At 38.4% G+C, this 71,091-nt stretch overlaps 6 protein-coding genes and 1 long non-coding RNA gene across 9 annotated transcripts; 3 read left to right on the forward strand and 4 right to left on the reverse strand.

Moving 5' to 3' along the window:
• The first annotated feature begins 193 nt into the window (after positions 1–193).
• Positions 194–2,818, forward strand: LOC133706829 (uncharacterized). The gene is made up of 3 exons (XM_062132389.1): positions 194–1,599; positions 1,703–2,334; positions 2,430–2,818. Exons 1-2 carry the CDS (start codon positions 273–275, stop codon positions 1,846–1,848), a joined length of 1,473 nt encoding a protein of 490 aa, XP_061988373.1. The 5' UTR covers positions 194–272; the 3' UTR covers positions 1,849–2,334; positions 2,430–2,818.
• Positions 2,819–17,588: 14,770 nt separating this feature from the next.
• On the forward strand, positions 17,589–26,083 carry LOC133726603 (polyribonucleotide nucleotidyltransferase 2, mitochondrial). The gene is made up of 16 exons (XM_062154185.1): positions 17,589–18,012; positions 18,610–18,765; positions 18,856–19,026; positions 19,135–19,260; positions 19,346–19,507; positions 19,628–19,747; positions 20,284–20,421; positions 20,505–20,667; positions 21,338–21,463; positions 21,699–21,829; positions 22,090–22,309; positions 22,675–22,758; positions 23,251–23,330; positions 23,812–23,955; positions 24,218–24,868; positions 25,507–26,083. Exons 1-16 carry the CDS (start codon positions 17,671–17,673, stop codon positions 25,609–25,611), a joined length of 2,919 nt encoding a protein of 972 aa, XP_062010169.1. The 5' UTR covers positions 17,589–17,670; the 3' UTR covers positions 25,612–26,083.
• A 9,993-nt stretch (positions 26,084–36,076) lies between these two features.
• On the forward strand, positions 36,077–39,468 carry LOC133726604 (cysteine-rich receptor-like protein kinase 42). The gene is made up of 6 exons (XM_062154187.1): positions 36,077–36,922; positions 37,219–37,335; positions 37,421–37,774; positions 37,941–38,175; positions 38,383–38,536; positions 38,639–39,468. The coding sequence occupies exons 1-6, from the start codon at positions 36,184–36,186 to the stop codon at positions 39,011–39,013; spliced, it is 1,974 nt and encodes a 657-aa protein (XP_062010171.1). The 5' UTR covers positions 36,077–36,183; the 3' UTR covers positions 39,014–39,468.
• A 1,689-nt stretch (positions 39,469–41,157) lies between these two features.
• Positions 41,158–42,474, reverse strand: LOC133734311 (uncharacterized mitochondrial protein AtMg00810-like). The gene has a single exon (XM_062161931.1). The coding sequence runs from the start codon at positions 42,472–42,474 to the stop codon at positions 41,158–41,160; it is 1,317 nt and encodes a 438-aa protein (XP_062017915.1).
• A 3,603-nt stretch (positions 42,475–46,077) lies between these two features.
• LOC133726607 (putative cytochrome c oxidase subunit 5C-4) lies at positions 46,078–47,341 on the reverse strand. Its single transcript, XM_062154192.1, has 2 exons — positions 47,158–47,341; positions 46,078–46,611 (listed from the first exon to the last, which is right to left on the reverse strand). The coding sequence occupies exon 2, from the start codon at positions 46,604–46,606 to the stop codon at positions 46,409–46,411; it is 198 nt and encodes a 65-aa protein (XP_062010176.1). The 5' UTR covers positions 46,607–46,611; positions 47,158–47,341; the 3' UTR covers positions 46,078–46,408.
• A 141-nt stretch (positions 47,342–47,482) lies between these two features.
• Positions 47,483–56,788, reverse strand: LOC133726605 (DExH-box ATP-dependent RNA helicase DExH17-like). Of its 3 annotated transcripts, XM_062154188.1 has the most exons (28): positions 56,543–56,788; positions 55,870–55,952; positions 55,346–55,529; positions 54,826–54,987; positions 54,165–54,402; positions 54,014–54,050; positions 53,865–53,911; positions 53,196–53,233; positions 53,089–53,110; positions 52,741–52,953; positions 52,479–52,635; positions 52,344–52,395; positions 52,022–52,093; positions 51,801–51,850; positions 51,573–51,690; positions 51,415–51,478; positions 51,166–51,249; positions 50,946–51,071; positions 50,658–50,854; positions 50,371–50,559; positions 50,003–50,254; positions 49,852–49,901; positions 49,674–49,691; positions 49,282–49,364; positions 49,000–49,189; positions 48,843–48,880; positions 48,373–48,747; positions 47,483–48,223 (listed from the first exon to the last, which is right to left on the reverse strand). In XM_062154188.1, the coding sequence occupies exons 2-28, from the start codon at positions 55,935–55,937 to the stop codon at positions 47,736–47,738; spliced, it is 3,612 nt and encodes a 1,203-aa protein (XP_062010172.1). In that variant the 5' UTR covers positions 55,938–55,952; positions 56,543–56,788; the 3' UTR covers positions 47,483–47,735. The 3 variants fall into 3 exon arrangements, with proteins under 3 accessions (XP_062010172.1, XP_062010173.1, XP_062010174.1); XM_062154189.1 differs by lacking the exon at positions 52,022–52,093; XM_062154190.1 differs by lacking the exons at positions 54,014–54,050; positions 54,826–54,987; positions 55,346–55,529; positions 55,870–55,952; positions 56,543–56,788 and having other exon boundaries at positions 54,165–54,299.
• Positions 56,789–57,741: 953 nt separating this feature from the next.
• On the reverse strand, positions 57,742–65,048 carry LOC133726608 (uncharacterized). Its single transcript, XR_009854888.1, has 2 exons — positions 58,674–65,048; positions 57,742–57,902 (listed from the first exon to the last, which is right to left on the reverse strand). It is a non-coding gene; the product is annotated as an uncharacterized LOC133726608 (long non-coding RNA).
• Between the last annotated feature and the right edge of the window lie 6,043 nt (positions 65,049–71,091).

The raw sequence follows: 71,091 nt of genomic DNA on the forward strand, positions 1-71,091 counted from the left end.
TCAAGCAGCATTTAGTTGGCACCCATAAAGGAATCAAAGCTTGTCGAAAAGTCCCACCAAATGTGAAGGATTGGTGCACTTTAGCACTTCAAAGAAATGAAGAAGAGAAACAAGCAAGGATTACGGTGCGTAGGGAGATAGGGGGATTGGAGCCACTAGAAGAGGATGATGCACATGTTCAAGCAGTGGAAAATGTGGCTGCAAGTGAGAGTGGTAGTGCTCAAACTCCACTTGGTGGTGGTTCTACAAGTCAACCGAAGTCAAGAGGACCGATGGACAAGTTTGTGTCCTCAAAAGCTCGGCAAGCTACATTGAATTCTTCATTCAAGAAAGAAGAAAGACGTAATGTGTGTAGGGCGATTGGGCGGTTGTTCTATACTAGTGCCATAGCATTTAATGTGGCAAATAATCCTTATTATTTTGCGGCATTGGAGCAAGTTTCCAAGTACGGCCCCGGTTTTCAACCTCCAACTAGTCATGAGCTAAGGACTTGGATTTTGAAGGAAGAAGTTGTAGATGTTCAAAAAATGATGTTAGAGCACAAAAAAGATTGGAGCCATTGTGGATGCACAATTATGTCGGATGGTTGGACGGATGGCAAAAGTAGGGTTATACTAAATTTTTTAGTAAATAGCCCTAGAGGTACATGGTTCTTGAAATCGGTTGATGCATCGGATACAATTAAAAATGGGGAGTTGATGCTCAATTATTTGGATAGTGTTGTGGAGGAGGTAGGGGAGGAGAATGTGGTCCAAATAGTTACCGACAATGCTTCTAATTATAAGTGGGCGGGAAAGGAACTTATGAAGCATAGAAGCAAATTGTGGTGGACTCCATGTGCGGCTCATTGCATTGACTTGATGTTGGAGGATATAAGCAAGTTGAAAGTCTTTGAAACTACCATTCAAAGAGCTAAGCAAATTGTGAAGTTTATTTATGGGCACACACAAGTTCTTTCCATTATGAGAAAATTCACCGAGAACAAGGAGATTATTCGTCCGGCGGTTACAAGGTTTGCCACATCTTTTCTCTCTCTTCAAAGTTTATATAAGCAAAAGGAAGCTCTCATTAGTATGTTTTCATCTACCGATTGGAATGAATGTGGATGCACAAAACATAAAGATGCAAATGATGTGAGGAAGTGGATACTTCATGATGGAAGTTTTTGGAACCATGTTGCTTATTGTATAAAAAGTGTTCTACCACTTGTTTGTGTTTTGAGAGAGGTTGATTCGGAAGTGAGACCCGCTATGGGATTTATCTATGAGTTGATGGATGCTGCAAAAGAAAAGATAGCTAAGAATCTTGGAAATGTGGAAGTAAAGTATGGTCCAATTTGGAGGAGAATAGATAATAGATGGAGTCCACAACTTCATCAACCATTGCATGCAGCGGGTTATTACTTGAACCCTCAATTTCGGTATGAAGAAAACTTTTCAAATACCGAGCATGTGAAGAAGGGTTTGGAAGAGTGCATGGATAGGATGCTAGTTGGTGAGGATCGTATTAAAGCGGAGATACAATTAGACTTATATGAGCGAAAGCTCGGTAAGTTTGGAAGTGAAATGGCCTTGTCTACTAGGAAGAAGCGATCACCCGGTTAGTTACTATTAGTTGCTTAACTTATAATTCTTTAAATGCAACTTTACTAAATGCCAATATGATTTTGATTTATTAATATACATTAATTTTATGTTCTTAGTGTTTTGGTGGGAAAAATATGGGACACAAACACCGGAGTTGATGAATTTTGCTACTCGGGTCCTTTCCCTTACTTGTAGTGCATCGGGGTGTGAGAGGAATTTGAGCACTTTTGAAATGGTAAGTTTTCTATCACTTCTAAGTTGAATTGTTAATGCTAATAGTTGCTAGCCTATTGAATTGTTGTATTTTGTATGTTGATTGTTGATTGTAGATTCATACCAAAAAGAGGAATAGGCTTGAGCATAAGAGGTTGCGTGCTTTAGTCTATGTGAAATACAATGTTGCTCTAAGAGATAGGACTATGAAAAGAAATGCCACAATGATCGATCCTATTGTTGTGGAAGAAATTGAATCCGATGATGAATGGATAACGGAGATAGAGGATCCGGTTCTTCCTACCGATCCTAATTGGCTTGAGGATAGAATAGACGATCTAACATTGAATGATGAGGCGGTAAGGAATGTGCCAATTGGTACATACCAAAGTACCCTAATAGATAGAGAGCCTACTCCTCGTGAGGCTTCTCCTCCTCGTGAGCCTACTCCTCCTCCCCGTGAGCCTACTCCTTCTCTTGATGAGCCTATTGTTTTATACAAAAGGAAATCTAGTCAAGCACCAAGTTCAAGTAAGTTTTAAGAACCAAGTTCTTGTAATTGTGTAACTTTATTAGCAAATAATTTCTTATCTTCATCTTTAATTGTCCATCTCATTATTGTATAAGTAGAAGAAAGCTTCCAAGGAAATCAATGCGTCTTGAAGACATTGCGGATGATGATATTAGAACCAATCCATATGAAGATACTAATCCTCTCTTTGAGTACCAAGATGATGATAGTGATGGTGGTGATAGTTTAATTGGATGGTGATCTTCTAGTTGATGAGGATGATGATTTCGAAGCATGAAGTAGATTTCAACATTTGTTCTTGATCTTTGGTGTTAGAACTTTCTTGATCTTTGGTGTTTGAACTTTAAATCCTTGATTTCATTTTATGTTGGTAATTTTGTTGAATCATATGCTTCTAGTACTTCATTTATTGTGAGTGAATGACAATTAGTAATGTTCTTTTGGTTGAATCATAATGTGGTATGTATAAGAGTAGAAATTACATGAATATAGGTGATTTATACGTAAGGCTTACGCCTTATGCCTCAAGGCTGCAAGGCTCTCCCGAAAACGCCTCGGGTACGCCTTCAGCGTTTTAAAACATTGACTAATATATATATCGATCTTAAACCCAAAACCCTGTACAACTCTCTCTCTCAATTCCACAACCACTATGGCTTCCGTGGTCCACCAAGCCAATCCACTTCTTACGGAATCCTTGTCCGTAAGAGAAAGGGTACTCCTCGTTGAATTAGAACTTTGTTGGTGAACGATTTAAGTAGGCGAGGAAGCCTCGTCCTTCTTTAGCCGCAAAGATATCAGATCAGATCAGATCATCGCTCCGTTGAAGATATGGAAGAGACGTGTTCTTATGACCATCGTGTGCTGCAAAGAACCCGAGGCTTGGGGGAGGACATGCTTCTCGATCATCAGACTAAAGTTGTTCAAGGCAACAGCCAGCCAACTTAACAGCAGTTCTTATGAAGAATATCGTCGAATAGCTGTAAGACGTTATGGGATCAATTTTTCAGATATGAAGCGGTATTTATCATCATCATCATGGAATGAAAACGGGTTTACACGAAAAATATCTGAAACTCTTACAAGCATGGGTGTCCCGCATGATTTACTGCCGGCTATTTTTCAAACATTGTCTGCGGTGGTTGAGGCGGCTGTCTCTGCCCACCATATTGATGTGGATGTGTGCGAAACCACTTACCAAAGGGACGGGGACGGAGACGGAGTTGGAGGTGGAGTTGGAGTTGGAGTTGGAGGTGGAGGTGGAGAGGTTGGAGGTGTAGGTGAAGGTGTTGGAGGTGGAGGTGGAGGTGGAGGTGTTGGAGGTGGAGGTGTAGGTGTAGGTGGATTGATTCCTGCGAGTGAATCATCAATTGAGGGTTTGGAGCAAGTGACACTTGATAATACTATTATCACTCAGACGCCCTCGTGTGCGATTTGTTTGGAGGATTTTGCAGCTTTTGTAGATGATCAACAAGAACCGACTACGGGGTTGCCCTGCCGACACCACTATCACGTACACTGCATTGTCCAGTGGCTGGAGTTCAGCCACCTATGTCCTCTCTGCCGATACCCAATGCCAACGGAAGATAATCAGTCAAACTGAGGAGGGAGCCAAGAGCCAGCATTGCTCATCTATCAAAACACACCCCTATCTCTTCTTAATTAATTAATAATTAGCTGCTATGTAATTTTTTCTTTCTTTCTTTTTTCCGATCAAATGAAGTGAGTTCTTTCATGGTCGCAATGACAAGCGGCCGCCTGCCGTCACCACCAAACTTACTGCTATGTCAACCAAGAAAACTTGTTCTTATGGTCAAAATCCGACTCAAATCCAACAAATCCGCACCAAAAAACTTCTTTCTATAAAATATATATAGACATATTCAACTTATTCTCATTCTACTGTACTCCTCTTAGGCCACAATGTTTATTTAACAATTCAGACTTTTTGGTGGCACAATTACTTACAGACATATTCAACAAAATTACGCTATTTTTTTTTTCATTAGGTTTTCTATTAACTGGTGCCTTAACTAGTATTAGGATACTTAGGTATTTAAGAATGTAATGTGTATACATACCTCCAAAATACAAAAGAATATGTACGTGTAATCCTTCCCTTCAAGGTCGGGGCATTGAAGGGTTGTTTTCGCTACTCACTGAAATAGAACTTAGGGTATATATGTTCGTGAACTATTTATCCATACAAGTATAAAAGCCTCGACCTTGAAGCTTACCGTTAGATTAGTTTGAGTCAGTGTTCAAGATATGGAAGAGTTGTGTTATCGTAATCAAAATGTGCTGCAAAGAAGCTGGGGATTGGGGGAGGACAAGCTTCTCATCGTACTACGTACAATTGGTCAAGGTAAGATGCGTCGAACTTAGCGGCAGGCTGCCAGTTTATTTTGAAGAATTTTCTAAAATAGCTGAAAAACATTATTTGGAGTCGACTTTTCACATATAAAGCAGTTGTCATCATCATTATCATGCAATGAAAATGTGTATGCACGAAAATTATCTGAATCTCTTTCAAGCATGGGTGTCCCGCACGATTTACACCCGGAAATTCTTCAAAAGTTGTTTGAGGTGGTTGCGGCGGCCGTCTCCGCCGACACTATTGTTGTGGGTGTGTTCGACACCACTCACCTCAGGGGTTTTGATTTTGTTGATGCTGATGGAGATGGAGATGGAGGTGGATATGGATATGAACCTACATCTAGGCTTTCGTGTACGATTTGTTTGGAGGATTTTGCCGCTTTTGTAGATGATCATGAACAAGAACCGATTACTGGGTTGCCCTGCCGACACCATTATCACGTACATTGCATTGTCCAGTGGCTGGAGATCAGCCATCTATGTCTTCTCTGCCGACTGCCGATACCCAATGCCAACCGGACATCAGTCGAAGCAGTAGATATGTGCAGCAATGCTGCTGCTTGCATGCCAAGAGGCTAGGTCCTGTTCTTAATTTCACTGCTGCCTGCTACTTGTTTTCCTTCATAATTAGTAATTAGCTGCTACAGAAATAATTTAATTTGTTTTCAGTGCATCATCCTTTTATTTATTTTGTTGGGAATTTTGTAGGTGACATTGGGTTTCTTTACTCTATTTGTTTAAATTGTAATAAGTACTTCAGTATATATGCTGAACAATTTTATGTTGGTCTCAACTTGCTTGCTTATTGTTTGGTCCAGAATCTATATATTATTATAGGTTGCTGTCCTGATCATCACGTACTTCGGATTGTCAGTTCTTCCCGGATTGCATGCATGGTTGCATCTGAGTTTTTATTTTTATATGTTTACGTAATTATGTTCTTTACTGTTCAATCAGATTTAGCGTTTCGCTAAGTTGGAGTTTCAAATGTTGAAGAAATATTTCTGTCACGTGCTATTGGGTAAGTCCATGAGTATTTTTTAAGACAATTTGTCTTAGAGTATGAGTTTACCCAGTAGGCTAGGTTTTGGATTCCTACTGATGAATGGAGTTCCAATAAGGAAAATGTATCCTTATTGATGTAGGATTACTTGTAATGCTTGTTGGTTACAGAGAAAGAGAAAGCATAATTGCCTACCCGCAATAGGAATGAGTTCCCTAATCAGTGAAGAAAAATAATATCCTTATGGCTATATAAGGAGGGGTTACTACTACAAAAAATGCTTCACCCAACGGTGAAACACTGTTGTGCCATGTTCACTTTCATTGTCGTCTATCTCAGTAAGAGGGAGGGATCATCGGGAGCAAACCACACCTCACTCATATTGGATCGAGAGCTCTTATACTAAATTTAGGATCATAATCCATAAAAGGGATTAAAGACAACTAAAATAAAGGAATCTTAAATACCCGTTTAGAAGATAACTTGACCCAAGTCCACTTATCATATAATTGTAGAGCCCAGAATAGATAAGCAGTCCATTTAAACAAATAATAACACAAAGAGTCCGAATACCCCCATTGTATTAAACAGTTTCATTAATTAAGGCTTAAGGATAGCCGCACCAGCCCTTATTTCTAAAAAAAAAAATAATGAAACCCCCTAAATCTCTTAAACCCTCAACAACTCACATCCAAACCTAAATCTATGTTAATTCTCAATCCTTGTTTTTTACAGCTCTCGCATCCAAATATGAAAATGCTTCTCTCTGTTAAATCTCAATCCTCATTTTTTTTTCTTGAATTATAATTCTTCTATGGTTGTGGAATATTATGTGTTGAGTGGTAGTCAAGCCAATAACATCTCGTCATATCGATGGTGGAATCTAATGCAAGGCCAATTACCACGCTTAACCTGAACTAATATCATTTGAACCAATCACATTAATGTGGACTGCAGTATGTGTGATGATCCGAGACTATATGATAATTTTTTCCTATATGAAATCTTTTAAATTAACCCTAAATCCACAATCACTACTGTTTGGACCCAAAATGAACATTTTGGCCTGACAAGGCACGTCTTGGAGAAATTGAGCCAATATCAGTGGCTCAAGCTATATATTGTTGACAAGCTCGAAATATATATTTAGAGGCTAAATAAAGCCTACTATGGAAGTATGACAAGTCAACTTTAGCATATTTTCCTACTTCGGCTAGGAAAAACCGAGCTAGACAAGGAAGGAGGGGTGGCAGACTAACCAAATGAAATCGAAATGTGCTGAAACTTTCCAGATCCATTCTAGACAGCCCAAGGATCATTTCTTATGAAGAGTGCAAGAACTTTTGTTGAGTGGAAGGCCTTCAAACAATCAGCCCAATTTTCTACAGAAGCAAAACTGGAAAACTGGACCTGTAAGAGGTCCAGCAGCATTTTCGGCCCAACCACATGGAATAAAAATCTGAAATTTTACCAGGGTGATCTACACTCATAGTGGAACATTTCATATGAAGAAGTCGAAGGAATATAATGAAGTCTTGTTGGAGAAATAATTGAAGGAATAAAGGGGCAGAAACTGACCTAAAACCAGCTCAATATTCACATGTTCATGTTTCCTACTCACATGAAGAAAGCTAGATGCTTTTCTTCTTTTCCTTGGATATATTTTTCAAGACAATCTCTTTAATAGATCATCATCACTTCCATGTTTCTACACCTTCATGCCTTGCTTTCATTTCATCATTTCTCTATCTTTTCCATATTTTACAAATCACTTTCATATTCCACTTTCATTATTTTTCTTCCACTCATCATTTCACTCTTCTTTTTCTTCCCTATATAAACACCTTCTCTTCTCATTCTAAATCACCCATTCACAACACAACAACAACATCTCTAAGATGATCTAAGTTCTCTCTAGAGCAAACCTCTCTAAAAGCAACTCCTCTCCCTCTCTTTCTCTTTCTCTTAGCGGTGATCTCACTCCTAGTCCTAGTCTTCTCAGAAGCCGACTTTCAGTGCCACCAAACCCTCTGTCAACGTGCTTCGGTCCTAGTCTCCTCGGGAGCCGACGGTAGTGCCGCGACCACAACGGTTACAGAACCAGCCAAGCAAGGGTAACGCCCTAGCAACCCAGCCAAGCTAAAGTCACGCTTTAGCAAGATCTCAATACTTCCCGGTGATCACACTCCTAGTCCTAGTCTTCTCAGAAGCCGACTTTCAGTGCCACCAAACCCTCTGTCAACGTGCTTCGGTCCTAGTCTCCTCGGGAGCCGACGGTAGTGTCGCGACCACAACGGTTACAGAACCAGCCAAGCAAGGGTAACGCCCTAGCAACTCAGCCAAGCTAAAGTCACGCTTTAGCAAGTTCTCCTCACTTCCCGGTGGTTCTCGCTCTGCTCGATCTACAACATCGAGTATCGATTGTGAATTTCAAGAAGCTCAGCAAAAGTCCTCGCCACGAGGCACAAAGAATCCCCCGACGAGGTTGGTGCTCTCCTCGTCCACAATTGCTTGAAAGAAGTCAGGTCAAGGGACACCCCCGACGACCGCACCTGAACGGTGCTGTCACGCCCGCGCAGAAAAGAGACTGTTGACCAGCTGCAGCAAAATTGGAGCCAAACATTTTGGCACGCCCAGTGGGACAAGGTTAGAATTTTTTTTTTTCTTGAAGACATTCAACCACCGGGCTTCAAAACAAACATTTTGGCACGCCCAGTGGGACTAAACTAGAGTCTTTTTGTATTCACCATCATTGGGATGCCAGAGGAAAATCTTTACCAAAAGAAATTCCTGAAATCATGCCTGTCTTCGTGCGCATACCTGTCCCGGAGAATGCGAGCATAGAGGAGCGACTTGCTATCTTGCAACAGAACAATGCTTCGTATTATGCGAATTTGAAAAAGGTCCTGGCAGCGCAGCAGAAGAGGATGGATGAACTTTTCCAATCAGCCCAACAAGAGTCGTGGCAGACCTGGGAGCAGCTGGCCGACGTGACCGAACTAGCCCAAGAAAACCATCAGCAGTCGATGAATGTCGTTGCGACCCAGCATAAACAAACCTCATTGGAGTACACGACCTTGTGCAAAGAAGGTTCCAGCTTGGCTACTCAAGTCAGTTCGCATCAAGACAAATTGGAACATCAAGAAGCTGCTCGCGAAGAGGTCATTTCTGAGACTAACTTGCCTATAGGTGGCAATCAACCTAAGGGTCTCACTGGTGAGTCACAGCCTTACACAGAGGCTGTGCATGGAGAAGGCCAACTTAATTATCAATTAAGTTGTGGCCTACAGAAGCCAATCTGTGGCTTTATTAATCAATTCAACTTGAAGTTCTTCATATATTCTTCAAGGCCAAGCGGTGGCTTTGATATATGTGGAGGGCACATCTACAACCCACGTTGCATGAATGGCCAGAACAATTATTCTAGTGGCCAAGTTGTCCTTCGCGACTGTAAATTTGAGTATCATCAATACAAGTTAACTCTTGTTTATAATTATCCAACAAGTGAAGCTCTTGATGTGGAGAATTCAGACCAGCAAGTGGTAGTCTATAATGGCCAATCTGTGGCTAATCCTGAAGACACCATGTTCTATGACATGGTAGTTGGCGACAAAGCCGATCTTGAAACATCTTCATCGCCAAAGGTGCAATTGAAGATCATGTTTCGCCAACCAACAAAGATACTTGGGGGGCAAGATTACTCCTCCTACGAGCCAAATTTTTCCCAAGTTTTTGATGAGAAGTATCTTTTTTCTTTTCCTACAAGCTCTCATAGGAGGGATTTTTACCCTACAAATTTTGATACATCGGAGCTTGGAATGAAGCATAGATGGCCTCCCCCGTGGTCTTCTAGAGCTACTAAGCCGAGTCAGCGGCTCCAGAAACTTTTTCCAGCTTTGCCCTCGCAGGAAAGGCTGAGCTCAAGGGAAATGTGAGAGCCACCACCGTGACCGCCACCTCCATCGGAAGTAGTCTTCATGTTACCAAAGCTGTCCTCACCATGCATTGGGAACAGAGGAAGGGTTTCAATCTCCATGTTCATAGATCCATAACCACCATAGTTCCCCTTCTGCCCGTTAAAAGCAATCACACCAGCTGAAGAAGCAGAAGCAGATGCAGAAGATTCGAAGTTAATATACTGATCCTCAGGTTTCCAATTGGTACCATTGTCATCACCAACAAGCCCTGATCTTTGCATGGGCACATGAACATCCGAAGTGGACCTCTTCTTCCGCTTCTCCCGAGCCCTTTGGTTCACGAACCAAAAATAAACGTTCTTGAACTCGATCTGGCCGTACCATTTCAGCTGGAGACAGATCCTCTGAATCTGCTCTAAAGTTGGGGACCTAACTCCCTTATTGTAGAAAAGCTCCTTAAGGATTCTTATCTGATCTGTAGTGGGATTCCACCTGTTCCGCCTACAAAGCATGTTAGCACTACTCTCGGCTGCTTTGTTACTTCCTCCATCCTCGGTTGGTTGCTGGGTTTGTGGTTCCATTGGTGAAGGATTGAGAGAATGCGAGAATTGAAGAATGGTGGTGACAAGTAATATTGGAGTTGATGAAATGGTTTTGGGATTGGAGATTGTGGAGGAAGATATAGGCATGCAAATATCCACCCTTGGATGGACGGTTGAAAAGAAGAGTCAAACCGATGTCAGTAAAGAGTGATTAGTGCCTTAAATCTCGGAAAAGAATGGAATAATAGCATGTGGGGAAACCGAACGGTTTTCAAGGAGGTAACTGTTCTTTTCACGAGATTATTTTTCACGACTGTTGTTTTTCAACGAGTAATTAGTGCCTTAAATCTCGGAAAAGAATGAGTTATTGGCGCTAAGAGTTTTGAGTTGGGAGCCAGCAAGTGGATCCAAAAGATACATATTTTCTCAAAACCCTCGCCGCGAGGCTCTTTTTGATGCGGAGCATATTTAAAAGTTCGTATTATTTTCAATATACAACTATGGGGGCCTATATTTGGGGCTTTGCGAGACACGTTGACACAGCTTCTCACGGATATTTGAATATCAGGATAAGAAAATATTATTGTATTCATAAAGTGGCTTTGCGGCCAAAAGCAGTACATTCATTACAAAGCCAAAAGTGGCTAGAATACAAAACATGAATCTTCGGATTATCTTCTAAATCTTTTCTCAAGTGGAAGCAGCTATGGAATCCAACGCCGGGTTGAGCCGCGCCATTATCTCAAGGAGGGGCAGAGAGTGAAGGAACCAAATATCAGCTTGAGTCTCTGCACCCCCTCTAGCCTTGGTAACCACCATTAGCTGGACGTGAAGTACAGGAACAGCCATTCTGTAGCTTGAACCCATTCCTTCAAAGAGTCCATCCCTTCTCATCCCTCCAAGATTCTATCAAGAAGAGAAAGGGGGAGAAGGAGGTGAGAACCAAATCTCCTTCCATCTGGAGGGCACAACACGGGCCAGGTCCAGAAGAAAGGAAACAGAGGAGGAAAGATGAACCTCAATTTGGCTTCCCTCCTCTCCCCGTTTCGCTCCGCGTATGGGATTTTCTCAAAAAATGATCTTACATGACCGGAGATCCCACACTCGGAGCCCCCTCGCGTTTCTAAACCAATCTGAAGCCTGGCATTGTTGTTACAGACTCCCAGAAGGACGAAACAAGGGTTTGCCTAAGATTACGCCATGAGGCCTAACCCAGGCTTAAGATTACGCCATAAAGCCTAAAATTTAGAGGCTAAAGGTCATTTCATGAGGGGAAGATTTGTGAAGAAGGAGAAAAAGAAGCAATGACTGAAAGGCCATTTCTTGAATATTTCAGAAAAAATTGTTGTGAGTATTCCCTTCCCGAAATACAACTATTTATAGGGAATTCAGGCAAATCCCCACCCTTGAATGAAGTTCTATTTCAAAACCGATGTCAATAAATCGAGATTAGTGATTCCAAATCTCGGGAAAAAAGGGACTAGCAGCATGTGAGGAGCGGTTTTCGAGGAGGTAACTGTTCTATTCACGAGATTATTTTTTCACGACCGTTGTTTTTCAACGAGTGATTAATGCCTTAAATCTCGGAAAAGAAGAGATTATTGACGTGTAAGGAGACCGAACGGTTTTCGAGGGGGCCTACAGAGATTGGCCCGCGAATCTCAATCTCAAGCAAAGTTCCTCCACGCTGAGTTCCGCCACAATGGCACCAGCTTCGGCCTCAGTGGCCCATTCTCTGGCACGGACCAGGTTGCGGCCCATTTCTTCAGAAGCAGCCAAAGGTTCATCGAGTTGGGCTTCTTTTGCAGCAGTTGCATTCTCAACAGAGAGCTAGCAAACAAGGCAGATACTTGCTGCTATTCACATGGCGAAGCTACCACCAAGGAAGAGAAAGATCCTCATTCGCGATCAAAAGCAGTCTCCTTCGCATGGGGGGCACGCTAAAGTTCTGATCTCCTACAACCTGCCCAAGTTTCGCCAGATCCATGGGGGGCAATAAAGTTGGCAAAGGAAGCATCAGTTCATAACAAAGGCAATCCAGATTGTGGCATTCAAGCTTTATGGCCTATTTAGAGGCCTATATGGAATCAGTCAAGTATTATCAGTCAAGCCAATACAAGTGGCTTTGGAGCAACAACATTATAAGTGTAATAACCCGAAAATTAGTGTCAACTATAGAACACTATATTATTAGTTATATTCGAAAAGTCTTACTTTGTTTTGAGTATTTTCTTTTTAGAAATCAATATCATCACATACCGCACTGAGAAGATATGTAATTTTTTTTAATACTAGACTTCTAGTAAACTTATCAAAATACCTTAGTTCGTATTTCTTGTATACACTCGATATTTATCATTGAGCTCAATACTATTATCTATATTATTTTTGTGATGCATGTCATTTTAGTACTAATTATTGCTATTTTTACCTTAAGAAAGCACTAAAGTTCTTTACTTATTAATTGGGTAAATGTGCATATGGATGTGTGTGTACATACATACATACATACATATATATATATATATATATATATCTATATATATATATATATATCTATATATATATATATATAATTAGCAAGTTGATTTATGCTTTCTTTCTTTTATTATTATTTTTATTTTATCTTTTCCTTTAATCATTTAACCTAAATAGTGATTAATCACTCACCTTACAATATTAAGTCACTTACTTATTTTATGCTTATTTCTAGCCTATATAAACACATGATCTCTATCATATTTTCCTACAAGCTTAACAATCAAGTGCAAAACTGATTTGAAGCCTCCTTAGTTGAAGAGAAAACTCAAGATTCTCACACAAATCCTTCACTCTTTTTCTCTTAAGAAATTCCCTTTTTGTCAAAGAAGTCCAAGCTTGATTTCAAGACCAAAATCTTCACCTCACCTTCTGAGTTTCTTAAGTAAGTACATGATTACATTTCTATATTCTTTTGTCTTTAAGATTTATCAAATTGCATAATCAATGATAAATGGAAAAGGATCTGCTTTGCTGCAAACCCGTATTTTCGTATATAACAAATTCTGTTTTGTCAAAAATAATTACAGTATTAAATTCCTCATCAAAAGTTCTTCAATTTAGGCTTTTGAATCACTCAAAAAGGTTAAGAAATGAAGAAGTTATGGCTAATCAAAGTTTTCAATTTTTTTAAACTCGCTGGAAATCTCATACAGCCATCACAACTTCAAAAATTCATATCTCTCTCATTTCTTATCCGATTTCTACAAACTTTATATCAATTTGAAGCTTAGGACCTCTACTTGTGATCTGGAGAGTTTGAGAATTAATGGTAAAATACACCGTACGTAAAGACTTAAACATCAAAGGGCAGTATCAAAAATATTGGTTTCTGCACTGTTATGGTTCTTCACCATTTCTGGACTATGTGACTTCGAACTGGATTACATGACTTATACCATTGCATTCCTTGTGAAAAACCCTTAGAAATGGTGTACTCATTTGACTAATTCGGACTTGTGATGGACAATATAACATATTTTGAAGTTTGATGACTCTAATCGGAGAAACATGAACACGGATGATGAACTTCAATGGATTTGGACATAAGAACTGAAATACTAACTATAATATAATTTTGTTAAATTCTGTATATTTACTTATTTAATGCTTGTACTTTATTATTTTACTTTATTTCAGTTATTTACAAGCTTATTAATTGTGTATAGTTACTCATTTAATGCTTGTGCTTTATTATTTTACTTGATTTCAATTATGTATAAGCTTATTTATTTTATTATGTTGTTTTCTAGTGAATTTACTTATTTGTGTTATACAATTATGTTACATATGTTTTCATATGAAATTATTCCTAAGTATATGTCTCTATATGTGTGTGTACATATGCATATATATTACGATCTATAATTCATAAAGATTGTATTTTGTGGATTTGATTATGTTTGAGAAGTACAATTGTGAAGCCGGGTGATTAGTACTACCCCGTGCTTAAGTGAATTACTGGTAAATGTGTTTTGGTGTTATGAGACGTTAAGCCTGGGCCCTAGTCCCTATAGATAGTGCACTATTATACTCATAGGAAGGAAGTAGCCGACCTTGGGTATACATACTTTGGTAGTGTCCTCAGTATGCTACGGCTTACCCGTGCTTTGGGTATAGTAGACATACCCTAGTACGTGGATTAATGATTCGTTACCAGTTAATCCGAAAATTCACTATGAAGAGAAGTGTACTTATATTATTTTGATCAAATATCTATTTGCGATATATTATCAATATGTTATGGTGCTAAGTGAAAAGAGAATCGAGCATGCATTGCTTTGAGGTTATTTCATATTAATGCTGCAATAATTGTTGGTTCAATAAGGAGATGTGATTATGTGATTTATTACCAGTCTCATAAACCATTCACACGGATGAATATATTTGTATATATGTGTGTGTGTATTGTGTGTATACATATACATATTTAAGAATTCGTATGAACATATAAATGGTTCTTGGTACATTTTGAATTGGTTGTCCATATTTGATTTCTTATTAGACACATTAATATAAGAATGTAAGTTGTGTACTTACTGGGCTTGTGTTGCTCATGATGCTACACCTTCTTGTTTTCAGGTATTGAGTAAATGCTTGGGGAAACGGGATGAACCTACTAGATAAAAGAATGTTTTTCTATTACTATCTCAAGAGAAATATTTTGTTCAACTTCAGTATTGTAAAAATAATAATTTCAATTCCTAATAAAAGTACTATTCAGACATGTATATAATTTCTTTTACTTTCTATTGACTTATTCAAGAAGAAAATTTTATTCGTTTTGACTCACGTCACAAATTCACGAGCCATATTTCAGTACAATATTGGCCTTGGATTTGGGGGCGTGACAATAAGAGCAGTGCTGATTCAAGACCTCTTCAGTCAAGACGAAGACCTTTGACTTCGAGGTCTGGGGGGCAATGTTTGGACCCAAAATGAACATTTTGGCCTGACAAGGCACGTCTTGGAGAAATTGAGCCAATATCAGTGGCTCAAGCTATATATTGTCGACAAGCTCGAAATATATATTTAGAGGCTAAATAAAGCCTACTATGGAAGTATGACAAGTCAACTTTAGCATATTTTCCTACTTCGGCTAGGAAAAACCGAGCTAGACAAGGAAGGAGGGGTGGCAGACTAACCAAATGAAATCGAAATGTGCTGAAACTTTCCAGATCCATTCTAGACAGCCCAAGGATCATTTCTTATGAAGAGTGCAAGAACTTTTGTTGAGTGGAAGGCCTTCAAACAATCAGCCCAATTTTCTACAGAAGCAAAACTGGAAAACTGGACCTGTAAGAGGTCCAGCAGCATTTTCGGCCCAACCACATGGAATAAAAATCTGAAATTTTACCAGGGTGATCTACACTCATAGTGGAACATTTCATATGAAGAAGTCGAAGGAATATAATGAAGTCTTGTTGGAGAAATAATTGAAGGAATAAAGGGGCAGAAACTGACCTAAAACCAGCTCAATATTCACATGTTCATGTTTCCTACCCACATGAAGAAAGCTAGATGCTTTTCTTCTTTTCCTTGGATATATTTTTCAAGACAATCTCTTTAATAGATCATCATCACTTCCATGTTTCTACACCTTCATGCCTTGCTTTCATTTCATCATTTCTCTATCTTTTCCATATTTTACAAATCACTTTCATATTCCACTTTCATTATTTTTCTTCCACTCATCATTTCACTCTTCTTTTTCTTCCCTATATAAACACCTTCTCTTCTCATTCTAAATCACCCATTCACAACACAACAACAACATCTCTAAGATGATCTAAGTTCTCTCTAGAGCAAACCTCTCTAAGAGCAACTCCTCTCCCTCTCTTTCTCTTTCTCTTAGCGGTGATCTCACTCCTAGTCCTAGTCTTCTCAGAAGCCGACTTTCAGTGCCACCAAACCCTCTGTCAACGTGCTTCGGTCCTAGTCTCCTCGGGAGCCGACGGTAGTGCCGCGACCACAACGGTTACAGAACCAGCCAAACAAGGGTAACGCCCTAGCAACCCAGCCAAGCTAAAGTCACGCTTTAGCAAGATCTCAATACTTCCCGGTGATCACACTCCTAGTCCTAGTCTTCTCAGAAGCCGACTTTCAGTGCCACCAAACCCTCTGTCAACGTGCTTCGGTCCTAGTCTCCTCGGGAGCCGACGGTAGTGCCGCGACCACAACGGTTACAGAACCAGCCAAGCAAGGGTAACGCCCTAGCAACTCAGCCAAGCTAAAGTCACGCTTTAGCAAGTTCTCCTCACTTCCCGGTGGTTCTCGCTCTGCTCGATCTACAACATCGAGTATCGATTGTGAATTTCAAGAAGCTCAGCAAAAGTCCTCGCCACGAGGCACAAAGAATCCCCCGACGAGGTTGGTGCTCTCCTCGTCCACAATTGCTTGAAAGAAGTCAGGTCAAGGGACACCCCCGACGACCGCACCCGAACGGTGCTGGCACGCCCGCGCAGAAAAGAGACTGTTGACCAGCTGCAGCAAAATTGGAGCCAAACAACTACGTCTTTCTTAGTCCACCGAGCCAATCCACTTCTCAACACTGTCCCTCATTTCCTCACATGACGATTCTTAGGATTTCGTACCATTTGCAACGGCTATATGGACTTCTTGTCTCAGGGCTAGTTTGGGATTGCTGTGACTTTTAAAAAAAAACTGCTGCTGCTGTGTTGTGAAAATAATCAGCTGTGAATTAAAACAATTTCGTGTTTGGTAAATAATATTTTTAAAAGTGCTGTTAGTACATAAAATAACTGCAGAGTGTGTTTTGATCCACAGCAGCTTCTAAAAGCAACCTCTAGGCTGCTTCTAAAATCTGCTGCCAGTGACCTATAACTTTCAATTAAAGCTGTTTTTTATTTATTTACCAAACACAATAAAATTTAAAATTTTGAACAAAAGCTGATTTTTTAAAAAGCGAAGCAATCCCAAACGGGGCCTCAGTTGTAGACTTGTAGCAGAACCAACTCAAACTCAAACCTGAACCCAAAATCCCTTTTCCATGATTGAAGATTCTCCCAACTTTCATAAAAGAGTGATCAACATCCAATAACGTACACTTATTCACACTCGAAACCGGAAAGCTCGCTCGCTTATTTCGCTAACAACACCATCATTTCACGCCTCCCAACTTAGCTAGGGGTCCAAAGTCCACACCTCTTTTTTCCCAAAAATAAAACAACAATCTCATCTCCAGATGATGTTGGCCTTTCTCAAAATTGTTCAGCCCCATTTCATAATTTGTTTTCCATAATCCAACCAATCACTTAATAAACTAGTCAGCTATTGGCCAGAAAAAAGAAAAGAAAAAAGAAGTGGGTGTACTGCGTTGCACCGAATCCAAAACCCCACTCCTCTTATTTCCCAGCCTCTTTCTTCTTCGCGCTAAATCTCTTAAACCCTAAACCCTCACACACACCCTCTCTCTCTCTCTCTCACATTTCCACAACCGCCCATGGCCTCCGTGGCCCACCGCGCCAACCCACTCGTCCACCACCTCCCTCATTTCCTCACATGGCGATCCCTACGCTTCCGCACCATCTGCAGCGGCCGCATGGGCTTCTCCTCCCACTCTCAACCCGAACCCGAACCCGAAACCCGTACTTTCCCCGGAACCAAGCTTCTCGAAACCTTCACAGAACAATTCGAGATCGGATCGCGCCTCATCACACTCGAGACCGGAAAGATCGCACGTTTCGCTAACGGCGCCGTCGTTTTGGGCATGGACGAGACCAGAGTTCTCTCCACCGTCTGCTCCGCCAAGGGTGACGCCGTTAAAGACTTTTTACCCCTCACCGTATGTCTCTGATTTTTAAACCTTACATCTCTGTAATTACTCTACTTCTTCGGTAATTTAGAGTTTCAGTGAGGTAAAAAATTCTTGGAATTGGGGATTAAAGTTTGAGTTTTTAGGGTTCTTATTGAATTTTGGCGTTTTTACTGTCTCTAATTTACTGTACATTTCTTTATTACTCTAATTCTTTGATAGTGTAAAGTGTTTGTGAGGTAAAAAGTGTTGGATTTGGGTTTAAAGTTTGAGTTTTTAGTAGCTCAGTGCCACAATGTGCGGTTCTTATTGGATTTGGGGGGTTTTTCCTCTCACTGTAGGTCTCTAATTTACCTTACATCTCGATATTTCTCTAATTCTTCGATAATTTGGGGCTTAAAGTTTGAGTTTTTAGTAGTTCAATGCTGCGGTTCTTATTGAATTTTGGGGTTTTTACTCCTCACTTTGTGTCTCGAAATTTACCGTACATTTGTATAATACTGTAATTCTTTCATAGTTTAAAGTTTCAGTGAGGTACAAAGTGTTGGATTTTGTTTTGAAGTTTGAGGTTTTGGTAACTCATTGTTGTGGTTCTTATTGGATTTTGGTGTTTTTACGTGTTGAAAGGTTGATTATCAAGAGAAGCAATTTGCGCAAGGTATTATACCAAACACATTCATGAGAAGGGAGGGTGCACCGAAAGAGCGTGAGCTCTTGTGTGGTCGTTTGATTGATCGGCCGATTCGTCCGTTGTTTCCTGCAGGATTTTTTCATGAGGTTCAGGTATGGTGTTACTGTTTGGGCTTGTTTGATGGGCACTCATACGTTGAAATTGTTGTCTACATGTTGTCTCTGAATGTGTGATTAATGTAGGTGATGGCGAGTGTTCTTTCTTCTGATGGAAAGCAAGATCCAGATGTAATGGCAGCTAATGCTACATCTGCTGCTCTTATGTTATCAGACATTCCGTGGGCAGGCCCCATTGGAATGATTCGCATTGGGAGGATCGAGGGGAAGTTTATTGTTAACCCAACTATGGATGAGGTGATGCTTAATGTCAATTTTTTCCTTTCAATTGTCTGTAGCAGATATTGTTTCTTACTTACATTATTATCAGCATCTAATTCGAGTACTTAATTGGTAACAATGCAGCTTAGCTTAAGTGATCTCAACTTAGTGTATGCATGTACAAGGGACAAAACGTTAATGATTGATGTGCAAGCTCGTGAGATTTCAGAAAAAGATCTAGAAGCTGGGATGAGATTGGCTCATCCTGAAGTAAGTGTTGAGACCTGCAACCAGTATTATTTGAAGTTTGTTTTTTAATGGAGTTCTATTAAGGAACTGGATTTTGATCACACAGGCAGTTAAATATCTTGAACCTCAAATCAGACTGGCTGCTAAAGCTGGCAAGCATAAGAAGGAATATAAATTGTCACTGATGCTGGAGAGAACATTGGAAAAAGTCGCCCAATTGGCAGAAGCTCCCATAGAAGAAGTTTTCACTGATCCTAAGTATGGAAAGGTGCATATCATCATTTTTTGGACACATTTATTTCATAAATGTCTCTCTTTCTGCATGCATGGCACTTCTGTATGGAATCTAATCTGGTGTTTCATATGTGTGGAAAACTTTAACACCCAGTTTGAACGTGGAGAAGCCCTGGAGAATATTGCGCAAGATGTGAGAAAAGCACTTGAAGGAGAATGTGATGAAGAAAGCTTGAGACTCTTACCGAAAGCAGTAGACACAGTGAGGAAAAAGGTAAGCCATGCCAAAATGAACCTAATCTGACTGCAGTAGCTTGATTAATATCATCCATATGAAACTTAAATTTATACTGACTTGGATATATTTGATTTTGTTATAAATTTCTAGAATTATAGGTCTCACTGATCACTGATGATAGCTATTCACTTACACTTAGTTTTTATCTTGCTTTACTTCCCATAGTTATACATCTGTGTATATTTCACATCAGATATATCTTTGTTTAGAGAAACCTGGACATTTGTGATTGTATCTTCTAGATAAGTGGTGCTACCTATCATGTGATAAACAGAAAATGGAGTTTAGGAAATTGATTATGGGGGATACATTTGTCTGAATTTGGCAGTTAGAGTTTCTTTAGGCTGTCGGCTTAGTTTCTTTATTTTTTAGTTGTATTATTTTGTTTTACACACATGCATTCAAAAATATGCGTTCATACATACACATATATATATATACTTTTTCTTTTGGTTCTGATATTTTTGAGAGTTAAGTTCTTATATATTTAATGATAAATAATTAAATATTAGGTTGTCCGTAGAAGAATAATTGCGGAAGGATCAAGACTTGATGGGAGGCGACTGGATGAAGTTAGGCCTGTGTACTGTGAATCTGGTAATTTGCCTATGTTGCATGGATCATCACTTTTTTCTCGTGGAGACACGCAGGTCAGTACATTTTAATAGTACTGGTCTTTGCTCTGTTTAAAACTTGGTTCCAACTATTGGTACATATATGGCGTTATATACAGGTACTCTGTACCGTAACACTTGGGGCACCTGGCGATGCACAACGCTTGGAATCTGTGGTGGGCCCCCCATCAAAGCGCTTCATGCTTCACTACAGTTTCCCCCCATTCTGTATAAATGAGGTCGGTAAACATGGTGGCTTGAACAGGCGTGAAGTTGGTCATGGTAATTATTACCTACCTTTTGAATAGGAGCACAGTGATTAGTTAAACAAGATTTTGTTTACGTCGTCTGACTATAAATATTTATTTGTTGTTATCCAACTGCACGGATACCTAGTTCCTCTAAATTGAATGCCCACACTACATATATGTTTTCTAAAGCCCATTCCTAAAGGCAATAGTTAGAACTGGTGAGGCTTATACTTTTTAAATAATTGAATGTGGTTTGCCTGGGGATGTGAGTTTGAGATCACATTCCTAAACTTTTAAGATTGTCATAGATGTATATCTCTAGGTGCTATTTAGTTAATTTATTGTGTTACTCTATCCTATTTTGGGGTCTGATGGCTGCAAAACTTTATTTGGACGTCATCCTTGATTTGAAACTATCTTTAATTATTGAAGTAACAGTACTATCTAATAGCATATTAAACCTTAAGCAAAAATCTGTCATAGGTTTGCATAAAAGCATTTAGTGTTCCATTTTTACAACCTATCGTCAGACTATTTAGGAAATTAGGTTGTGGTTATCGTTTTGTTCCTGATTAGATTTCCAAGATGTCTGTTTAGATGCTCAATAATACTGAGAAGTTTTGCATTGCATAGACAAAATAGAAAGATAATAGTTGCTAAACAAGTTAAACACTGTAGTTTGGTTTGGTAACGATATGTAGGAACTCTTGCGGAAAAAGCTCTGCTTGCTGTGTTACCTCCTGAAGATGACTTTCCATACACTGTTCGTATCAATTCTGAAGTAATGGCTTCTGATGGTTCAACATCTATGGCTTCTGTCTGTGGAGGTACTCTCTTTACTGCTACAGTAGCTATTTTCCAATGTTTCAATGTATATAACTATTTATTACCTTGCAAACTTGTTTCTTACTTTCTTATATATCTTTTGTAGAATACAGAATTACTATGACTTTTGATTCATTTTTTGTATTCCATGTCATGTCTCTTTATTTAATCTTCAGAATATGCACGATTATGAATACTATATTCTACCATAACATGCAAGTAATATCTTGTCTGTAGGCAGTATGGCTTTGATGGATGCTGGCATTCCACTGCGCAAACATGTAGCTGGTGTCTCCGTAGGTCTTGTTAGTGAAGTTGATCAATCAACTGGCACAATAAAGGAATACCGTATATTGACTGACATTCTGGTGAGATTTACAGGGCTTAATGTTGAGTTTTGTGTTCCACATGATGGCTTTCTGAAAATAGTCTGTAGTTTCTGTTTCTCAATATGAATGAATGCTGAAGTCTTTAACTGCTAATGTGAACCTTCACTTGTCATGATCTTTATAGTTGCAACTCTCAACTGCAGCTTGTGGTTTTTGATTCAAGATTTCAAGAATTATACCTACAGTTATGTTTAAATTTTTATTTTTGGTTGACTTAGAAATATATTTGATATCTTTAGGGTCTGGAAGATCATTTGGGGGACATGGACTTCAAAATTGTTGGCACGCAAGATGGAATCACCGCAATTCAGTTGGATATAAAACCTGCTGGAATTCCTTTAGATATTGTTTGTGAAAGCTTGGAGGCGGCACGTAAAGGTCGTATCCAAATTCTTGATCACATGGAGAGAGAGATCAGTGCACCACGCACTCAAGATGATAGAAATTCTCCTCGATTAGGTTCAGTTCTCAACTTTGGTTGTTTTTGCTTTGTTCTCATTTGGTTTGTGGAGTGGAGCTCTTGGAGATTTCTATTCCTTTGGTTTTCCCAAGGGGATGAGAAACCAAGAGTCCCATATGAGCTATATTAAGAGGAGCATTTCAGTCCTAGTAAAGGAGAAGGGGAAAGAAACCCCAAGGGGACTGGAGGGTCCAATTATGCCCTCTTTTTCCTTGTAGCAGGAGTCTTTTCCCAATCTTGCACTTACTGAACATGAGAACAAAAATATAATTTCCCATTTCCAAAGCCTCAAATCCATGAAACAAATGAGGCCTTAGAAAATATATGGTTTGTTGATTCTGAAAGGTTATGATTGATGTTTCAGCTACGTTGAAGTACAGCAATGATGCACTTCGTCACTTGCTTGGGCCTCTGGGTGCTCTTAAAAGAAAAATAGAAGACGAAACAGGTGGGATTCTTTGTTATAATTTATGTAATAGTAGAGATTAGAGAGTCTAGTTCAAACATGTGAATGTCTGCAGATAATAGAAACTATTGAACCTTTTCAATGGGTAGTTATGGTCCTCATACTGCATCTTTATTCAGGTTTGGTTGTTCTACCATGTAGGATTAGTTTGCTATATCAAGGTGATCTTTGAGCATTGTTGGTTTGGTCAAGTTATGTAATGTTTCACTTCAAAATAAGTAAATAACACATGCACACATTGTGTATATATCCATGCGAGGCTGAGGAGAATACTATTATCAGTAGAATGTTCACTCTCTCTCTCTCACCATATATATAATACTATTAACAGTATACTGTCCCCCCTCCAACGCCCCCCCCCCCCCCCCCCCCCCCCAAAAAAAAAAAAAAAAAACTTTGCTGATGAAACTGCTTCATGGTGCAATTTACTGTTTTACATTGACATCCTTGTTCACACTGTATTGCCACCCTCAGGTACACGGATCTCTGTAAGTGATGGAACACTCACCATAGTTGCTAAGAATCAATCTGCAATGGACAAAGTACTCGAAAAGGTATTTGTAACTCAATTAGCTAATACATTTCTTGGTGGTTAAAATACTGGTCTTCTGTGGCTCTTGGATTCTATTGAAAGCTCTAGAAGTCTGATGGATCCCCGAGTACCCCCTAGCTCTTCTGAAAGGAATAGATATTGACCTTTTTATAAACCCCTCCTACAGCCAAAGTAATATAGAACTTACAATTTCCTTTGCCCTAGGCTCCCACAACAAAGAGAGGGAAGAAGCAAGATTATGCTTTCAGATCATGAGCTTCCCATGGTTTATTGGACCTGATTTTATTGCTAGATCAAATGAAGAGGTTGAACTTATTGGTGCTACTAATCAAAATTGCAATTCTGTAGAACTATATAATTAGAGCAAGTAGGGAATAACCTTCCTGTATTTTTTCATTTTCTTTTGGCTAGTTGTGAGGTCATGTTGCTGAGTGTTTACTTTGCTCTGTTTAAGTCTATTGTGGATTTATTCTGTACTTCAGGTTGATTTTGTACTTGGACGTGAAATTGAAATTGGTGGGATCTATAAAGGGACTGTAGCTTCAATCAAAGAATATGGTGCATTCGTGGAGTTTAATGGAGGGCAACAAGGCCTTCTACACATTTCTGAGTTGTCACATGAACCGGTATGTAGCAGAAATGCTGTGGGTTTACAGTACTGATTCCTTTCTACGCCTTCTCTAGATTGATTTGTACTGCTCATTGTTTGCTTGTTTCAAGTCCTGTTCTTTGTAGAACAGCAGGTATTATAGATGTATCTCAAAAATCATTTTTTTTACTGCATCTTGTGCATGAAAAGTTGATAGATCAACTCTACATTAGACGAGGTATTCTCTTTCTAGTATAATTTATTTCTTTCTGACTTCTATAGTTCTTTTATATTATCAGGTGTCACGGATTTCAGATGTAGTATCTGTAGGCCAGCAGCTCTCTTTGATGTGCATAGGCCAGGATGTACGTGGTAACATTAAGTTGTCCCTGAAAGCTACATTACCTCGACCACAATCTCAGACAAAGAATTTGGCTGTGGAATCTGTTCCATCTATGAAACAAGCTCCTAGTGTTTGGGCAGCTGCTGGAGATGTGTCTAGTGGCGAAGAAAAGCATAGCCCTTTGTCTAAGGAATTGCCAGTGAGTAAATATGAAGTTAATGCAATGAAATCCTCTACTTCCTCTCGTCCACCAGTTCTAGTCAGAAGTGCTGAAGAGTGCGACGAGGAGGAAAGATCTACTGGTTTTGTTCAAAATTCTAAAACTACTTCTGAACCCATTGGTGGTTTGAAACCAGAGCGCAAGACTGTTCAAACTACTCCTAAGACATCAAAATCTTTCTTACAAAAGGAACGAGATAAAGATGAGAAGGAACACAATATTGCATCCCAAAACCACTCTAGTAATGATTTGAGTAACAAGGAAGACCCTGTAACTGCAAAAAGTCTGAAGCTAGGAACAAAGGTTACTGCCAAGGTTTATCAGGTCCGCACAGGTGGGCTGGTGCTTGATCTGGGTGGGGGACTTCGAGGAATGTATCGGTTTGAGGTACGTGTCATCTTTTTTTTTTAAATGACATTTTTTTTTTGTGTAGTGATAAATAGACCCTTTCCATTATTTACTCCCACTCCCTTTATAGTATTATTCTTAGAATCTTAGCCTTTTGGGTGTAGAATATTGTCTTCCTAGCACCATCAGTCTTGGTCTACTTTGTTGTCTTCTCATACGATCTACTGTCTAAAGCAGCCTCCATCTTTCTGACATTTCCATATGTTGTTGCCTTGCCACTCATCCAGTCTCTCAATGTCCTGTATCCAAATTAACTATTCAAGTCACACCTGGTTTGTTCTTTCAGTGAATTCCTGAGCTTTCCTTGAGTGTTCCAAGTCAGTTACTTATCTATCTTTAAGGCTCTCAGCATATATAGGATTAACATCTTCCTTACTCTTCCTTTTTGATGGATTCTTTTCCACGCCTTACACTTGTGGGAAAACTAGTGTATCATATGGAAGCAGTAAGAACTCTAGTTTCTCAATCATCTTATTTTCTCACCTCAAAGGGAGGATTGAAAAAATGCAACATGCAATTACCTGTGATCGGAATCCATCTTTTGCTTTAAGATGATTGGCAAGACTTTTTCCTTTTTAAAAGAAATGTACTTACTAACCTTGTTATTTTCAATGCAGGCCAATGCTAAGAAGGACTTTGATGTCAACGATGAGTTGCGAGTTGAGTGTGTTAGTTTTTCTAGCAAGGGGATTCCGGTAATGTCTTTGGTGGATGATGAATAGCATCGTATAAGCCACTCTTTTACGTGTCATGTAGATGATGACTGTCAAGATAATTGCCTTGAAGAACTCTGGTGGCAGTGACCTGAGTAAATTCCAAGAAGAAGTGCAGAGGGTTAAGCATTGAATGTTTCATATAAGCCGGTTGGAAGTTACGGCATGATTGGAGTACATTTCGGGAATGGTAGCTCTCAATATGAGATAGTATACCAAGCGTTTTTGAGGTGTTGGCAGTGGAACAGCTGCGTGTTTTAACAGTCACCACAATTTTCCCAAATTGACATTGATGTCTCGATTAGTTAGGTGCCCTTGACATGTAACCATTTTGTAAATTATGGTTTCTATTTATGACTGATGTATAATAGCGTTAGCTGGCTGCCTTTAAAGGCATTTTTTTGGGTGGGCAAAAATAATGGAAGAACCAAATGCTCAGTTTTCTCTTCCTATCAATGTAGGCATATCTTCAGTAATCTTATCCAAGGCATTGAATCAAATGGTGCATATTTACGGAAATCAAATGTGTCTGGTAAATCTGATGGTTTACAATTTGGGTAGATTGAAGCTCAATTTTTTTTTTTGGTGGTCGTGTTATAGTTATATCGATGACCTGGCAGATATGAAAGAGGGTATGTATAGCAACTAGCAAAGAAAACAGAAGAGCAACCAGCCCAAGGCAACAGACTAGCATCCCTGGTCAGCACTCTTCAGTTGAATCAATATTAGTTAGTCCGTCCCCCATATTTCAACCTCATTTACAGGCTAAGCCAACACAAACATAACAAATAATGTAAATCAACATGCACCTGCCCTTCTCTTCCTCCGCTAGCCATTTTCATGGCGGCCACGGAGTCCTTGACGTCCTTGGTTTTGCTCCTCATCATTTCTCTCATACACTTGGTCTTTGGAGACCCTCGAACAGAGTTGGTTGCCCGCGCATGCAGCCATACGCGTGCAATTCATACAGCAAGTTACCATGTTACCTTCAACAAGGTGGTGGCTGAGATGGATAAAAAAATGCTCCGTAACAACTTTGGGACTGCGGAAGAGGGTGAGCCTCCTGACCGGCTTTATATGTTGGCGCAATGCATGACAGATCTTTCGGTCAATGAATGTAAGACGTGCTATGATTTGAGTAAGCATGCCTTGGCTGGTTGCCTTCCTAACACATGAGGTCGTGCTTTATTTGATGGTTGCTTTATAAGGGCTGAAAATTACAGCTTCTTTGATGAGACATTCCAAGATAAAGATTTCAAGGTAACTTTCCTCTTTCCTCATGGGGTTATGATAGCGGCTTCAAAGCCTTATGATGAATATATTTTCTTCATTCAGCAATTAATTCCTTTCCTCTTGGGAAATGGGTGGAAACTATAGCATTGCAGCGACAATGCCGAGTTCAATCAGAAATTTAACCAAACAGCAGAGAAAGTGATAAAAAAACTTGTGAAGTTGGCTGAGCCTAATGATGGATTTGCAGTCGCCAAAAATAGCTCAAATGGTTTTACAGTGTTTGCTATGGCTAATTGCTGGAGGAGTCTAGACAGTAGTAAGTGTTCTTCATGTGTAGAAAATGCAGCCAACCGTGCAATTTCATGCTTGCCATCGTCTGAGGGCCGTGTGCTCAATTCTGGCTGCGTTTTACGTTACTCTGATTATGACTTTGGCAATAACCCTCGAGCCCTCGAAATCAAAGGTTTGTTTATTTGAAGATTTTATATACATGCCGAATCAAGATAGTACGTAATGCATGCCTTTCTTATATTATGTTTTGCTAATCTCTTGTAACTGATTTGTAGAATCTGCACTAAAGACTGCCTCATATGTCGAGGAACTTTTTTATTTATTTCTTTTAGTGCAATAGATTTTTTTTTTATTGTTTTCTCGTTGGGAAGAGCTGTATCTGCATCAAATAAAAAATTAAAAATTTTTATTCTATCTTCTGAATCAATTCTTACTTGTTCGTGTTCGGGAACTAAAAAAGGTCTTTTAAAATTGAAACTTGATTTTACAGCAAATTCATTGATTAAGTTCAATAAATAATCCATTTGCTTTGCGCATGTTTTTCTATCAAATGGATTTAGTTTCTGTTCAAATTCTAGGCGATTAATAATAAGAAGGATACTATGAATCTTATTTATCAAAAATTTTTCTATATAATTTTTTTTAGAAATTTCATTTTTAATTGAGAGTGAAAACCCTTTTTTGATTCGTCCGCGATAGGGTCCATTTAAGAAAGGGTCGTATATTTTTGGTAAATATTCTTTTTTAGTCTTATTATTATGCTCGGAATTTGTGCGGGTAAATCTACTTATAGACGAATACGTCACCAGAGAAAATCAAATGGTAATGTTGAGAAATAAATGATACAAAATCACAATCCCAACTCTTATATCGTTCTTCATTTTCTCTCATATAGAAGTTATATATCTGATAGTCCACCAAATGAGTTGTTGACATTTAACCGATATATATATATATATATATTGTCATCTTCCTGTAATTTATGGCAGCTAAGGGAAAGGAGAGAGAGATAGCAGTTTTTAACCAAAGCTCAGAGTTCCAGAATTTTAAGTACTCAACACTAGTGAAAGCAACCGAGTGCTTCGATGAAGCCCATAAGCTTGGTCAAGGAGCATATGGTAAAGTATTTAAGGTACTTAATTTCAGTTTTTCAATATTTAATTCCTTGAATCTACTTGACAGTTGTTAACCTACTGTGCATCCGAGCAGGGCACTTTACATGATGGTAGAGAAATTGCTATAAAACGTTTGTTCATAACCGGAAAAACCCAAACTCAAGAGGTGTACAATGAAATTCATATCATTAGCAAAGCTCAACATAAGAACTTGGTTCGCTTCCTTGGCTGCTGCTTCACCAACATCAGCTGTTTCCTTATCTACGAATTCCTAGCAAACAGAAGCCTCGACCTTATATTATTTGGTAAGCCAGCTTGAAATATTAACTGCAGTGGTAACTTTAGTATGAGATTCAAAATGTTAAAAGAGCTAGTAACTAAGTCTCAATTGCTTCATCTCTAACGCCTCTATTACTTTTTGGCTTTTTGCTACCTACCTACGGAAGAAAGACCACGAGAAGAAGGGAGTGTTAGACTGGAAGAAACGGCTAGGAATAATTGTAGGAACAGCAGATGGTTTGGAGTACCTCCAAAAAGACTGTCCAGTAAGAATAGTTCATCGAGACATCAAAGCTAGAAACATCTTATTAGACCTGAAACACAGACCAAAAATTGCAGATTTTGGTCTTGCAAGGTTTTATTCGTCCAACACAAGCTTAAGTAGCACTCTCATTGCTGGCACAATTAAGTAACTTCTCACAAAATCGGATCTATTCATTGATTTATACAGTTCTTATAACAACTCAACGATCGTGTCCTATCCTCTGCATGGCTTGTAGAGGATACATTGCTCCTGAATACCTAGCTCATGGACGTTTAACCGAAAAGGTTGATGTGTATAGCTTTGGGATTCTTTTACTCGAAATCGTCAGTGGAGTTCGGAACAACAATGTTCAGCCCGAAATTCCTTTGCAAACTTTAGTCACTGATGCAAGTTCCAAACAAATTACCAACCTTTCATAGCCTATTTTATCTTGGATCAGGTAATACTATCTGCCTCTGAGAACTTCGATGTTTACTAATACACAGGTGTGGCACCATGTCCAAAATAATACGATTTCTCGAATTATCGATAAGAGTATGAAGATTGAAGACATTGAAGAAATTAAAAGAGTTGTTCAGGTAGTGGGTCTGTTGTGCACTCAAGAATCACCAGAGTTACGTCCTACCATGACATCAGTAATTCGAATGCTTATACGAAGAGACTTGGCATTGCCAGCGCCATCAAAGCCACCTTTCCTTGATATTGTAAATATGAAGCATCATCATCATTAGGTTCTGATTTATGTACATGTAATCAGAATTTTGAATTCGACGCACTATGGTTTTGAATCTGAACTGTTTTCTATTATATATCAGTTGGAAGATGACTCGGACGTAAAAAATAAAATCTCTCTCCGAACTTATTGAATATGAACTTGAGCAAATTAATAGGGCCAATTCCGACCCTTGAGTGAAACCTTATCGCTGTGAGAGAAAAAAAAAAAAAAAAACGAGTAATTAATGTGGAAATTTGATGATGAAAATGTCACTGTTTCAATGTACTATAGACATGACACGACTATTTTAAAGAAAGAAACAATACTTAGGTGCATACTGTGTATCCAACTCTTTTATTAACCATCAAAAAGTCAAATCAACCTTTAAAATCTCTACAAAATATCAATGTTAACAAAAATCATTTAATTATGCAATTGCATTATACAAATGAAAAGTTCTTGTAAAGCAAGGTTTCAAATTTCTCCGAAACTACTGAAATTTCCGTAATTTGGAAGTACCAAAACGAAATTCATATGCTATATCATTTCTGTCAGGAGTTTCCCGAAATTTTTTGAAATTTTCCGTACATTTCCGCGAAATTCTTAATTTCCGAAATATCTACACACAAAATATATTTAAAAATTCATATCGAAATTTTGTCCGAAATTTCTCCAAAATTTCTGTGAAATTTGTATGCCACCGAAAACGAAGTTTTTTACTCATATTTTCATAGAGAAAATATGAAATTTTGATTTTTTTTCCAATAAAGTTGAATACAACAAAAAACCTATTTGCTTTTATTTGCTACCAAAATCATTTCCAAAATTCATGTACTTGGGAGTAGTATTGTATGATACTAAATGAAAGCAGTTCAACCATATGGATCAAACCACATCGTAGTAACACTTATTCTTAATACTTTATATTGCTTTCGTTGTACTTGTTCATTTTCATTCACGGGGTACGGTTTTGGTATTACGCCCCCCCCCCAAGTTGTATTTTTCTAATTATTAATGAAAAATACGTAATGGCCAAGCCTCCCACTGGGTTCTAGCCATAAAAAAAAAAGTAAATCACATTCACATTATCAATATACAACATAATTATAATTACATATAAATAAAAACACTAGTTTAGCAACCTACTACAGTACTAGTTAATTCATACATATTAAATATCACAATTATATTATAAATGTATAATTTTAGAGAGGCTACATTGTAAATAGGTTTATTATAGGTCAGTTTAGTCTATGTAAAAGTTTCATTCAAAAATATCATTTTATAAATGCAATTAATATGATTTCTTTATTTTTAACCGAAATCGAAACTTTCTCCGAAATTTCCTTAAATTTGAAGTACCGAAATCGAAACTGAAATTTGAAACCTTGGGTAAGACTACTATTACTTAAACGGTACTTATATATGCATTGTCCGAATTCAACTTGTACGTCATTTAGTGTGGAACAATGACAATTCAACTTGTACGCCATTTAGTCAAGGTTGAGTTAGTCAAGATTGAGTGAGTGATCTATATATTGTGGAACAATGACAATTCAACTTGTACGCCATTTAGTCAAGGTTAAGTTAGTCAAGGTTGAGTGATCTATATATTGTGGAACAATAACAATTCAACTTGTACGCCATTTAGTCAGGTTTGAGTTAGTCAAGGTTGAGCGATCTATATATTGTGGAACAATGACAATTCAACTGAGTTCCATCCATAAAAAAAAAAGTAAATCACATTCACATTATCAATATACAGCACAATTATAATTACATATAGATAAAAACACTAGTTTAGCAACCTACTACAGTACTAGTTAATTACTCGTACATATTAAATATCACAATTCTATTATAAATGTATAATTTTAGAGAGACTACATTGTAAATAGATTTATTAGAGGTTAGTTTAGTCTATGTAAAAGTTTCATTCAAAAATATCATTTTATAAATGCAATTAATATGATTTCTTTATTTTTAACTGAAATCGAAACTTTCTCCGAAATTTTCTTAAATTTGAAGTATCGAAATCGAAACCGAAACCGAAATTTGAAACTTTGGGCAAGACTAGTATTACTCAAACGGTGCTTTTATATGGATTGTCCAAATTCAACTTGTACGCCATTTAGTGTGGAACAATGACAATTCAACTTGTACGCCATTTAGTCAAGGTTGAGTTAGTCAAGGTTGAGTGATCTGTATATATATATTGTGAAACAATGACAATTCAACTTGTACGCAATTTAGTCAAGTTTGAGTTAGTCAAAGTTGAGCGATCTATATATTGTGGAACAATGACAATTCAACTGGGTTCCAGCCATAAAAAAAAAAGTAAGTCACATTCACATTATCAATATACAGCACGATTATAATTACATATAGATAAAAACACTAGTTTAGCAACCTACTACAATACTAGTTAATTACTCATACATATTAAATATCACGATTCTATTATAAATATATAATTTTAGAGAGGCTACATTGAAATAGATTTATTAGAGGTTAGTTTAGTCTATGTAAAAGTTTCATAATTTCATTCACAAATATCATTTTATAAATGCAATTAATATGATTTCTTTATTTTTAATTGAAATCGAAACTTTTTCCGAAATTTTCTTAAATTTGAAGTACCGAAATCGAAACCGAAACCGAAATTTGAAACTTTGGGTAAGACTAGTATTACTCAAACGGTGCTTTTATATGCATTGTCCAAATTCAACTTGTACGCCATTTAGTGTGGAACAATGAAAATTCAACTTGTACGTCATTTAGTCAAGGTTGAGTGATCTATATATTGTGGAACAATGACAATTCAACTTGTAAGCCATTGACAATTCAACTTGTACGTCATTGACAATTCAACTTGTACACCATTTAGTCAGGTTTGAGTTTGTCAAGGTTGAGTGATCTATATATTGTGGAACAATAACAATTCAACTTGTACGCCATTTAGTCAGGTTTGAGTTAGTCAAGGTTGAGCGATCTATATATTGTGGAACAATGACAATTCAACTGAGTTCCATCCATAAAAAAAAGAAGTAATTAAATCACATTCACATTATCAACATACAGCACGATTATAATTACATATAGATAAAAACACTAGTTTAGCAACCTACTACAGTCTACAGTACTAGTTAATTACTCATACATATTAAATATCACAATTCTATTATAAATGTATAATTTTAGAGAGGCTACATTGTAAATAGGTTTATTATAGGTTAGTTTAGTCTATGTAAAAGTTTCATTCAAAAATATCATTTTATAAATGCAATTAATATGATTTCTTTATTTTTAACCGAAATTTCTACCGAAATCGAAACTTTCTCCTAAATTTGAAGTACCGAAACCGAAATTTGAAACCTGGTTGTAAAGTTAACATTTTCATGACCAACCATCAATTTGTTTGATGCAATTTGACGAATAAACAATTTATGTTTATATTGATTTATTTTTTACATAAATAATATTTGAAGATTGATTTGACCTTTTTAATGATTAAATTTTTGAATTTTAGTGCCGAATATACACGTTTAAGCATATTCCATAATCCACTTAAACCCAAATCCGATTATGTTCATATCGAGTTATGTTCAACTGTCCGTTGTGACTTCAATCGGATAGCCATTTTTCACTTAACAGAGAGAGAGAGAGAGTCACACAGAGAGACGTCTCCACCAAATGAGGAGTAAACGTGGCAAGTGTACGATAGGACCTGTAAATAATGCAGGTGGCCATTGCTACCTACCTACGGAAGAAAGACCACGAGAAGAAGGGAGTGTTAGACTGGAAGAAACGGCTCGGAATAATTGTAGGAACAGCAGAAGGTTTGGAGTACCTCCAAAAAGACTGTCCAGTAAGAATAGTTCATCGAGACATCAAAGCTAGCAACATCTTATTAGACCTGAAACACAGACCAAAAATTGCAGATTTTGGTCTTGCATGGTTTTATTCGTCCAACACAAGCTTAAGTAGCATTCTCATTGCTGGCACAATGTAAGTAACTTCTCACAAAATGGGATCTATTCATTGATTTATACAGTTCTTATAACAACTCAACGATCGTGTCCTATCCTCTGCATGGCTTGTAGAGGATACATTGCTCCTGAATACCTAGCTCATGGACGTTTAACCGAAAAGGTTGATGTGTATAGCTTTGGGATTCTTTTACTCGAAAATCGAAATCGTCAGTGGAGTTCGATCGGAACAACAATGTTTATTGAGGAAAGGAATCTCATATGATTTGGAGTCTTCGTTATTGCGATATTAATTAAGAGATTTGTATTACTATAGTTAGTCCTATAATTATGGATAGGATTAGCATCTTTGTTATATAAAACGTTGTAAACCATTCTGAATGTATTGAAGTAATTACATATTATTCACACTACCAAATCTCTTTAATGTTCAGCCCGAAATTCCTTTGCAAACTTTAGTCACTGATGTAAGTTCCAAACAAATTACCAACCTTTCATAGCCTATTTTATCTTGGATCAGGTAATACTATCTGCCTCTGAGAACTTCGATGTTTACTAATACACAGGTGTGGCACCATGTCCAAAATAATACGATTTCTCGAATTATCGATAAGAGTATGAAGATTGAAGACACTGAAGAAATTAAAAGAGTTGTTCAGGTGGGTTTGTTGTGCACTCAAGAATCACCAGAGTTACGTCCCACCATGACATCAGTAATTCGAATGCTTATACGAAGAGACTTGGCATTGCCAGCGCCATCAAAGCCACCTTTCCTTGATATTGTAAATATGAAACATCATCATCATTAGGTTCTGATTTATGTACATGTAATCAGAATTTTGAATTCGACGCACTATGGTTTTGAATCTGAACTATTTTCCATTATATATATATATCAGTTGGAAGATGACTCGGAAGTAAAAAATAAAATCTCTCTCCGAACTGATTGAATATGAACTCGAGCAAATAGGGCCAATTCCGACCCTTTTTTTTTTTTTTTTTTGAGAAGATGGAGGGAATTGCATTTATAAGCAATTTAGATAGGTACAACAGATATAAGTACACCGGATTCACCATTGTGGTTAATCCTCTACCCTAAAATTGGAAAGCAGGAAACAAAAGCGCGAACCTAACTAAATATGCGCTGCCTAAAAACATTTCCTAAAGGGTAATATGTACATATAACTGTAGAGAATAAGCGAGAAAAAAAGTCCTCGCTTCTTGTCTCACTACACCTTCACCAACACAATAGATGCACACGACAGAGATAACAACCCAGTTAATAAGATAGCAACCACTAGTCCACTACAATATAGTAGCCACAGCAACAGGGGAATACTTCGATGTAGTCACTCCCAAAGGCTGGCAAAATCATAATTGAGAAGGTCCCCAATTATCTAACCCAAGTACCAGATATAGTCAAAGGTCCTCTTTAAATCTGCCGTAGACCAATACTTCCCACATCAGCAAGATGAAAACAAAGAAACAGAACTCTGAGAGCTTTATGGCGTCTTGAATTGCAGGAGTAGGGGATGGCCCATTGGTAACATGGAACAACACCAAATTTCACAAAAGGGCTGCCCCACTCTTGGCCAATTCCGACCCTTGAGTGAAACCTTATCGCTGTGAGAAAAAAGAAAAAAAGAAAAAAAGAAAAAAAAGCGAGTAATTAATGTGGAAATTTGATGATGAAAAATGTCACTCTTTCAATGTACTATAGACATGACACGACTATTTTAAAGAAAGAAACAATACTTAGGTGCATATTGTGTATCCAACTCTTTTATTAACCATCAAAAAGTCAAATCAACCTTTAAAATCTCTACAAAATATCAATGTAAACAAAAATCATTTAATTATATAATTACATTATACAAATGAAAAGTTCTTGTAAAGTTAACATTTTTATGACCAGCCATCAATTTGTTTGATGCAATTTGACGAATAAACAATTTATGTTTATGTTTGATTTATTTTTTACATAAATAATATTTGAAGATTGATTTGACTTTTTAATGATTAAATTTTTGAATTTTAGTGCCGAAGATACACGTTTAAGCATATTCCATAATCCACTTAAACCCAAATCCGATTATGTTCATATCGAGTGAACATGTTGTGACTTCAATCTGATAGCTAGCCATGTTTCACTTAACAATGAGAGAGAGAGAGTCACAGAGAGAGGCGTCTCCACCAAATGAGGAGTAAACGTGGCAAGTGTACGATAGGACCTGTAAATAATGCAGGTGGAAGTCCACCATTGGGTGGTCTCCACCAAATCAGGAGTAAACGTGGCGAGCGTGCGATAGACCTGTAAAATAATGCAGGTAGAAGTCCACCATTGGGTCCCACTGGGACGGTGCCGTTGTGAAAGCTAAGACCAACAAGCACACACAGCGACAGCATCATATATCTTCAATTCTTCATCTCCTCTCTCATTCTCTCCCTCTTCACGTACATGTCAACTTCACACCTTCACTGTCTCACATTAATCACAACTAACTAACTTGCCTTTTTGCCAGCAAAGTCATAAAACCAATTAATGACACAGACAGAATTGAATATATATACAGAGACAATGCAGCAAAATCTCATCACATGTTGGTGATGATATGTCTATATACACAAATTAATCTTGTTACTCTCTCCCATAGTCCCATTAATCAAAGCTAGCAACCTCCACAAATCCAAGGCATGCATGCCAAAACCTCAACATGGCTCTCCTTCTTCATCTTCATCTTCTTCTCACTTTTCTACCTCTTTCTCTGTGATCCCAGAACCTCGGAAGCTGGCCTCTACTGCGGAGCTGCCAAGCCACCACCAAAGGCTAGCTTCATTCCAACTTTCGTCGCAGAAATGGCGAGTTTATCAGAGCTCATCACCAAACATCACTGGGGAACCCATTTCTTTAACTCCACGCTCCCCATGTACGGCCTAGCGCAATGCTACAATGACCTGTCGCACACTGATTGTCTTCTCTGCTACGCCGCCAGCCGCACCGAGATCCCCCGCTGCCTCCCCTCCCTCTCCGCCCGCATCTTTCTCGACGGCTGCTTCCTCCGCTACGACAACTACAGCTTCTACTCCGAAGCTTCCGTCCCCGCCGTCGACTCTGTCGTCTGCGGCCAAGAAGACGCGGCGGACGCGGCGGTGTTTAAGGAGAACGTTGCGGAGGTGATTGAGAGGGTTAAGAGGTCCGCGGCGGAGAATGGGGGGTTTGGGGTAGGGGAAGTGGGTGGGGAGGTGTATGCTTTGGGGCAGTGCTGGAAGACGGTGGTTGGTGATGGGTGTAGAGAGTGTTTGGAGAAGGGAGGTGAGGCGGTGAGAGGGTGTGGGTTGAAGACAGAAGGCAAGGCTTTGAATGCTGGATGTTACTTGAGGTATTCGACTCGGAAGTTCTATAACGACGAGGGGGAAGCAGAGCATGAGCATGGTTAGTTATTTATGTTCTTCCAAATTGATCTTTCATTGTTATCGAACTGTTCGAGTTTTTACTTTTTTAGTTAAGTTGGTCTTTAGTTGACTGCTAAACCGAGCATTGGATTCTTAAGATAGAACTGTTCGAGTAATCTGTGTTATAGTTTATCTGGAGTTACTATGTCTTATTGCTTAATCTTACTATTCCTGTTCTGTTCTCACTTTTTCTTGGTTACCAACCAGAATATATAGGAATGGTTTTGACTTTTTTGAATTTGAATTGTTTTAGTTAATCTGAAATTGTATGTGCAGGGTTTACAGATAGAAGGGGAATCATCGTAGCAATTGTTTTGGGAGCAGTTGCTTTCACAATGCTGTCTCTCTTTGCTGCTTATGCAGGCTATACAAAGCTGGTGCAGATCAGAAAAGGTATGAACTTTTGAGAAAAAATTGTCATTGTTGCATTTAGGATATAGATTTTAGGCCTCAGTAATGAGATTTATTCTTTGTTCAGGGTGCAGTAATCTAGGTTTGGTGTCAATAAGCATTAGCAAGTATTCTGGCTTGAGTTTCAAGTATGAAACACTAGAGAAGGCCACAGATTATTTTAACACCTCGAGAAAAATAGGGGAAGGGGGAGGTGGTACTGTGTTTAAGGGGACTCTTCCGAATGGCAAAACCGTAGCTGTTAAGAGATTGTTCTACAATACCAGGCAATGGGTAGATGAGTTCTTCAATGAGGTGAATTTGATCAGTAGAATTCAGCACAAGCACCTAGTGAAGCTTTTGGGTTGTAGCATTGAAGGCCCTGAGAGCCTGCTGGTGTATGAATATGTGCCTAACAGGAGCCTCGATCAATTCCTTTTCGGTAATAGTCCTCTCTTTTCATGACTCAAAAAGGTTTAGATCTTCTCAAACTTGTAGCATTTTGATCATGTAAGAATTAAGATTCTGGTTGAGAACATTTTTAAACTAGGATTGCAGGGATGACGGTGACAAAGATTTTTAATCTACTTGGTTTTTAAACTATGCAGATAAGAACAATGATCAGTTTCTTAACTGGAAGCAGCGGTTTGATATTATTGTTGGAACAGCTGAAGGGATTGCGTATCTTCATGAAGGCTCTGAAGTAAGAATAATCCATAGGGACATAAAAAGCAGCAATGTTCTTCTGGATGAGAATCTTAGCCCAAAGATTGCAGACTTTGGCCTTGCTCGGTGTTTTGCTTCCGACAAGTCTCATCTTAGCACCGGCATTGCCGGAACACTGTAAGTTCTAATTTATGGTCTCGAACTCATCAGCTACATCGTTACTAGATTAAAATTAGCAGCAATTCTGCACTTTTTTGTTAGTGTAATTACTAATTACTGCCTTGTAAAATTAGTGCATTTCTTCTTTCTTCAACCACCTTAGATGGATTCTTAAAATCTTTTAGTCCCATCTAACAATGCTGCTAATTATAAATGGCTATGCAGAGGTTATATGGCCCCAGAGTATCTTGTTCAAGGGCAACTTACAGAGAAAGCAGACGTTTATAGCTTCGGAGTGCTAGTTCTCGAGATTGTGTCTGGTATGAGGAATAGCACCTTCAAACAGGCGGACACTGACTTTGATTCACTACTACACAAAGTAAGTTGTGCTACTCTTGGACATAGCAAATGAGACTGCTGTTTTACATTTTGGGATAAAAGAAACAAGAGCTTATTAGACCATCTTACGTTTGGGTTTCAGGTTTGGAAACACTACAGATCAAACAAGTTGGCCGACGTGGTTGATCCTTGTTTGAGAGATCATGAGTTGCCAGCAAAAGAGGTATCAAATGTTCTTCAAATTGGACTTCTGTGCACACAGGCCTCAGTTGCTTTGAGACCATCTATGGCTGAAGTAGTTCTAATGCTAACAGCCAACAAAGAAAGTGACATTCCCATTCCAAACCAACCTCCCTTTCTAAATGCCACGACGCTAGAGCAAGCCAGCTCCATTAGGTCTAATAGCGCAAACAGCTTCGTCTCAAATACTTTAACGAAAGTTGAGACGTCCTACACTTCATCAGAGTCTTCCACCACGCCTAGTTTGGATAATATGGGACATATATCAACAAAATGAGTAAGCTCTTGCAGAAGTATCAGGTTTCCCACGTCTTAAACTTGTTCAGGAAAGCATGCTTGGAGGTCAGGTCAGTATGCAGAAGCAGAAATGCAGAATTAAAGAGATTAGAGAGCTTACCGGAATTCAGAACCGAAAGATATTCAGATTTTTGGTTCTCTGTCTCGTTCATAAACTTGTCTGTCATATCTTTATAAAATGGAAGGGCACACATGACTTCAGTTTCATATAGGTGACGGAACGCTGTCAGAGAGATGTAGAAAGTGCCGATGCAACATAGTGGTCAGTGGACTACATGTTTACAGCAGAAATACTGAAATAGTACACTTCATATAAACCAAGATGACATTGTTCAGAGGAACTCATTTGATCGAGCTTCCTATTGAAATGGATTGTTAAAAGAGACATTTTTTAAACAGAAACTGAAATAAACTTGTTTCTATGTGGTCTTCCAATTGTCTGTAGATTTCATTGAATATTTGAATTTAAGTACTGCTATACTTCATCAATTCACATATCATTGTGTCAAAATCTATGAACATCTATCTTTAGTTTTGAATTTCATCATAGAAAAGAAAACTACAAATGCTATGAAGATTCATCCTTGGACCAACATGCCTCACCAAGTTGACTAACAACTTCTGCTGTGATGCCTATTGTATCTCATCATGGAAGGTCCGAACTCAACTTTGATTCAAAAACAGTATTGGATATGTATGAAAAAAGAGTCGTTCCTTTCGTTTCTATACGTGTACGCGGCATTGCATATTGATGCAATGCGATGACATTCGTCTTTAATGGAGGGAAATCGTTGAGTACTTGTGAAGGTTTGATGCATGTGTAGAGAGACCTTTTGGTGAAAAGACAGAAAATTGAGAGAGAAAACGAAGCCGATCAGAGAAATGTGATTTTCACCAATTGCTTTCATTCTGTTTCCACAAGACTATTTATACACAGGATTGAATCTAGCTGAGGAATACTTTTTATAAATTTCTAGAAGACCTTATAACAAAATTTTTTAGATAATTTTCAGAGATTCTTCACGCGTTCTATGCAAGCATGCAGGTGCATTCCGTGATTGATTTTGGTTATCTGGGAGCTGAGCATGCTTAGGTTTTAATACCTTTGGCGACCACCTCTTTCTCCATAAACAAACCTAAACAATTATGCAAAAACGATCAAACTGCAATCACCATGGTCGCCCTTTCTTTTCCTAAAACTCTCATTCCCAGTTGTAATGAAGACCAGAGTTGATGGACTTCCGCTTCCATCCCTTGTCGTCAAAATTACATCTTTAGATCTAGAGAAAGGGAGAGGAATTGTGAACTACAGCTTGGTCGGATTAAATCGGATTAAAACAGAGGCAGTGTGCTTCTAGAAATATACTACGTAGGCTACCAGGTAGGTTTTGTGGGAAACCTAACATATGAAATTGAATTGCTGTGAACGCAATCTCATATATAGTGAGCCGCATACGACCATATGGTACCCTACCATGATCTACTAGCGTAGACCAATAAAATGGCAAGTGGCGAAAAAAAACCAAAATCGGATCTCTCTTGTTTCATGAGAGGAACAAGTTTGAAGGCAACAGTGGCCCAACCGCCCAACTAATATAATTGGGTTGGGCAGGATCGATTAAGCACTGTAATCAAACTTAATGACGTAAATTATCCCACGCCACACACTTGCCAGTGAGGCTAACGACACTCACTCTCCGCTAGCGAGGATAATTGCTCTCAGATTCATGCCAGCAAGAGAGGCTAACGATGTCAATACAAATTAGCTAACGATATACACACCTATGTTAGCGAGGCTAACGAGTAACGACGCTAATGAATATGCAAGCTAATGATATCCATGTATACTGGCCAAGCTAGAGAGGCAGCTGCCCCGTGCAAGCTACAGAGGTAATGACGTTTTAATCATGCAAACAATCGGACAAGTTGAAAAGAAGATAGTTTGGCTAGAATGGATTTCATTCATTCAAGATTGAATTGATATACAAGCAGTGTTTCTCTCTACAAGGAAACTATCCCTACAATTAAGGTCTACAGAATATTCACAATTGAATACTAATACAAACAGATCACTACATTCCTAATATAGAAGATACAAACTGATTTACTTCTCAACACTCCCCCTCAAGTTGGAGAGTGGATATCCCGAACGCCCAACTTGCGAACCATAGGAAGGAAAGTTTCCTTTCCCAAGGCTTTGGTAAGAATATCAGCCAACTGATGTGTAGAACTCACAAACTTTGTTGCAACTGTGCCATCTTGAATTTTATCTCTGATGTAGTGGCAGTCCATTTCAATGTGTCGAGTTCTTTCATGGAAAACAGGATTGGCTGCAATGTGCAGTGCTGCCTTATTGTCACAATACAACAAGGCAGGGTGTTGATGCAATACCCCTAAATCTTTAAGGAGATATCGAAGCCATGTTAATTCACAACACGCACCTGTCATTGCTCGATACTCCGCTTCGGCTGAAGAAAGCGACACAGTTTTCTGTCGCTTTGACCTCCATGAGATTAATGAAGATCCAAGAAAAACACAATAACCTGTGGTTGATCTTCGAGTTAGTGGACATCCTGCCCAATCTGAATCACAAAAAGCACGCAACCTGAGGTCATTACTGGATGAAAAGAACAACCCTTGGCCTGGAGAACCCTTAAGATACCTCACAACACGGAGTGCGCTTTCCATATGACATTTGCGTGGCTCATGCATAAATCTGCTCAAAACATGAACTGGATAAGTAATATCAGGTCTTGAGACAGTAAGGTAAATTAACCTTCCAACTAGTCTCCTGTACCGAGATGGATCTTTAAGAACATCACTTGTATTTGACAACTTTAGGCCACGCTCCATGGGAGTATCAACAGGAGCTGCACCCAACAATCCTGCATCTTTAATAATCTCCAAGGCATATTTGCGTTGTGAAATAAAAGTCCCATGAGCTGAGGAAGAGACTTCGATGCCAAGGAAATATTTCAAATCACCCAGATCTTTAATACGAAATTGACTATGTAGGAAGTTCTTGAGTGCAGCAATATTATCAGAATCATTACCAGTAATTAGGATGTCATCAACATAAATCAGAAGAACAGTAAAGGACTTGCCTTGTCGTCTTGTGAATAGCGAGTAATCAGCTTTTGATTGAACATAACCGGCTGACTGTATAGCATCTGAGAACTTGGCAAACCACTGCCGAGATGCTTGTTTCAAACCATATAGAGATTTGTGAAGGCGACAAACGAGATGTTCCTCCCCCTGTCGCCGAAGACCAGGAGGAGGTGTCATATAAATCTCCTCATGAAGATCGCCATGTAAAAAGGCATTGTTGACATCAAGCTGAGAAAGGGACCAACGCCGAGCAGTAGCCAAAGCAATAAGACAACGCACTGTGATAATTTTGGCAGTGGGAGAAAAAGTGTCGTGGTAGTCAACCCCTTCCATCTGAGTAAAGCCCTTAGCCACCAAACGAGCTTTATAACGCTCAATAGAACCATCAGAACGGTGCTTAATCTTATATACCCAACGACAACCAATGGGTTTCTTGCCGGCAGGAAGAGGTGTGAGGGACCAGGTACCATTAGAATGGAGAGCCTAAAGCTCATGACGCATAGCGTCTTGCCATTCAGGATGAGGTGCGGCTTCGGCATAAGTACGAGGCTCAACAACGTGACTGATCTGTGCAACAAAGGAGCGGTATCCAGGTGTATAACGAGCATAGGAAACATAATTGGATAAGGGATACCGGGTACCTTTAGCTGGACCAGGAAACAAGGAAGACGATTGATCCGGAGATGACAACGTGATGTGAGAGCACACATAATCCCGTAGTTTGAGTGGTGGAGCAGTGGAGCGACTAGAACGACGGAGAGGAGGAGGTGGAGGAGGTGAAGGAGGACCGGCGTTGGAAAGGGCAAGAGGGTCTGGAGTGGGAAACGATCGATCGCTGGTAGGGGACGATCGATCGTTTTGGGCAGGTGCTTCTGGAGGTGGAAACGATCGATCGCTGGTAGGGGACGATCGATCGTTCGAAGGGGCAGTAAGTTCTGTAGGTGGAAACGATCGATCGCTGGTAGGGGACGATCGATCGTTTTGGGCAGGTGCGTCTGGAGGCGAAAACGAGCGATCGTTTGGAAACTGGACGGGGTCTGGAGGAGACAACGATCGATCGTCAGGTTCTGGTGAATCAGATGGCTCGGCAATTGGAGAGGGTAGTGGTCCAGCGGAGGAGGAGGGGTTAGGAACTGGACAACTAGGTTCATAAGGGAAGACAAATTCATGGAAGACAACATCACGACTCGTGAATACCTTACGAGAGGAAAGGTCGTACAATTTGTAAGCCTTTTGACCTAATGGGTAACCAATGAAGACGCACCGAATAGCACGAGGAGAAAACTTGTGTTGGACATGAGTGTTTGTGGCATAGGCTAGACATCCGAAGACACGGAGGTGTGAGAAGGAAGGAGAGCGTTGATACAGACTCTCAAAAGGAGTTTGAGAGGAGAGAATAGGTGTAGGGAGACGATTAATAAGGTGCACAGCAGTGAGGACACATTTTCCCCAAAATTGAAAGGGAAGATGTGCATGGAACTTGAGTGCTCGTGCGACTTGTAAAATATGACGATGCTTGCGTTCCACAACCCCATTTTGTTGAGGCGTGTAAACGCAAGAGTGCTGAAAGACAATCCCTTTTTCTTTAAAGAAAGGTTGGAGAGAAAGAAATTCAGCTCCATTATCACTACGAAAGGCTTTGATCTGTGAAGAAAATTGAGTAGTGACGAAGGCAGAAAATTGTTTTAAGAGAGATTGTGTTTCATCTTTGTGACGCATCAAAAACACCCATGTGAATCGAGTGTAATCATCAACAATAGTGAGAAAGTAGTGAGCACCAGAAAGTGAAGGGTGTTTATAACGACCCCAAATATCACAATGAATAATGTCAAAAGGTTTTACAGACGAAATTGAACTAACACCAAAAGGTAAACGACTCTGCTTTGCCAAAGGACAAACTTGACAAGCGTTATTTGGACTAACGGAAACATGAAGAAACTGCTTGGCAATAAAACTCAAGCGAGAAGATGAAAGATGGCCTAGACGTCGGTGCCAGAGATCGGTGGAGGAAGTGGTGAGGTTGCAGTAAGTTGGTTTGGTGAGGGTGTTGGTTTTTGATATGGTTGATGGGTTGATTAATCCTTTCTCCGTCGCCAAAGCCACCAGATAGTATAGGCCATCACGTTGTTTACCCAAACCAATCGTCCTCCTCGAAGCCAGATCCTGCAAAACACACCAATAAGGGAAAAATGTCACCGAACAATTTAAGCCTCTTGTTAAGCGACTTACAGACATTAAGTCAACTTTGAATGTAGGAACACAAAGCACATCTCTGAGATAATAAACTGAATTTAGAGGACAGGATCCTGTGGCAACAATTGGTGCCTTTTGTCCACTTGGTAACAAGACCGGTGCCAATGAAGAGCTTTTCTTTTCACATAAGAATTTGGAAGAGGAAACAATGTGATCCGTCGCGCCGCTATCAATGATCCAGCGACGAGAGGAGATTTGAGACAAACCTGGCTTGGCTACTGCTGAATTAGCTTGGGATTGAGCACCTTCTTTTTCTTTGGTACTTAGGATGCTAAGAAGCTGCTGAAGTTGTGTTTCGGTGAGAGCAGTGTTCAAGAGCCTTTCTTCATCTTTGGTTTGTCCATCAGATACCTGATTTGCAGAATGGCCACGACTTCTATTGTGCTTGGGACGGTTGGATTTATTCTTTGGATGACCTGGTGGATAGCCAATCAACTTGTAACAAGTTTCCACAAAATGTCCCATATCACCACAATAGGTGCATTCAGGACGTCCTCTGGAAGAGCCTATACGTCGCCTGTCTTGATCAGATTGTTGTCCACTTTGTGAGCCATTTGAGGATTGATCCGGACGGTGTTCCATCCTTCCTTGTCGGCCAGAATTATTTGGCCTATTATTTCTCACGGCCATGGCTGCTCCACCATGTGAATCAGATGCATGTGTACTCCCAAGCTGCCTCTGCTTCTCTTCCTGACAAATTCCTGCGTAAGCTTGCCGAACTGTGGGAAGAGGATTCATCAAAAGTATCTGGCCTCTAGTAGCACTGTAGGACTCATTCAAGCCCATCAAAAACTGCATTAATTTCTGCCGGTCATGTTGTGCACCACAGGTACATGAGGAGGCATCAGTATATGAAGCCAATTCATCCCATAGACTCTTCAATTTGGTGTAGTAGGCTGAAACAGAGAGTTGTTCCTGCCGATGATAAGCGATTTCTCGCTGGATCTCAAAGATGCGAGGAGCATTACTTTGAGAGAAACGCTCACGAAGGTCCTCCCAAACTTCACGAGCAGTTGTGTAATAGATTACACTATCAGAGATTTCCGGATCTACGGAATTAATGATCCAAGAGTGAATCATATCATTGCACCGTGACCAAGTCGCATAATCATCTGGATACTTGTCTGCAGATGGGGGTTTGATGGTGCCATTGACGAAGCCGAGTTTGTTCTTTGCATTGAGAGCTATGGTCATGGCTCTCAGCCATGTGGAGTAGTTATCTCCATTAAGCGTTTTGGATACCAAAACCAAACCCGGATGATCCGAATGGTGAATGAAGAAAGGATTGGAAAGATCCGATTTGGGAGAAACGTTCTTGCTTCCTCCTGTCTTTTCATCCCCAGACATGGTGAAGGGTGAAACAATTCTGCAGCACGAGAGGCTAGGGTGCGGCAGCGATAGGAGAGGATTTGGAGAAGATTACTGGGCGAGAACGCAAAGCACAGCGTGAGTAGAGACAGGATTTTCGTCCTGCTCTGATACCATGAAAAGAAGATAGTTTGGCTAGAATGGATTTCATTCATTCAAGATTGAATTGATATACAAGCAGTGTTTCTCTCTACAAGGAAACTATCCCTACAATTAAGGTCTACAGAATATTCACAATTGAATACTAATACAAACAGATCACTACATTCCTAATATAGAAGATACAAACTGATTTACTTCTCAACACAAGTGAGGTTAAGTACACAAAAAGATCTGTGGGAATCAATACCAAAATTTTCTTTGAATTTCTGTTTCCTTTTCAAAATCACGACCCCGCCCCTGCTCTTCAGCTCGTAGAGGGAAGATTAACATCTAATCTCGACATGCAAAGCTAGATTAGAGGAAACACTTGCTACACAAAGCTAGCTCTAAGTAATCAACTACAAACCCAAATAATTAACGAGGTACAACAAACATGCGAAATAAAGGAGTCTAACTAGCTATTAGAGTCCAGTCTTCTACCACTATCGATTAACACACACAGAATTCGTGAAAACTAGACTCATAGCTGAAGCCAGATGCAGAGCTACTCGTCTTCGTCGACGACGGTAGTAATTTTACCTGCATCAAGCAGATCATAAAACTCCCTTCTCCTCCTTTGCTCGTTCCAGTGATGCATTTTCCACAGGTAACCGGCCGCAAGCCCAATAGTTATCCCATAGAAGATCTCCTTGAGTATACTTGGAGCTTTATATGCAGCATGTCCTATCTTAGGGGCACCCATTATTCCTGCATAATAATCCACAACAACATCATTGTTGGAATTTGTGGCTTTGATACCACTATTGGAATTTAGTGTGGAAGTGTTTAGTTGTAGTGGGCTAGGACAAAGTGTTTAAGATAACAAATTTAGGACTGTTTTAGGAGCAAGAGTTTGCAAAAAGGCGTTTAGTGGGAAATAACTTTGAAAAAGAGGACACGCATCACATATTTATTGAACTTGATAACCGACTTAAACCAGCGACCTTGTTTAGTGGTTCATTATCAACCACATAATTATGAACCATATTCTAGATACATCTACATTTGGTTAATTACATGAACATTCTAGAACTAACATGATCTTTGTAGATCATATTTTAGAGTAATCTATCTAGCAGTTCTTAGACTTATCTTGATTACCCTTGACTTGTATAGATTGATGTAGATTATTTTAGATTGTTTCAATGTGCATTAACTTTCAACAATCATTAATTGTTTCACTTATCACTTTGTTAATCCAACCACAAATTAAACATCTCTACAAAAATATGAAAAGAGAGAGAGAGCAAGAACCTGATGTCAGTGAGGAAGAGGAACCAGAGGTGGCAAAGAAACCAGAGAAGCAGAAAGCTGAGGGAGAAGAAGGAGATAAAGCAACATGCAGCCGGGAATCCTAGCTAGGTACTTCTTCGTTTAACACCTGCTCAGGGGTGAGACACGTGGTGGCCAGGGCCACATGTCTATCGACTTCGCGTTATTTGGTAGTATTGCCACCTTAGTCCTGGCCATTGGCTCCTCATTCTAGTGTCCTATGTTTGACACAAACGACGCTCTAGATTCAATTGTATGTGTCCAATACTAGCGCAAGTTACAGTTCAGTTTCATAAGAACAATAGAGTGGGATGTTTATTAACACTATCTTGCTACATTCCTTTTACCTATAGGAAAGTGGTAACTAGACGACTAGACAATAAGTAATAACCTAATAAGCATCCATCCATTTACCCTACATGAAGTTTATAACCTGAAACAGCATCAGGCTGCACACAACAACCTTGGAAAAATTCAACCTGTTGTCAGAAATCAAGGCTGGGATTCATGACTGTGATAAGTGGCAGATATCCTCGCATTTTCGGGTTATTCAGGAGACATCAGAGAAAGGAAAAGACACTCTCAAACCCAAGAAATGTTTCTACTTCTCTGGATTTTCCAACTGCTGTCAACGAGCAGTGCCTTGGTGGTACAATTGGAGAGTGTTGATGTTTCTTCCTAGTATTCTCCACAGTGCTTGCTGGATCTGCAGGTCGCTTCGGATTCTTGAACATGGAGATATCGAAAGATGGCATGTTACTTGATGAGAGATTGGCTCCATTGCTTAAACCTCCGGGAGAAGCATTCAATATTCCATAAGGGTTGCAGGAGCTTTCGGAGATCAACCTCCTATCACATTCAGTATCTCTGATAACCTCATTTGGTTTTCTTCCTTTCAGCACGGCAGTAATATCCATGCTAAACTCTGGTTCAGTCTTATATAGGCGTTGTTTTGTCTGGATTAAAGACTCAGCCTCCTCCACATTTGGTTTATTGATCACCGGAAAATTCTTAGCTTTTGTGCGTATGTGCTCGAATATTGTTTCTCCTGTTAGAGGTTTGACATCAGGGTCAGTATGAGGCCCAGCTTCAGTTGGAAAGAAAATAACGAGTAACTACTCCACATAACTAAGAACCAAAGAGTGACTTATATAACATGTGTGTGTGTGTGTGTGTTTGACAGTAAAAAGATTTCACCTCTGCCATCCATGACGTTCAGGGCAGCTGAGCTTCTGGGATTTGGATGATTTTTGATACTAGAAAGATGTTGTTCTGCTTCTTTAAGTTCTGAAGATGGATTGACCACAGTTCGTCTTTGAACTTTATTCCATTCTAATTCTTCCAGAACCTCTACTCCACTTTCCGGTCCAAGCTTCTTCTCACGAGCACGTTTCCTTGCTAATTCCAAGGGCTCTGATGATGGAGGAAGCACACTATTTGATGACACCAAGACAGGGAAGTTCTTTGCCTTTTCACGTATGTGGTCAAATACTGTTTGTTGTGTCACAACTTTGTCATCAGTTTGAAATTTGGCAGCAATCTCATCTTCATGAACTTTGTCGGCAACCTCATCTTCAAAAAATTGAGGTACAAGTTTTTACAGACATCGGATTGCAAAAAAAAAAGTGATAACATTATAGTATTATCGATACTCAATTAAGCTATACCTTCTTCAGAGTCTTCATCTAGAAGCTTGAAACTGGGCCTGATATAAAAGACCCAAATAATCAAGTAAGAGAAATCGGTTATTCAGATTTCAGACCAAGAAAGAACAACCTTAGTAAGCAGAAATGAAAATGGAATATCAGTGAAAGAGATACTCACATGGGACCATCTACCCTTTTGGATTTCGTCGAGTTTGGAAGCACTTCACTTGGGCTTTCATAAATATCATCTTCTATGATACATACTTCCTCAGGTAGAGGAAGAGAGGGTGCTTTTTTTCCTCGTTTGTTATTTGCACTTAAATTGCTTTTCTTCATTAAGATAAGCTCCTGGTTTAGATCAATACCAACTGCATGGATAAAGTGACAAATTATATATTATAAGTATATACCTTATGATTATACCAGAAGGAAACTAGAAATATCAGGGCAGGGACTTTACTGTATTCTTCAAATATAAGATCAGCCTTAACAGTCAGCTTTCCTTGTTGGGGATTTGACAGGAGAACTGTTGCGCTATAGGGGCTGCAATGGAGACAATCCAAGTCAGACTAAACAAGGTAATAATCATGCAACCTGAGCTCTATCTTCTAATCTCATTATAGGTTATGATTAAATTTAAATTTTTGTATTAGCTTAATTTTACACTATTAAAATCATTATAATAGCTACCACTTGTAGCAAAGTCTTTTCCAGGACATAAAATACTTAACAGGGCATAATTTTTTTGAGTCACAATGCCTGAAACTCTGGATGTGCTTAACAAACAGATATATCTGACATGCTACATGTTCTCAAACAGAAGAAAAAAATTAAGATTGTGAGCCTACGCACCTCGAGAATTCATCAACTCTGCAGCCACAAATTATAGAGAGGAAACAGGATGATTACCAAACCACCTCAGGCCAAAAGGAAAGGGCTGAATATTAGATATATGAAACATCTAGTTGATAGAACCCCTTGGGATTGTAAAAAACCAACAACTAAAAGTAAGCTTCTAAATTGTCCTCACCTTATTTTCTCATGAAAGAGAACCAGGTTATCTTCTTCTGAACCTACAATCTGTAACAGATAAAATATTAGGGCCAGATTGTATAACAATGAAATTAGATTGTATCATGAAAATTTGAAGAAATTACGTGGAGCTGTTATAGAGTATGTACCATATCAGCATAATGTCGTTTTGTTGATTGGAGTGTCTGTGATAGCCTAGTCAGTGTCACCGCTAGCTTCAGTTTCCCTTGCCCCCAGCATTCAGTTTCCTCAACTTTCAACTCAACCTTTGGAGGTAGAGACAGTAGAGACTCTTTTATGTGGTTCCCATATGGGTATTTTCGACCAGTGACTATCTCAATTCTCCTAGGATCAGCCTCAGCTAGTGTCTCAAATGATTTAACTCCCATCGAATGTAGTGCCTGAAAGGAGCATAAAGATAAAAAGAAAATAAGGGTAGCGAAGAGTCAGTATTTGAGTGACCTAAGAATATCAAAAAGCATGTTTTTTCTGAAGCATATAAAGAAGTGGAAGACACCTTCGCAGTCACCATTCCAATCCCTGGTAATTGTTTCAGCAAGTATGGACTGTCATCCCAGAGTTTCTGATACATAGACTTTGCCAAAAGCATCGAGTTCAAGGCTCCTTTGTAATTCTTTTGGTAAATAAAAAATTCTTTCATGCATCTGGCAATTCTACAGCCATTTGAGCATATGGAGTTCATATCCTAAGGCACAAACACCCATTGATTTTAGCTCTGAATATAATCAAATACCAGAGTTATCAAGATAATGATGGAATGTAGTAGAGACTGAGAAATGAAACCTGGGTAAGGGATAAATCATGAACCGATGGATCACCAGTCAAGCAGTCATTAGCCAAAAGAAATATCTTTTCTTCTCTGGTTTGAATACGCTTTTTTCGCTTCCCTTTGTCACCAAGAATGTGAAAGCGAAGTCGACCATCTTTATCAGTGTTTATGTCATTTAGAAGCTTTTTCTCATTGCGCCTGAGCTGTATCCCTTCATATTCCAGTAGATAGATGTTATATAATTCCTTCATTAGTATTGTCAAAGAAATGTGAATAGCAGCAAGTAGTTAAATATGCATTACATGAAATTTCCTCAGCACGGCATATCACATGAAGAGCATCTTCCAAGCTGCAGTTTGCAGGTGTCTGAATAATGTATTTCATTGTGTCAAATTTCAAGTAGTACTTCGTCATCAGCCTCCCAGGTTCTAAAGAGGGAAAAAAAAGGAGGAGGAGGTCAGAAATTAATATATTTTGGTCTTTTCTGAAAGGTACTGCTTTATGGGTTAACGTTATTAATACCTAGTGGTTTCAACAGAAAACCATCTTCATCAGTCCGTATCATCTGATGCTGCGACAACTCATTAACTTTCTGTACACAGACCTCTGATAGAAAATAAAATTGATAAGGAGAGAAACGAGGCCAAATTAAGGGGGATGGGAGGGGAGGGGGGAGAGGGAGAGGGAGAGGGGGGAGAGGGAGAGGGAGAGGGGGGGGGGGGGGAGAGAGAGAGAGAGAGAGAGAGTTGTACAAGTAAACAGTCACAGTACCTAGCATATGCTTTTCTATACGATCATTGGAAATCACTTTTCTAACTGCATAGTGTCCGGGATTCTGATTGTACGTTAAACATGTAGAAATTAGTTAGATGGGAAAGTTGAAAGAATATATGAAATCTATCCATTTTAAAGAAGTGTAAGAAGCATACCTTCTTCATTCTCACATACAAGAAAGAGCACTTCATCCATTCGATTGCCCTTGTAATGTCAGAGACAGTCAGCTGAACTATCTCTGCAGTTAAATGCTCCGTCAAACATGAAAGCAATCTAATGACAGAAGACAATACAAGCTCATTAGAAGACATTTCCAATAGTTTGGCAGTATAAGCTTCAAAGACCACCAAAGTTGTTCTGGAATTTAAAGTTATAACACGTACTGTGATTCCACCATCTCACATCCATTCAAGAGATTCTCATACAAGTGAACCTGATATCCAATAAGAACAGGATTAACGAATTCGAAGACAAAAGTTTCTGTTAACAGACAGGACTAGTTCAATCCCAAGAAATATGAAGACAACGAATGAACAGAAATAGTTGGAAAGCAAAAACCAACACACACAGGAGTAAAGACTAAGGAAGAAAAGTAATAAACTACCGTATCTCTTCTTGTCATGATTATAACCATTCCTGTATCATCAAAAGGTGGGCGACCTGCCCTCCCACACATCTGCATGGTGATACAACTCACACAATATTAAATTGCAATTTGCTAAATTACCTAAAAGTGCTGACATGCATGTAGACACCAGAAGAATTTTTCTTGTTTGACCTGGCACATTTGTTTCAAATAGAGCCTTGATGTACAGACAAGATATATACTGGACAGAAGTATTACAAAAATATAAAGGCTCTGTTAACTAATGTCCCAAATTTATCTACTTGAATTGTCCTCCTTAGAAAGGGTGTGATAGACAAACCTGTAGCAGTGTAGATCGGTCAATTTCCATGTAGACTCCTTTTTCTTTGTTGCTGCACAAAATGCACATGTTAATGAATAAACACACCAGAAAATTTCATCATACTGATTTTGAAGAAATCGAAGTTCAACATACAAGTGCTGTGTTGATTTTATGACTACTGTATGTGCTGGTAGGTTGATTCCATGAGCAAGAGTATTTGTTGTGCACAGAATTTGAACATCACCCTTAAGGAAAAGACTTTCAATGAGATTACGATCCTTGAGGCAAAGGCCACCGTTGTGATAACCAACTGCAAGCAGGCAATTTATTTGATAACATGTCAATGTGGGGAGGTGCAGTAAGTTATAGTTAATGTAATGTGAACAACAAAACATAGTACAAAGTAGTTCCATACCACCATAAATCATATAAGATTGCATTTGTTTGTCACTGCATGACAATGAAGCTTCCCTTAGCCTCTCTTGCTGTTCTCTGCTTTTAATGAATGGATTTGAATGACCAAAGGCCATGACTGTCTGAGAAAGTATCTGTGCTGCTTCTTGTGCACCTTTTCTAGTTGAGCAAAAAATTAGAGCGGACTTCCCTCTTGAATATTGCATAAGGATATCTGTGCACCAGTTATAAGTGTATAAGCTATTCATGAACTTTAATTAGCGATGAATTCAATCTTGAAAGCATCTATATTCAAGAGGGGGGGTGGGGGATCATCTATGAAAAGGCCAGCATCATGTTCATTGCTTACCGAAAATATAGTTTTGAAGGCGCTGGAAAAAGGATCAAACATAAACCATCAGAAAAGTGAATAGTGGTATAGTTTGTAATATATAGTTTCTTAACTTTAGAAATTACCTTTTCAAATAGAAAATCATTTTTTGCTGGGGCGTAGCCTGCAAATTAAGCAGTTTTGAATATGCATTAATAAATGAGAACCAAATATAAGTAAAGACAACCATGCTTCAGTAAATTTGTAATATCAGACGTGCATCAGTGATCAAACCACAGAAGTGATTACTAACAAACAGTTGTCATCCTCCTATAAAGGACATATTGGAGAGCTTTTCTTCGTATTAAAAAAAATTAAAAAACTAAAAATAAAATAAATGAAAAACTGAATATGTCTCGGTGTTCATGGGAATGTTTATTTATTTTATTTTTTTACAACATGCCTCAAAAAAAAAAATCAACTAAAAGAATCTTTAAAAAGTGATAACTGAAATGAAAAATAATATCTTGTTCAAAAACATAATGAAAAAGAATATTGTGTTCCTTTGGTGAAATGTATGTCATAAATACCTCCTCATAAGAAGGTTTAGGTACCAAAAGTGAGTAAAAAAGTTACCAAAAATACTTGGCAAAATAAAAACAGAGTGCATCTCATCTAATGAGTTCTGATAAGAAAGAATAGGAAAGCGGGGCACTTGATTGTCATTATTATTATTATTATTATTTTTCAAAAATGGGGAGTCCTTGATATGATAAATATATTGTGAATGGTGAATTCAAATCATGTTTGCATACCAAAAACTTTTGTAGTCAGCTTTACAGGCCTCATTTCTTCTCCAAACCTGTATGCAGAGCAGAAAGATTAAAACAGAAGAACTGGATACTTGCATAGTTCTATTAATGAACAGTATTACTTAATCAATATCAAATGAATGTTGAAGTACCTTTTAATCCCTTGGACAGGCACCTTGAGCCACTCCGCTACAGTGGTTTGCATGCATTGTTGTTAAATTATATACCATTTGTACTCTTTTAAAGAAAGTCAATACAATAAAATCTAATCCTACCGAGTATTTTAACAAACAAATATCTCACCAAGGTCCTCAATATTTGGAATGGTGGCAGACACAGCTAGAAAACGAACATGAGCCAGAGCGCTTGACTTCATTTCAGGGTTGTAAGCAAGCATTTTTATTCTGCTAACTATTGCTTCCAAAACTGCTCCACGAGGATCATTCAACAGATGAACTTCATCAATAAGTAGAAGTGCTATATCGCTGAAAAAGCCCAATCCACCATCCTTTACGCGATACCGCGTTACAGCATCAAATTTCTATTTAAAGACAATAATTGATTAGTCATGCTCCTATGACATCATCTAGAACAAAGCCAATTGCGAAAGAATGGAAGAACTGAATATGAATCCTATTTTTTAAAGGAATAAGAAGAAACATATAATGTATGAGCATATGAAAGCTGATAGAATCCAGGATCAATCACTGCAAGTGGGATTCAGCTCAGGCGGTTATAAAGGAGAGAATGCAGGTTAACATGGGTTTAAAAAATGCAGAAACCTGAAAAATATTGTGCACTTGACAGCGCAACATAAGGAAGCTTCATCAATTTTGTTAATTTATGATTATGGTGCTGTTTGAGAAGATAGTTGACTTCTTTAAAATGAGTGGGTAAAGTATTTCAATCTATACTTTAATTCTTAAGTGTGTCCATCTGTATAACCTTACACCTTTATACTGACCTCAGGAGTGGTTAAAATAATGTCTGCTTCCTGTAAACTCCTGGTGTTGTAAGATTCATTATCTCCGGTGAGCTCCAAGCAAACTATGCCCCGAGATCCAAACTTCTGGGTCCAATCACGAACCTTCTCCTGAACTAAAGCCTTTGATGGGGCAATATAGATCTTCATGCCACATAAAAAGAAGGTAGAGAGAAGGAATAAGTGGTTGAAATTTAGATTATACATAAACTTCTAGCCGAATCTAGTACACATGTGCAACAGTTAAGAGCAAAGGTTTCATACAAAAAGGATAAAAATAACAACGAAAAATTAGCTGTGATCAAGCATTCAAGCCTACATCAGAATGAGGTAGTGGGGAGAATAAATAAATCATTGGAGAAAAGTTGAAAGAACATCATTGAAGGTGTCTGTAGTTCCTTTAGAATCCTGAATATTTAAAACTAAGGCTCTCACACATTTATTCTAGAACTATCAAAATGTTTACGACCTTACTTTTGGATTGAGGACATCAGACACTTACTGTTTTGAGAGTTCCATTTGTAGGTGTAAACCTCCCATCCTCAGAGATGAATCTTGAAAGAAGCCTCAAAATGCAAAGCTCAAAAATGACTGTTTTACCACTTCCAGTTGGCGCTGACACAACCATGTTCACATCTGAGTGGAAACAAGCAGGAAAGCATTCACTCTGCAAAGAGTTGAAATACCTGCATACATAGGAAAGGAATACATTTCAACTACACAAACTACTCCACCTTGTGGATAGCACAAAAATAACAACACCAAGCAGATGATGAAAGAACCGTTTGTGAGATCACATAGATTCTATCATCTCGAAATCACAGTTCAACTTCTTTGTTAGAATATGCAGCTTCAAAAAAAAAAAACTATATGCAGCAATTGCATAAATGTAAATGGAATTATGTAATACAAGTTACAGCAATATGCACACTTGTATCAAGAACAACAAACGATGCCAATATTCATGTTTTAACAACAGCCACACTACAAAATCCCCTCTAGAACTTGAGTAGGTCAGGTGATTACCTAAAATTAAAACATGCTCGAAAAGGAGCCGGCAAGTCTGCCATGGACTTAAGTGTATACGAATCCATTCTTGAACCCGTTTCCTGCCAGAAACAACAAAATTATGTTATATATTTGTTTACAATCCACAGAACCAGTGGAGTTGTATGAAATTTCATGCTATAATTCACAGAAATGAAACACAATCAGTACACATGTCAAGAGCCAAATGTTGCTTAACAATCAGTGAAATCCAAAACTTTCCACAAGCACAAAAATGATATCACTCTTCTGCATATCCTCTACTTTTTCTTAGTCAACCAAATTAGAAATTGCTAAGCTATTGGTGAGGAGAGAATCACAAGAAGTTACTTGTAAGAACACATATCAGTGAGTTACAGAACCAAATATATATACCAAAGCACACAAAACTGCTCATTCTCTTCAAATCCGTCCTCAAATCTTTGAAAATCGAAGTAAACTACTAAGAGAATCGCAGATCTCAAAACCTGAACCTCGAATTTCTCCATCTCAGTTGAAAACTCTACCAACTACTCGAGAATTCTTTCAAAATACGTAAGTTTTGAGTATTCAAAGCTCGCGAAACAACAAATTATCGATTCGAAGCAAACAATATCGATATGCATTGACGAAATCTCAATGAAAATACTGATCCAGACCTAGCCGTAAGTACCTGGATTGAAGATGAAATTCCGGTACCGGTCGTCGATCTGAAAACCGATCGGGTTAATCTAAGCGCGTGCGCGTGAAGAGTGAAAGAACGATACAGAGGTCGATTATGGTGAAGAGGTCGGGGCCGCAGTAGAGAGGTCTGGACTGTGCGAAGTGAAGGAAGACTGAAATGAAGTGAAATGAAACGGATGGGTATTTATAGTCCGGGTTTGGCCCTTTTGGCGGGGGAGGAGATGACCCGGAACGCACTTGATGGCTAAACTGAATTTTTTTTTTTTTTTTTCTGTTTAGCATTTCCAACGATAAAAGTTATTTTTTAGTTAAATTTAACTAAAATTGTGAAATATAGTTATTGATTTAACAACATTGCTCTAGCTACGTATCAACATCATTATGAAATTTAATGGCTGCTCCAGTACTTGGTACGCTCTGATGACAGATTATTGTTTTTTCTTTACATGTAAATATATCAAAAAGATTAAGTTTTGCCCGATAAAAAAAAAAAAAAAAAGATTAGGTTTTGTAAATCATTTTTCCACAATTTGTATACAAATTTTTTTCTCAATTGTGTTTTTAATTAAACATACAAATCCATGTCATTGAAATTTCATAATGATGTTGATGAGGTGGTGCCTACCACATCATTTGGTAATAAATTTTGGTATAAGAATTTAGGATCTCTAGCATTACTCTTGACACATCATATTAATATTATATAAGTTAAAACAACATCTTTAATTGGATTGGATTGGATCAAATGAAGCTTATTTATTTTTTATGATCGGTTGTCCAAAATAAACCGGTCATTTTGAAATAGAGACAGTTTGAAGTCAAAACCGATCCAACCCAATCCGTATTCAGCCCTACTCAAATGATATACTACCATATTAAATATAAGGCCCAAACTCTAGTATATAATCGCTACAATTCTTTTGAACCACATCACAGCTCTCAATCTCTCATTTTCTAACATTTAGTACTAATTTAAGCTAGTATTGATGACTAAGCCATTAAATAAGTGAATAACTTTGAATATATTCTAGATTTTGGTTCTTGAATATAGGTTTTGGATTTTGATTATTGAATTTTGAACCTAGAGATTGGTTATTTAACAAAAAAATTATTATTGAGATTGAATTTTATTATGAAGTTTTTCATAAACAACATGCTAATATTATAAGTTAATATCACATAACCGACCTAACCAAACCATCTGATGAAACATCTTTTTTTATGCCCGTTGTCTGAAATACTTAAACCACTCATGATACGCTCAAAGCAAGCGCATAATTTAATCCTGAAAACATCGTTAGTAGTATAAGCAAATAGGGATCGTTCTATTCCGGGGATTGAGGGTACACCTGTCATTGTCAAAAAAAACAAATAAAGAATTAAAATAATAAAGTAAAAAGTATTATGTACAAAAATAAAATAAAGAATAAAAATATATACAAGTTAATATAAAAAGGGGGGTTTTGAGATTATAGAATTGGAATTAAAATTAAATGAAATAAAGAAAGTGTAAAAACACATATACAAGGGTGGAACACAAGAAACAAAGATCAAAACTACAATCATATGAATGAAATCCAATTACAATTCCTAAAGTTGATTATCTATGTCATGAGCAATAAGTTGACCATGTGAAACATTCGAAGCAAATGATTTCCCATATTTTACTTTCCTTGAATATTTAATCTAAGTGAAAGCACCTAAATTAAACCTATTGAACATGCAATCATAGTCTAGAAAACTAGCTAATCAAGAACACATTCAATGCATGAAGAACAAAGAAAGGATGTCAACCAAAGTGCACAACCTAGTATGAAAAAGTTCATCTATTTGCAATCCTCCTTAATTGATTTCGACTTTTGTCCAAAGCCTTTACTACTTAAATCTAGCACCAATTACATGCATATATCCTAAGTTGGCCATCAAAGAACACATACATATAAAAGTTTTCCATAATCCAAAATCAATTAAGCAATCTCACATAAGCAACATAAAAATCAACATAAAGAAATCACAATTTTTATTCAAACATAGAAATTAGGCTTAAACTTTGCCCTTAATGTTATTGTTAACTAGAAACAAATTCCTACGAAATTAAATAAGAAAAAAGAATGAATTACACCGTGAGTTGGAGATGGAGATGGAGTGCTTGAAACGTTGAAATCTTGAATCTTGGAAGCAAGCCTTCAAGGTGGACGATGGAGGATATGATATTCCCGGCTCCTTCTTCTTCTTCTTCTTCTTACTTGAAAACGCAGAATTTTGCAACTAGAGAATGGAGAGAAAAATGGAATGGAAATGGAGAGACAAAGAAGATGAAATGGATGAAGGAATTGTCTTTAGAGTGAGAGGAGAAGGTGTTTATATAGGGAAGAAAAAGAAGAGTGAAATGATAAATGGAAGAAAAATAATGAAAGTGGTTTGTAAAATATGGAAAAGATGGAGTAATGATGAAATGAAAGCAAGGCATGAAGGTGTAGAAGTATGGAAGTGATGATGATCTATTGGAGCAGAAAAATATATCCAAGGAAAAAGAGAAAAGCATCTAGCTTTCTTCATGTGGGTAGGAAACTTGAACATGTGGTGTTGAGCTGTTTTTAGATCAGTTTCTGCCCCTTTATTCCTTCAATTATTTCTCCAACAAGCATTCCCAATTTCACTATGACCTCTTCATAAAAAATGTTCCATTATGAGTGTAGATCACCCTGGTAAAATTTCAGATTTTTATTCCATGTGGTTGGGCCGAAAATGCTGCTGGACCTCTTACAGGTCCAGTTTTCCAGTTTTGCTTCTGCAGGAAATTGGGCTGACCGTTTGAAGGCCTTCCGCTCAATTCTAGCTCTGGCACTCTTCATAAGAAACGATCCTTAGGATGTGTAGAATGGATCTGGAAAGTTTCAGCTCATTTGAAGTTCATTTGGTCCGGCGGCCGCTCCTTCTTCCTTGCTTGGCTTGGTTTTTCCTAGCCGGAGTAGGAAAATGTGTAAAATTGACATTTTAGTACATTTCCATTTTTCTCCACCATTTATAGGTAAGTGTGGACCTAATGCTCATTTCACCATCATTTACTCCAATGTACCTAAGAAAATAGAAATTGAGTTAAAAATCGATTCGTTAAGGAATTAACTAAGCAAAATGTGAGGAATTAACTATTAAAATACCACTTTAAAATGCTCCTATCAAATTCCCCCACACTTAGCTTTTGCTAGTCCCTTAGCAAAATCAAAAACTAACAAACCAAAAAGACTATGACACAAAACAAAGAAACCAACGAAAAAAAAATGACTAAGTATGGAAACAAAAACACAAAGACTCAAAGAAACCAAAAACGTAAAACACAAAGCAAAACACAAAGAAAGAAAAAAAAAAAAAAATGTCACACATAAAAGAGTAAATTCAAAGACAAAGACCAAGATGTTGACATCACAAAGACCTCTATTGCCCTTTAACATATTGTCTCAGAAATCTCATACTTTCACAACACCAAGATTAGCACTCAATCAAGAATCAATGTTAAGCATTCGAGAGTTAATTAAAACATATGATCCACACATACACAAGTAGGACTTGGTTGTAATAATGATGATTGGGGTTTAGCTTAGCATGCTTCAGACAAGTATGATTCATATCCTCACAAGGTATATCCACTCTTTCTTCTCTCAGATCAAGGCAATGCTTAAAAGCTTATAATCACTCATTTATATGTGAGAGAACATATTTTAAGGCAGTCAAATAGCTCACATATATAAGAAACGAAAAGCACTTTGTGAATATAATTTTTTTCAAAAGATCTCATGAAGGATATCAACTACTTGCACGAATGGACCCAAGCCATAGGTTCAACTCTTGTAACTCATTTCCACATCAAAGGCTGTCCCATCTTAAGGATCAAGAAGGTCTTCTCAAAGGGTTGTAATGGGGCTAAGGCTCAAAGTTTTCAGAAATGAAAGGTATGGAATGTCAAAGTATCATAAAAACCTAGCAGAGCTCATGCAGATGTAGAGATCTCGAAATATTTCACCAAGGCATTGCAAAAACGTCACTTCCCCATAGAGGTAATATAAGAGGGCCAAATGTCTTCATGTTGGGCCCAATCTTCAATATAAACTTCCCTTGAACTCTAGTGAAATGGACAAAGGCCAAATTTTTCTGTAGTGGGCCTTCAATTCAAAGCAAACTCCAAAATCACTAAGTATGGGGGATGAAAGTCCATAAACATATATTTTTTTTTTCTTTTTTTCTTTTTAGCCGTACACAATTTTTCTCTTTTCTTTTCATTTTTCACGGCTTCAACATATCTTTTTCTTTATGGACAAGTCTATCCCCACACTTGAACTTTCACCTCTTCTCAATCTTCATCCTTAGCACCAAACCCATGTAGTATGTCTCAAAAGATAGCTCCACTAAGTCCTTAGAACAAAGGGTAGGGTTGTAACTATACTAAGCTTCATGGTTAAGGATTTTAAGGGTGATGAACGAAAAGGCTTAATGTAGGCTCAAATGGGCTTATCTAGGGGGGTCCCACGACGGGCACAAATGGGGACACAAGTTTATTTGGCAATGGTGGTAATTCCTAGAGAACCTCTATCCCTTCCAGAATCAGGGCCATGTATTGATATCACGTCTCAACAAGCACAAGAGCGAATTCTAGCATTCTCTAGTCCATTAAACTTAATCTATGGCAAGCAGTCAATCAAGATGAAAGAATAATGAGATCATCAAAACATCGCCAAGAAATTAAGAATATATTTTTCATTTCACTCCAAGAAAAAGGGACATGGTTCAATTATCTCACATGGCTTTATGAATCACAACTCATCTTAACATGCTCATATTCTGTACCAAGGTCATGCAATCCATATCCACTACAAGGCACACATTTTTCATATATCTCAATTAACCAAAGAATACCATGTTTAAAATCATCTCAATGTTGTGATCCTCTTTTAGTCATGATTTCAGAGATATAGAATCATCCCAGACAGTTGAAAGGCATCCTAAGACTCAAAACAAAAACAAAAGCAACGAAATTTTTTATATTTCTGACATTTTTCGATTTTTTTTGTTTTGTTTTCTTTTTATGACAAAAACTAACTACAAGCATTAATCCTTCCCCCCACACTTAAATCATACATTGTCCTCAATGTTAAACAAGTTAGAGCATGCAATGAACAATTATCATGTGAATGGAATGATTAACTCAAGAAAACCTAAAAACAAAAACTAAAAACGCAAATAACAAAGATACAATCAGAAAATAGTAATAGAGGAGATAGAGTTTAAGAGAGCAAATCTGCGTTGATGGCTCCTCCAAAGCTACGGTTGAAATGGGTTGCCTCCCATGCAGCGCTTAATGTTTAAAGTCTTTCAGCCTAGACTTGTACCTCCATTTACTCCTTTGGAGGAGCGGTATGCGGGCGAGTGGCAGCCTTCTTGCTGGTTTCAGCCTTCGGAGGAGGGTTCTGATGGAGTGACATAAATAAAAAAAAACGGGGGAGGCAAGGTTCGAAACCTTAACCTGCTCCACGAAACCTTTGTCCCCAACCACTGGAGCACAAGCTGTGCTTAATATATTGTGTACAAATTTTATACTTATTATGTCATAAACGAACATAATAAAAATAAACGAGAGGCGAGGTTCGAACCTCAGACCTCTTGTACACGAACTTTACACTCAACCACTCGAGCACGGCTGCTCACGTTATTATCCATACCAATCCTTTTATTTAAACCAACTGTTTCAACTGTTTCAACAATTCGGCACAAAACATCCAAGACTGTTGCAGAAACCCAGCCCAACTCATCCAAAACTGTTTCAGAAACTCGGCCCATCATGTCCAAAACTGTTTCTGAAACTCGGCCCATCAGGCCTCCACCCACAGCTACAGTGATGCCTTGATCCGAGACAGGCCCAAGTACGGCCCACTTGTGTCACGGCTTATCCCTTCCGTGATTTACGGCAGTCAAATCTGCTTTCGGCTACAGCTGTCTGCCACAGCGCCTCGAGATTCCTTCGGTCCCCTTACACGCTCTCCACGCGCCAACAACTTTTCCGGGTTTCAGGGCGACTTTAATCCAACGCGTAGAATGAATCACAGGAATCGTCCATCCAACGGTGGAGATCTGCTCACCTCGCTCTATAAATAGGTGCATTCTGAGGGCGCAACTGTTCACTCCAAAGGAACGAAAATCTCTCCTGAGTTCCAGCCCCTCTCTCCCAACTCTTCAGCTTTCCTCTTCTTTCAAAACTCAAAATATTTCTTCTTCGATTCAATCCTTCTCTTCTGATCTTCTCTCCCATCTAGTTGATTCAATCCCATCTTTCCTCTGAACTTTCAGATCTCCAACACACCATCATCATCCTTAATCCCTTTAACAACAACTCCTTCAAACACTCGACAACTTTACTCTTCGATCTTCACATCCCCTCAACCCATCACCATGGAACCACGAACTCTGCAACTGATGGAGCTACAAACCCAGCAACAAATCGAGGATGGAGGAAACAACCAAGCAGCCGGGAGTAGTGCCAACACAGATTTCTGGCGAAGCCGTGCCAGGTGGGTTCCTACTCCAGATCAAATAAGGATCCTCAAGGATCTTTACTACGACAAGGGAGTTACGTGCCCAACTACAGAGCATATTCACGAGATCTGTCTCCAGCTGAACCAGTATGGACATGTTGAGGGCAAGAACATTTATTTTTGGTTCCAGAATGTCAGGGCTCGAGAGAAGCAGATGAAGAGGTGCAATCAGGCTGCTCAAGTGCCCATGGGAACTAGTTCTCCTGGTACTGGTGGATCCATTGATCTCAATTTTGGGCCAGCTGGTTCTACTGGTGCTGGTGGATCCATCGACATCAATTTTGGGCCAGCTGGTGGATCCATTGACATCAATTTTGGGTCCACTAGTTCTACCGATGATGGTAGATCCATTAATCTCAACTTTGGTTCCACCGATTCTACTGGTAATGAAGGATTTCTTGATTTAAATTTTGTTTCATATTCTTCCTCACACTTCAACACTAATACCAGTACAACTCTTTTGGCACAACAGGAGGACAAACATCCCTGCAACAACGAGGAGGAGATCACCAGGAGATTGAAACCCTTCCATTGTTCCCCATGCATGGTGAGGACATCTTGGGCATCATGAAGACTACTTCCGAGAGAGGTAGCGGTTATGGCGGTGGCTCTCACATTTCCCTTGAGCTCAGCCTCAACTCCTACAGAGATGCAGACATGGCTTAGTATAGAGTATTATTATTATTATTATTATTATTATTATTATTTATTTATTTATTTATTTTTATTTTTTTTTTTTGTAAATAGCTGAATTTAATAAGACTGAATGAATGCAAATTTTTTTTTTTATTATTATTATTTTATTTATTTTTATTTTTTTTATTATTTTTTTTTAAAATATAGGACTCAAAAATATTTATAGGACTCAAAATGAAAGACAAAAATATTTATAGGATTCAAAATGAAAGACAAAAATATAAATCCCTTCCCCCACACTTAAATATTGCATTATCCTCAATGTAATCAATTAAAAGCATGCAATGAAATAAGTAAGCATATAGGGATGAAATTTACGAAAATAACTACTAAAACAAAAAGAAAATGGAGGAGTAAAAGGGGAAGAGAAAGCAAATCTGATTATATTCTGAATTGGGTTGCCTCCCAAGCAGCGCTTGTAGTTTACGTCTTGCAGCCAGACGGTACCTACATTAAATAAAGTTAGTAACTTAATATTAACAAAGAAATACAAAAAAAATAAACAAGTAACTATGAATTACAAACTACAAGTATAATTAACAAGTATTTTGTACATAAGACACAAGTTAAGTACACAAGTGAGTATAAAACGTAAAAAGTATTTTTACAAGTATAAAGTGTGAAACAACAAAATAATTTACACGTAAAGAGTATGCACAAGTATTTCTTTTGTTATAAACATTATTGATATCAAATCTAATTCCAAGCGGTAAATCAAGTGGACGTGCGGCCCAAGTATAGTCGTCTAGACACAAAGTCCCTCCTACATCCGTTGGGCAACCTTACTGAAATGGCCAGGTAGGGGAGGGTGAACACGAGAGGAAAAATCCATTTTGGCATGAGCTAAGCCCATTTATAAGCACTTCTGGATTCAAAAACCCGTCATGAACGTTGTCCCCTTCCTAGACACCATCTCACATAGGATATTCTTACTAGGATGTAAAAGGTCCTAAGTGTGTTAGACAGTTCAATGAATGTTAATAAAGGCCGCCCTCAACCTTAAGGGACCTGAACTAGGTACCAATAAGGGGTTTAGGCCAATATTAATAAACACGACTTCACCTATTCCTTCTTTAATTTACAACTCACAATTAAACTCGTATTCAACAATAAAAAAAAAACAACCTAGTTAATTTAAACTAAGTATCAAACAGTTTATATACAACAATTATAAACAAAAACAAGTGATTTTTCAATCCCCGGCAACGGCGCCAAAAATTGATAAATGCGCTTCCCCGGCAACGGCGCCAAAAATTGATACGCTCAAAGCAAGCGCATAATTTAACCCTGAAAACATCGTTAGTAGTATAAGCAAATAGGGATCGTTCTATTCCGGGGATTGAGGGTACACCTGTCATTGTCAAAAAAAAACAAATAAAGAATTAAAATAATAAAGTAAAAAGTATTATGTACAAAAATAAAATAAAGAATAAAAATATATACAAGTTAATATAAAAAGGGGGGTTTTGAGATTATAGAATTGGAATTAAAATTAAATGAAATAAAGAAAGTGTAAAAACACATATACAAGGGTGGAACACAAGAAACAAAGATCAAAACTACAATCATATGAATGAAATCCAATTACAATTCCTAAAGTTGATTATCTATGTCATGAGCAATAAGTTGACCATGTGAAACATTCGAAGCAAATGATTTCCCATATTTTACTTTCCTTGAATATTTAATCTAAGTGAAAGCACCTAAATTAAACCTATTGAACATGCAATCATAGTCTAGAAAACTAGCTAATCAAGAACACATTCAATGCATGAAGAACAAAGAAAGGATGTCAACCAAAGTGCACAACCTAGTATGAAAAAGTTCATCTATTTGCAATCCTCCTTAATTGATTTCGACTTTTGTCCAAAGCCTTTACTACTTAAATCTAGCACCAATTACATGCATATATCCTAAGTTGGCCATCAAAGAACACATACATATAAAAGTTTTCCATAATCCAAAATCAATTAAGCAATCTCACATAAGCAACATAAAAATCAACATAAAGAAATCACAATTTTTATTCAAACATAGAAATTAGGCTTAAACTTTGCCCTTAATGTTATTGTTAACTAGAAACAAATTCCTACGAAATTAAATAAGAAAAAAGAATGAATTACACCGTGAGTTGGAGATGGAGATGGAGTGCTTGAAACGTTGAAATCTTGAATCTTGGAAGCAAGCCTTCAAGGTGGACGATGGAGGATATGATATTCCCGGCTCCTTCTTCTTCTTCTTCTTCTTACTTGAAAACGCAGAATTTTGCAACTAGAGAATGGAGAGAAAAATGGAATGGAAATGGAGAGACAAAGAAGATGAAATGGATGAAGGAATTGTCTTTAGAGTGAGAGGAGAAGGTGTTTATATAGGGAAGAAAAAGAAGAGTGAAATGATAAATGGAAGAAAAATAATGAAAGTGGTTTGTAAAATATGGAAAAGATGGAGTAATGATGAAATGAAAGCAAGGCATGAAGGTGTAGAAGTATGGAAGTGATGATGATCTATTGGAGCAGAAAAATATATCCAAGGAAAAAGAGAAAAGCATCTAGCTTTCTTCATGTGGGTAGGAAACTTGAACATGTGGTGTTGAGCTGTTTTTAGATCAGTTTCTGCCCCTTTATTCCTTCAATTATTTCTCCAACAAGCATTCCCAATTTCACTATGACCTCTTCATAAAAAATGTTCCATTATGAGTGTAGATCACCCTGGTAAAATTTCAGATTTTTATTCCATGTGGTTGGGCCGAAAATGCTGCTGGACCTCTTACAGGTCCAGTTTTCCAGTTTTGCTTCTGCAGGAAATTGGGCTGACCGTTTGAAGGCATTCCGCTCAATTCTAGCTCTGGCACTCTTCATAAGAAACGATCCTTAGGATGTGTAGAATGGATCTGGAAAGTTTCAGCTCATTTGAAGTTCATTTGGTCCGGCGGCCGCTCCTTCTTCCTTGCTTGGCTTGGTTTTTCCTAGCCGGAGTAGGAAAATGTGTAAAATTGACATTTTAGTACATTTCCATTTTTCTCCACCATTTATAGGTAAGTGTGGACCTAATGCTCATTTCACCATCATTTACTCCAATGTACCTAAGAAAATAGAAATTGAGTTAAAAATCGATTCGTTAAGGAATTAACTAAGCAAAATGTGAGGAATTAACTATTAAAATACCACTTTAAAATGCTCCTATCAAATTCCCCCACACTTAGCTTTTGCTAGTCCCTTAGCAAAATCAAAAACTAACAAACCAAAAAGACTATGACACAAAACAAAGAAACCAACGAAAAAAAAATGACTAAGTATGGAAACAAAAACACAAAGACTCAAAGAAACCAAAAACGTAAAACACAAAGCAAAACACAAAGAAAGAAAAAAAAAAAAAAATGTCACACATAAAAGAGTAAATTCAAAGACAAAGACCAAGATGTTGACATCACAAAGACCTCTATTGCCCTTTAACATATTGTCTCAGAAATCTCATACTTTCACAACACCAAGATTAGCACTCAATCAAGAATCAATGTTAAGCATTCGAGAGTTAATTAAAACATATGATCCACACATACACAAGTAGGACTTGGTTGTAATAATGATGATTGGGGTTTAGCTTAGCATGCTTCAGACAAGTATGATTCATATCCTCACAAGGTATATCCACTCTTTCTTCTCTCAGATCAAGGCAATGCTTAAAAGCTTATAATCACTCATTTATATGTGAGAGAACATATTTTAAGGCAGTCAAATAGCTCACATATATAAGAAACGAAAAGCACTTTGTGAATATAATTTTTTTCAAAAGATCTCATGAAGGATATCAACTACTTGCACGAATGGACCCAAGCCATAGGTTCAACTCTTGTAACTCATTTCCACATCAAAGGCTGTCCCATCTTAAGGATCAAGAAGGTCTTCTCAAAGGGTTGTAATGGGGCTAAGGCTCAAAGTTTTCAGAAATGAAAGGTATGGAATGTCAAAGTATCATAAAAACCTAGCAGAGCTCATGCAGATGTAGAGATCTCGAAATATTTCACCAAGGCATTGCAAAAACGTCACTTCCCCATAGAGGTAATATAAGAGGGCCAAATGTCTTCATGTTGGGCCCAATCTTCAATATAAACTTCCCTTGAACTCTAGTGAAATGGACAAAGGCCAAATTTTTCTGTAGTGGGCCTTCAATTCAAAGCAAACTCCAAAATCACTAAGTATGGGGGATGAAAGTCCATAAACATATATTTTTTTTTTCTTTTTTTCTTTTTAGCCGTACACAATTTTTCTCTTTTCTTTTCATTTTTCACGGCTTCAACATATCTTTTTCTTTATGGACAAGTCTATCCCCACACTTGAACTTTCACCTCTTCTCAATCTTCATCCTTAGCACCAAACCCATGTAGTATGTCTCAAAAGATAGCTCCACTAAGTCCTTAGAACAAAGGGTAGGGTTGTAACTATACTAAGCTTCATGGTTAAGGATTTTAAGGGTGATGAACGAAAAGGCTTAATGTAGGCTCAAATGGGCTTATCTAGGGGGGTCCCACGACGGGCACAAATGGGGACACAAGTTTATTTGGCAATGGTGGTAATTCCTAGAGAACCTCTATCCCTTCCAGAATCAGGGCCATGTATTGATATCACGTCTCAACAAGCACAAGAGCGAATTCTAGCATTCTCTAGTCCATTAAACTTAATCTATGGCAAGCAGTCAATCAAGATGAAAGAATAATGAGATCATCAAAACATCGCCAAGAAATTAAGAATATATTTTTCATTTCACTCCAAGAAAAAGGGACATGGTTCAATTATCTCACATGGCTTTATGAATCACAACTCATCTTAACATGCTCATATTCTGTACCAAGGTCATGCAATCCATATCCACTACAAGGCACACATTTTTCATATATCTCAATTAACCAAAGAATACCATGTTTAAAATCATCTCAATGTTGTGATCCTCTTTTAGTCATGATTTCAGAGATATAGAATCATCCCAGACAGTTGAAAGGCATCCTAAGACTCAAAACAAAAACAAAAGCAACGAAATTTTTTATATTTCTGACATTTTTCGATTTTTTTTGTTTTGTTTTCTTTTTATGACAAAAACTAACTACAAGCATTAATCCTTCCCCCCACACTTAAATCATACATTGTCCTCAATGTTAAACAAGTTAGAGCATGCAATGAACAATTATCATGTGAATGGAATGATTAACTCAAGAAAACCTAAAAACAAAAACTAAAAACGCAAATAACAAAGATACAATCAGAAAATAGTAATAGAGGAGATAGAGTTTAAGAGAGCAAATCTGCGTTGATGGCTCCTCCAAAGCTACGGTTGAAATGGGTTGCCTCCCATGCAGCGCTTAATGTTTAAAGTCTTTCAGCCTAGACTTGTACCTCCATTTACTCCTTTGGAGGAGCGGTATGCGGGCGAGTGGCAGCCTTCTTGCTGGTTTCAGCCTTCGGAGGAGGGTTCTGATGGAGTGACATAAATAAAAAAAAACGGGGGAGGCAAGGTTCGAAACCTTAACCTGCTCCACGAAACCTTTGTCCCCAACCACTGGAGCACAAGCTGTGCTTAATATATTGTGTACAAATTTTATACTTATTATGTCATAAACGAACATAATAAAAATAAACGAGAGGCGAGGTTCGAACCTCAGACCTCTTGTACACGAACTTTACACTCAACCACTCGAGCACGGCTGCTCACGTTATTATCCATACCAATCCTTTTATTTAAACCAACTGTTTCAACTGTTTCAACAATTCGGCACAAAACATCCAAGACTGTTGCAGAAACCCAGCCCAACTCATCCAAAACTGTTTCAGAAACTCGGCCCATCATGTCCAAAACTGTTTCTGAAACTCGGCCCATCAGGCCTCCACCCACAGCTACAGTGATGCCTTGATCCGAGACAGGCCCAAGTACGGCCCACTTGTGTCACGGCTTATCCCTTCCGTGATTTACGGCAGTCAAATCTGCTTTCGGCTACAGCTGTCTGCCACAGCGCCTCGAGATTCCTTCGGTCCCCTTACACGCTCTCCACGCGCCAACAACTTTTCCGGGTTTCAGGGCGACTTTAATCCAACGCGTAGAATGAATCACAGGAATCGTCCATCCAACGGTGGAGATCTGCTCACCTCGCTCTATAAATAGGTGCATTCTGAGGGCGCAACTGTTCACTCCAAAGGAACGAAAATCTCTCCTGAGTTCCAGCCCCTCTCTCCCAACTCTTCAGCTTTCCTCTTCTTTCAAAACTCAAAATATTTCTTCTTCGATTCAATCCTTCTCTTCTGATCTTCTCTCCCATCTAGTTGATTCAATCCCATCTTTCCTCTGAACTTTCAGATCTCCAACACACCATCATCATCCTTAATCCCTTTAACAACAACTCCTTCAAACACTCGACAACTTTACTCTTCGATCTTCACATCCCCTCAACCCATCACCATGGAACCACGAACTCTGCAACTGATGGAGCTACAAACCCAGCAACAAATCGAGGATGGAGGAAACAACCAAGCAGCCGGGAGTAGTGCCAACACAGATTTCTGGCGAAGCCGTGCCAGGTGGGTTCCTACTCCAGATCAAATAAGGATCCTCAAGGATCTTTACTACGACAAGGGAGTTACGTGCCCAACTACAGAGCATATTCACGAGATCTGTCTCCAGCTGAACCAGTATGGACATGTTGAGGGCAAGAACATTTATTTTTGGTTCCAGAATGTCAGGGCTCGAGAGAAGCAGATGAAGAGGTGCAATCAGGCTGCTCAAGTGCCCATGGGAACTAGTTCTCCTGGTACTGGTGGATCCATTGATCTCAATTTTGGGCCAGCTGGTTCTACTGGTGCTGGTGGATCCATCGACATCAATTTTGGGCCAGCTGGTGGATCCATTGACATCAATTTTGGGTCCACTAGTTCTACCGATGATGGTAGATCCATTAATCTCAACTTTGGTTCCACCGATTCTACTGGTAATGAAGGATTTCTTGATTTAAATTTTGTTTCATATTCTTCCTCACACTTCAACACTAATACCAGTACAACTCTTTTGGCACAACAGGAGGACAAACATCCCTGCAACAACGAGGAGGAGATCACCAGGAGATTGAAACCCTTCCATTGTTCCCCATGCATGGTGAGGACATCTTGGGCATCATGAAGACTACTTCCGAGAGAGGTAGCGGTTATGGCGGTGGCTCTCACATTTCCCTTGAGCTCAGCCTCAACTCCTACAGAGATGCAGACATGGCTTAGTATAG

Source organism: Rosa rugosa, chromosome 1 (genome assembly GCF_958449725.1).
Source record: "Rosa rugosa chromosome 1, drRosRugo1.1, whole genome shotgun sequence".
Lineage (NCBI taxonomy): Eukaryota > Viridiplantae > Streptophyta > Magnoliopsida > Rosales > Rosaceae > Rosa > Rosa rugosa.

Coding starts and splice junctions, on each gene's coding strand:
- LOC133706829 (XM_062132389.1), top strand. CDS start 273: ATGGACAAGTTTGTGTCCTCAAAAGCTCGGCAAGCTACATTGAATTCT. Junction 1,600..1,702: donor TAGGAAGAAGCGATCACCCG/GTTAGTTACTAT, acceptor TTATGTTCTTAG/TGTTTTGGTGGGAAAAATAT.
- LOC133726603 (XM_062154185.1), top strand. CDS start 17,671: ATGGCCTCCGTGGCCCACCGCGCCAACCCACTCGTCCACCACCTCCCT. Junction 19,027..19,134: donor TTAACCCAACTATGGATGAG/GTGATGCTTAAT, acceptor GTAACAATGCAG/CTTAGCTTAAGTGATCTCAA. Junction 21,464..21,698: donor TATGGCTTCTGTCTGTGGAG/GTACTCTCTTTA, acceptor TCTTGTCTGTAG/GCAGTATGGCTTTGATGGAT.
- LOC133726604 (XM_062154187.1), top strand. CDS start 36,184: ATGCATGCCAAAACCTCAACATGGCTCTCCTTCTTCATCTTCATCTTC. Junction 37,336..37,420: donor GCTGGTGCAGATCAGAAAAG/GTATGAACTTTT, acceptor TTCTTTGTTCAG/GGTGCAGTAATCTAGGTTTG. Junction 37,775..37,940: donor CCTCGATCAATTCCTTTTCG/GTAATAGTCCTC, acceptor TAAACTATGCAG/ATAAGAACAATGATCAGTTT.
- LOC133734311 (XM_062161931.1), bottom strand. CDS start 42,474: ATGGAAGGGGTTGACTACCACGACACTTTTTCTCCCACTGCCAAAATT.
- LOC133726607 (XM_062154192.1), bottom strand. CDS start 46,606: ATGGGTGCCCCTAAGATAGGACATGCTGCATATAAAGCTCCAAGTATA.
- LOC133726605 (XM_062154188.1), bottom strand. CDS start 55,937: ATGGATTCGTATACACTTAAGTCCATGGCAGACTTGCCGGCTCCTTTT. Junction 52,396..52,478: donor ATAAAATCAACACAGCACTT/GTATGTTGAACT, acceptor CATTTTGTGCAG/CAACAAAGAAAAAGGAGTCT. Junction 48,881..48,999: donor AAAAGGGTAGATGGTCCCAT/GTGAGTATCTCT, acceptor CTTTTATATCAG/GCCCAGTTTCAAGCTTCTAG.